The sequence below is a fragment of the Oreochromis aureus genome, linkage group 18 (genome assembly GCF_013358895.1).
Source record: "Oreochromis aureus strain Israel breed Guangdong linkage group 18, ZZ_aureus, whole genome shotgun sequence".
Taxonomy (NCBI): domain Eukaryota; kingdom Metazoa; phylum Chordata; class Actinopteri; order Cichliformes; family Cichlidae; genus Oreochromis; species Oreochromis aureus.
Window position 1 is genome coordinate 26,312,589 of NC_052959.1, and position 69,748 is coordinate 26,382,336.

General features: G+C 40.5%; 6 protein-coding genes across 8 annotated transcripts in view; 4 read left to right on the top strand and 2 right to left on the bottom strand.

Moving 5' to 3' along the window:
* Positions 1 to 759: 759 nt before the first annotated feature.
* Positions 760 to 5,585, bottom strand: si:ch211-155e24.3 (uncharacterized protein LOC100150696 homolog). 2 transcript variants are annotated; one of them, XM_031748194.2, is made up of 5 exons: positions 5,447 to 5,584; positions 5,052 to 5,284; positions 4,846 to 4,967; positions 4,099 to 4,201; positions 760 to 2,519 (listed from the first exon to the last, which is right to left on the bottom strand). In XM_031748194.2, the coding sequence occupies exons 2-5, from the start codon at positions 5,263 to 5,265 to the stop codon at positions 1,549 to 1,551; spliced, it is 1,410 nt and encodes a 469-aa protein (XP_031604054.2). In that variant the 5' UTR covers positions 5,266 to 5,284; positions 5,447 to 5,584; the 3' UTR covers positions 760 to 1,548. The 2 variants fall into 2 exon arrangements, with proteins under 2 accessions (XP_031604054.2, XP_039457922.1); XM_039601988.1 differs by having other exon boundaries at positions 5,052 to 5,585.
* Positions 5,586 to 8,564: 2,979 nt separating this feature from the next.
* si:dkeyp-68b7.12 (rho GTPase-activating protein 30) lies at positions 8,565 to 21,635 on the top strand. 2 transcript variants are annotated; one of them, XM_031748147.2, is made up of 14 exons: positions 8,565 to 8,645; positions 9,205 to 9,584; positions 11,762 to 11,864; positions 11,970 to 12,114; positions 12,206 to 12,288; positions 13,048 to 13,155; positions 13,468 to 13,586; positions 13,676 to 13,847; positions 14,070 to 14,167; positions 14,532 to 14,609; positions 16,634 to 17,341; positions 18,013 to 18,221; positions 18,363 to 18,979; positions 19,999 to 21,635. In XM_031748147.2, the coding sequence occupies exons 2-14, from the start codon at positions 9,497 to 9,499 to the stop codon at positions 21,329 to 21,331; spliced, it is 3,861 nt and encodes a 1,286-aa protein (XP_031604007.2). In that variant the 5' UTR covers positions 8,565 to 8,645; positions 9,205 to 9,496; the 3' UTR covers positions 21,332 to 21,635. The 2 variants fall into 2 exon arrangements, with proteins under 2 accessions (XP_031604007.2, XP_031604024.2); XM_031748164.2 differs by having other exon boundaries at positions 16,634 to 17,293.
* Positions 21,636 to 30,618: 8,983 nt separating this feature from the next.
* On the top strand, positions 30,619 to 36,018 carry LOC116326720 (zinc finger protein 354C-like). The gene is made up of 2 exons (XM_031748122.2): positions 30,619 to 31,041; positions 33,177 to 36,018. Exons 1-2 carry the CDS (start codon positions 30,771 to 30,773, stop codon positions 34,157 to 34,159), a joined length of 1,254 nt encoding a protein of 417 aa, XP_031603982.2. The 5' UTR covers positions 30,619 to 30,770; the 3' UTR covers positions 34,160 to 36,018.
* A 1,165-nt stretch (positions 36,019 to 37,183) lies between these two features.
* LOC116326626 (sal-like protein 3) lies at positions 37,184 to 48,966 on the top strand. Its single transcript, XM_039602294.1, has 4 exons — positions 37,184 to 37,615; positions 40,825 to 41,412; positions 46,131 to 46,886; positions 47,396 to 48,966. The coding sequence occupies exons 1-4, from the start codon at positions 37,378 to 37,380 to the stop codon at positions 48,202 to 48,204; spliced, it is 2,391 nt and encodes a 796-aa protein (XP_039458228.1). The 5' UTR covers positions 37,184 to 37,377; the 3' UTR covers positions 48,205 to 48,966.
* A 4,193-nt stretch (positions 48,967 to 53,159) lies between these two features.
* Positions 53,160 to 57,649, top strand: LOC116326714 (zinc finger protein 615-like). The gene is made up of 4 exons (XM_031748109.2): positions 53,160 to 53,518; positions 53,759 to 53,823; positions 55,758 to 55,851; positions 55,943 to 57,649. The coding sequence occupies exons 1-4, from the start codon at positions 53,311 to 53,313 to the stop codon at positions 57,007 to 57,009; spliced, it is 1,434 nt and encodes a 477-aa protein (XP_031603969.2). The 5' UTR covers positions 53,160 to 53,310; the 3' UTR covers positions 57,010 to 57,649.
* A 4,550-nt stretch (positions 57,650 to 62,199) lies between these two features.
* The window catches only part of LOC116326705 (purine nucleoside phosphorylase-like), a 7,668-nt gene continuing 119 nt past the window's right edge, over positions 62,200 to 69,748 (bottom strand). Inside the window, exons 1-6 of the mRNA XM_031748097.2 lie at positions 69,721 to 69,748; positions 67,189 to 67,358; positions 66,611 to 66,714; positions 65,321 to 65,496; positions 63,999 to 64,189; positions 62,200 to 62,885 (exon numbers count right to left, since the gene is read on the bottom strand). The exon at positions 69,721 to 69,748 is cut by the window's right edge and continues 119 nt beyond it. Of these exons, the coding sequence (XP_031603957.2) occupies positions 62,671 to 62,885; positions 63,999 to 64,189; positions 65,321 to 65,496; positions 66,611 to 66,714; positions 67,189 to 67,358; positions 69,721 to 69,740 (876 nt within the window). The 5' untranslated portion in view covers positions 69,741 to 69,748 and the 3' untranslated portion in view covers positions 62,200 to 62,670. The remainder of the gene's footprint in view (positions 62,886 to 63,998; positions 64,190 to 65,320; positions 65,497 to 66,610; positions 66,715 to 67,188; positions 67,359 to 69,720) is intronic.

The following is a 69,748-nucleotide window of genomic DNA, read 5'->3' on the forward strand; positions in this document are numbered from 1 at the left end:
TCCTAAGCGAGATCTGTTTCTAAAATAAATAAATAAAACTTTGGCTCCACAATTTGATTTCCATGCCCTGAGACTGAAGACAAGCGGTGCCAAAAGATCGTTAGTTTAATTCTCATGAGTCATATATTTAAATAAAGTAGTCTGACACTTTCCAAAACCCTTCAAGTCTAATCTGGTTAAATTTCTTTCAGTTTACTGAAATGTATTTATTGTAATGAGCGGTAACAGCCATCCATCTGCAGGCTATCCGCATCCATCTCCAGTTCAGGGTCATGGGCCGAGAGACTTATCCCAGCTGTCACAGGGTGGGAGGTGGGGTACGGCCTGCAGAGGTCGCCGTTCTGTTTTATGACCAGTAACATTCAATAAAATTCAAATCAAACTTAATCCTCAATTGACTGTTTGTAAAAATGTGACCTAGAGGTTTAAACATACCACAGTTCCTACTTCAGTTTGCAGTTGTAAGAAGTTATTTAAAACATACCTAATTCACAATCAAATGATTTCCAGCTTATAAAAACACTGACATTGTGCTTGAAAATGTAAAAACAACAACATGGGAGGGGAGGGGGTGCAGAGATTACTGCTTTTGTTAGAACCAGACAATCTCTTCTTGACGGCCCATCAGCTTTTTTGTACTTCTTTGATTTACCCCCAGCATAAGTAACTTTGTTATTTACTGGAAACGCCACACACCGATCTAACCTCTGATAGGGCTGAGATGTGTTCAAACACAGAGGACCAAGTTCAAATGCAGAGCAACTTTATTTACTTGTTCAAATGTGCAGTTTGGGCTCCACAGGGACAAACTTATCAGGATTAAATTAACATAAGTTAATATCAAAGACAATGGATATGAAATTGGTAATTTAGGAAAAACAACACGATTGAAGATGAAGAGAGAAGAATGGGAGGTAGAAAGCCTCTTTAGCTTTTCATTAGCCTCTCATTAAGGCTGATGGATTAACACACAAAGCTACGTTTCATGAGTCTTTAAAGTGATTTGAAACCAGTAATTAAAAGGACTGAAGCTAGCATTAGTATTGCAGTCTGATCACAGACTGTATATGAAACATTGACATATCCTTCAGGTCTGAATTTTAAGCCATTGGAGAAGTGCTTTCAACCTGCATTCTTTTAAAAAGCCAGTAGAGGGCGACTCTATGAAAAAAGAACTCAGTTTTACTCCGTTTGTGACCTCAGTAAACATGTCTCACTGAATAAATGTGTTCCTAGTTGGAGTAAAACAGCGTACCCTGTCTATGAGTTCATTTCCACCCTTTACTCACCACAGCTGGCTTAAAAAAAGAAAAATAAACTTAAAAAGATAAAACACTTAATAACAACTTTCCACAATCCATCTTTTGCATGCAGCCTGTGTGGAGCCTGATGGAAACACATTAGCCGGGCCATAAACCTGACTGTAGTTTTATAATTCTGTACCACTCAGTCTAAAATTATGTATATATGTAACATCACAAAAACAAAACCAATTAGGAAAGCCATGAAAATGTTCTCCACACGGGCGGCGGTTGTATAAAATAAACGTTATAAGTGCGCTGTTTTCTGATGAGACTTGAGGCTGGAGCGCTGGGTGAAGCACTTCCCGCACAGTGAGCACTCGTAGGGCTTCTCCCCGCTGTGGACCACCGCATGTCTGATGAGGTTGCACTGTTTGGTGAAGCTCCGGCCGCACTGCATGCAGCTGAACGGCTTTTCGCCCGTGTGACTCCTCAGGTGCTCTTTGAGCTGGCTGAACCTGGTGAAGCTTTTGTCGCAGTACGTGCAGCTGAACCGCTTCTCGCCGAGCCCAGACCTCCAGGGCGTCCTCATCCTCCTCGCCAGGCTCAAGCTGCTGCCAACCCTGTGTGTGGGGAAGGGGCCTGCGGGGTTCGGCCCAGTCCGGTTCTCGTCTGGATTACTCGCGTGAGGAGCAGCGTCTCTGCTCTGATGCTGTAACTGTTGAGGAATCAAGGTGGGATCTGTGGAGTTCATCTGGGATGCAGAGTTTTGTCCTTCCTCTGACTGTGGCATCTTACATCCAAAACTTCTCCCTCGTCTTTTCACTCGTGCAGAACTTAGCACAAGAGAACTGAATTTCCCAACAGAGTGAACTCTGGGTGCCACATCCTCCAAATGCAACTGGGCTGGAGATGCAAATGCAGCAGGAATCTGCTCAAACTGCTGCCCGGTGTACGGGACACCTGGGTCACCCATGTCTCTGCACATGCTGGATGGCCACAGCTGCCCCTCAGCTGTCTCTGTCACAACAGTGTGTGCTGAACCGAGTGGAGCTGCGTCCTCATCGGCCTCTTCCTCTTTCTCGTGTTTCACTACAAGTTCGATCCCATTTTGGCCGCTGTTCAGCTGCTGCTCTGGGAAAGCGCTGTAGCCGTCTACTTGGGAAACCAGATCTTCAGAGAGGGCCGGGTTTTCAGCCGAGCGGTAAAGCTCTGCAAAGCTGTCGGCCTGGGCAGGATTTGTTGTGTCGAAATACGGCTGATGCTTGACTCCAGAGACTAAAGAGAACACACAACCAGAGAGATGCCTTTAATAAAACCTCTAATCATTTAGAGCAAAGGTGTCAAACATGAGGCCAGGTCTCCAGAGTCACCCCACTGGACAGCTTTGGAAAATGTGAGGACGGGTGTAAATTTTTCATATTTTTATTTTCATATATTTCTGTATTTTCATAAATTTGACAGCCTGCCCAACTATTAAAGCTCTTCCCCGTGGCTATTCATATTACACCAATGTAATTAAGGTATAATTAAACAATTAAATTAGAGAAAATCTCCTGGTTTTTTTTCACAATTTGGCCACAGTAAAATACATAAATAAATAAAATGGGACACTTTTGTGAATTAACAAAAACTTTCTGCTTTATAATTACAGGACAGTCTGAACAATGATAATTTTACACATTTATTTCTTACAACTTAATCCCAAAGAGTCAAGCTGACAGATTTATTTTATTAAGCAGAGCAGCATTTCTTTATCGTGATGTGAAAGTAAAAGTAAAATTGTGCTTCTTTTTCCTCATATTGCGATATATCAGGGATTAAATGTGCAGTTAAACCTCTCTGCACCAATAGAAAGGGAGGTTTCACTGGTCTGGCTCACTTGGCCTCTGAGTTTGACATCTCTGATTTATAGTCAGCAAATAACAGTTTGGCTCATTTGAAATTAATTTATAGTTGTAGTTCTTATCAGATCATATCATATCCTGGGCTTTGCATTCAGTGCAATGCTGTTAAACTGCAAACCTAGACAAGGGTCTACAATGAATTGCTATATCTTACTGCCAAAGAACATAGACCGTCACTTTAAAACAAGTTTTTTTTTTACACTTAAAAATAAGTGTTTTGTTATACAGCAGGTATAAATCACTACATATCTGTTTTTGCTTTATGGTCCAAGTCACTCACCGGTTGAACCTCATTGTTAGAGAGTACATGTAACAGTGACAAAAAGAGTTCCTCTACACTGAGTTTAGGAGAAAGCTTGTGTAGTTAGTCTGCCTTCTCTCCCTTTTAAGATCTACAACACATCTAGTGTCTTGTATTCAGGGGGTGATGTATGGAGAGAAAGCGCCCTGTTGTCAGAGTGGCACACAGGGTGTGTGGCTCCTAAATGTCCTCAGGTGTAATCGATTGACTGCCCCACCATTTAAAGGAAACCTTCCCATCTTTTGCGTGATGTTCTCTTCTTTTGAGATGGAAGCTCTCGTGGTCTGTTTTTTTTTTCCACCTTTCATTCACTATTTAGTTTAGGGAAGTAAATACTGAGTTCTATGGCACCTTTTTGTTTCTTTTAGCCAGGCCTCCAGACCGCGTATACTTCTTATGTCTCTGTTTACAGAAAATAATTTGTCTGTAAACTGGGGGTGTAGCATCAGCTCTGGTGCACATTAGCACACGTACATATTAATTTGTACTCAGACTCAGGCTTCTCATCTTATGACCTGTATATAAACAGTGCATTTATTTACCTTTACAGCTTAACTGAGCAAAATTAAGTGTTCCTTGTGCCTGAATGAAACGTTCTTCTTAAACATCACATTGTTTTATTTCTTCACTATAAAAGGTGTGGACTCACTTGATCTGTCCTCTGCATCATTTTTCCACATATCCTCTTCTGCACACTCCTCTTTGATCCGTATGTGATCAGGCCCATTAGCAAGCTCCACGGCCTCAGCACACTGCAACAGCAGGCGTAGCATTAGTGGTTAAATAAGATGACACATGCACTGCGTGGTCAAGCAAATGCATCAGTGCTTATATGCAAGTTGTGCTAGTAGAGCTCGAGCCCATCTACACTGAGGTTAAATAAGGTTAACATCACAAAGTTATAAAGTTTTGTACTTATGAGTCAATATAAAACAATTATTACATATAGTTTAATTTACTTTCCTGTGTTTCCATCTTAAGGATGTAAGTTTTTAAAATAAAAACGTCCTTAAAGCAACTTCTGAAGCTTAATCTTAGAAATAGAGAGCGTGTCTCTGTCTTCCACAGCATGTCTTCTATCCTGTCTTCCTTCTCTCACTCCAACTGGTCGCGGCAGATGGCCCCGCCCCTCCCTGAGCCTGGTTCTGTTTTTCCTTCCCACTGTAGCCAAAGTGCTTGCTCATAGGGGTCATATGATTGTTGGGTTTTTCTCTGTATATATTATCGTAGGTTCTACCTTATAATATAAAGTGCCTTGAGGCGACGGTTGTTGTGATTTGGAGCTGTATATTTCAAGACTGGGCTCTTCTAGCTAAAGGCTCTGTCTCCCGCTCTCACTTTTGGAACTTCTATGAATGGGATAATATGGTGCACTGGTATAATAGCAGTACCCTACCTGCTGGGGTTGATCTGGAGCCTGAGTTTCCACCGGTGTGTCCCAGTGCGAGCGCTGAGTTTCTTTGTTCAGAACTACTTTGACGAGAGGAGAGAATCTCCCCGCTGATGGATTGTTAAACACTAAGAGAGAAGATCACACAAAAACTATCAGTTATAAACAACAAAAACATGACTCCTCAGCATCTCTCAGGCAGGTGTCCCCACCTTTTCTCCTGGCCCTCATCCGGCTCTTCCTCAGCTCTGCCTCCATCACCTCACACTTGCTCTTCAGCAGGTCGATGTCCCGCCGGCTCTGGCTCACCTCCAGCCTGAGCACCGTGCAGCTCTGGTCCACACGCCGGTTTATCTCAGCTACAGCCGCCTTGGCCAGGACTTCCATGACGGACAGCAGCTGACTCTGGAAGTCGCAGCTCTCCATCTCGCACCGGTTTCGGCTCCTTCTTACAGCACAAATAAACGCTTTAAGTTGCACACGTCTACGCGTGCTGTGCGTGAGTCTGTGTGAAAGTATTAGAGCAGTGCATCCATCACCGAAGCACAGTGGCAGATGTAACTGCAGGTTCTTCCGCGTATGCTAGAGGGACGCTTGTTTTTAGTACCTCTGTGATCCAGACAGACGGTCAGGACTGAATCCTTCCAGACAAAATTCATGCAAAAAACAACAACAAGCTGATAAATGCGTCTGTGCGTGTTTAAAAATGCAGTTTCCACCATTACAGGAAGTACTTAAACCACACACCAAACTCACTTGCAGCCACAGGTGACGTTGTGCTATTACCGTAATTATTGCATACAAGCGCACTGCGCGTTTAGCAGGTGTGATTGCGGGTGACCGGTTTTTTGGTTGTTTTTTTAAAATTTATTTAGTTTTTTGTTAACAAGTTAAGCATCTACAAGAAATTTGTGAAAAATGTAAAGGCCTAACCAGATTTAAATATCCACATTTTATATGTAACTCCAATTATAATACGCTGTAACCTATCTACTACCTTTATAAACAGTCAGATATGGACTTAACTGTACGTACAACAACTACTATTTTTCCGAGATACAGATGTCTGACATATTAGATGTGTAATATGACTTTGACATTTTGGGGGGTTATTTTTTTAGGCATGGTTTAGGTTGTCATGTCCATTTAGTGCAAAGATTAAAGTGATGTTGGGCCGCAAAAGCCACAAGGAAAGAAGCTCCTCCTTTGACTGTAGTTACAGTGTGCGTAGCATGGCTGGTGTGGCCAAAGGAGCATTTTTCTGCTGTTTCAGTACTTTTATTCTAAGAAGAGACTTAACCTTCCTGTAGCATTTATAAACACATCTGAAAAGAAAGAAAGAAAGAAAGCCATATGGGACGTAACAGCCAATTTAAGTGGTGAAAAAATTATGATAACAAAAAAAAGAGAAAGAAAAACATCATCAACATAGGTTACAGTTACTAATATAAACCACTCTGTCCAGGTTTTATCCCTTAAGTTTTCGTCCAAACTTTGAGACACTCCATCTTAGATGAAAAAGCTCACTGCAAATCGGCATTAAGTTGTTCTGAGGGATCGGCTTCACCTTGTAATCAACTCTTACAGGATGGGGATGATTATACTGGTCTTTTTATACTATCTTTTGGACAAATGATGATTGTCCAGTAGAGTTCATGAGACTTGTAGAGTCAATCAGTGGGCATGCGGTGGCCCAGCAGCTTACTAACACACGTTTCCTTGTTTTACCTTTAATTTGTCCTGTATGCTGTTTTTTTTGTCTATAGTCTAATCATCACATAAAATTATTCCGAAAAAGGTTATGCAGGTATAAGGTATAAAAAACCAAAACTATCATGGCGTGAATGATGCAGGAACGCACAAAGGCAGGCTAACAGAGACTCCGACAAGGACAAAGGAGGGGTTATGTAAACCCACGAGTAGGTATAGTAGAAACACCAGGGTAAACGAGATGCAACTGAAACTAATTAGGACAAAAACAAAACAAGTTTAACTAATGACTAAGAAAACAAAACAAAACAGAAAGTAACCACATGGGGAATTCCATGACAAAGACAAAATCTTGAGGAGGCAAGAAGGAAAGGAACATAAGAAATCAAATATAGATAATATTAATAAATTATTTTTTAATATAAAACACTACTATATAAAACCCACACGTGGCCATCCATAAAAATGACCAACTTGCAAGAAAGCAAAAAACGAAAAGAAATAACGATCCATCCATTTTCTTCTGGTTATCAAGTTCAGGGTGGCAGTGGGGTTGGAGCCTGTCCCATCTGTCCTCGGGTGAGAAGTGAGGTACACACTAGAAGGTGAGGACACCATTCTGCTGCAGGCCTAAAACAAACAACCATTCATGCTCATGTTCACACCAACAGCCAGGTTAGAAGGTGGTGGATTTGAATCCAGGACCTTCTTGCACTGCACCACTATGTAATTTCTTAGTTAGAGCCTTCATAAATTTTGGGAATGCCTTGCAGAGTAACGGCTCAATAACCTACAGGAAAATTCAAAACCTTAAAATCCACAAGACTAACTAAACGATTTTCCAACAATTACATGTGCAATATTAACCAAGTGCACAACCTGGCAATTTAAGGTTATTGTTAAAACACTGTATAAAGCACTGATATAAACCCATTACTAATGACCTAAGAGTGAATTATAAGTGGTGACTATGCTGTGCCAATTTGTTAGAGATGATACAACAAGAAAATTGCATGATAACAGCTGAAGAAGCAATGGAGCATATTAAAATACAGGAAGTTACGAAACTGTAGCTCAGAGATGCAAATAAGTAAAGGAAGGTAAACCATCCAGAGAAAAACAATCGGAGAACAATCAGGTGTGATAAGTATTCCACACTTACCTGGTTTAACAGGGATTCTTACAATTAAACCTTTTACAGTAGAAACCATCTGTGATGAACTGTAAAAGGGGAAAAGCCCAGCAGGTCCACAGAAACTCATCATAAACATAATGTTTTGAGGGCTTTATTTCAAATAACAGGATACTGCAAGAATAGCATCAACACAGACAGTGTTGTATGTACACACACACACACACACACACACACACACACACACACACACACACACACACACACACACACACACACACACACACACACACACACACACACACACACACACAAACAACTAGACTTTGTGTTTCTCTGCAGTGCTTTGTGACTCTTTCGTTACTTTGTGGTGCATTCGTGTCCTTTGTGGTTTTCTGAACTACTTTTCTTGCTCGTGTGTTTGTCTTCTCCTCCAGTGGCACAGTGTCATACTGCTTCGTGATCTGTGCCCATTTGTATTTGCTAATTAGTAACTAGTTTTGGTTTATCATATGATTTCACTGACACACTGAATCTTTGTATGACAGCTGTGTGGAACTCCAGTGATAATTCTTGAGCCCCTATGTGATACTTTCCTGGTACTTATATTAGTATTTATGTTTATATTTATATTTAGCAATGATGTAAAACTGTTAAAATGGAAGAAAATGCAATCAGATTGGTTTTCCTCATCTTTAAGGTACGTACAGATCTACTTATTTCAGTCAGGGTGATGGAGCTCAGCGCACAGAGAGACAAACACAGCACATATGAGGGAAATAGATGAACTATACAGATACTATGAACTGATTTCCCTACTCAGCAGAGGCGGAGAAACAGAGGGCCAAATACAGAGAGAAAGCACAAGAGAAGGAGAGACACTCAGGAAGTTAAACAGGGGAAGTTTAGTGGTTTGTTGCGTCATCGTTTTATGCTGCTACTTGTGTGCCGATGCAGAGTGAAGGTAGGAACACTTGTGTTCGCTTTTTAATTTGTTTGTTTCCTCACATTTAAAGTCTTTTCAAAAACGTGGACCGATAGGGAGGGGTGGTGGATGATAGGAGAGCAGCGGCAGGTGTCAGGAAGATGGAGAGAGTGGGGAGAGAGTTTGAGCGTCTCTGTGAATCTATATGTTCAGTGCTCGACTTCCGCTGAAATGAGAACAGGGCCGCGATGGCCCTGACATGAGGGCACGGAGGACAGACCGGGCTCCGTAGTGAGCGTAGTCCTCAGGCAGGAGCGGGGATTAGAAGCTTAAGTGGGCCCACCACCTCAAAGAAACCTTATAGCATGATTGGAGCGAAACGTTCAGGGGCTCTTTTCAGTGAATACGAGAAGTACAGACGCAAGGGTGTGGCCTTTCATTCGAAAATAAATTGAGTGCATCAGGGGGAAGTGAAGAGCCACATATGCAAGCCGAGCATTCAGTGCAGTTTGTTTGATTTCAGCTGTGAGATTGTTCATTGTTACAACGTGAAACTGCTATATCCACAAAGAAACCGTTATCATTTCTGCTTTTGCAGGGAGGAAGACACAACAAAGTATGTCCTAACACTCAGTTTTACGTGACAGCCCCAATGCAGCGCAGCTCACAGAGGAAACAACCTGCACCTAACAACATGCACTGAGGCAAAGGAAACATAAGCAACAGCAGCACAGTCAAATCTCTGAAATGTGCAACGTTTTATCAGAGTCATCTTCACTTTAACCATTTTGGTCAACACATCCAGAACAGACAGTCAGTGAGCCTGACCGTCACCAGCAGGGTAGAGGGGACCAGTCTGAATGTGAGGTGAAAAGAGAAGACAGGAAGAGATGAGGAGAGTTCGAAGAAGAGGGGGCAACAAAGAGAAGGTGTTTGGATGTGATCTGTTGGAGCATCTAAATACCTCTGGTCAAGAGGGTAAGTGAGCAACCCTGACTGGAAAACATGTCCCGCTCTTATTGATGTTTTCTGCTCTTGCCATAGTTTTCTTCATTGCATTAAAACCATCCTGCAGAGATAAATCATTTACATATGGGTGTCAAACATCAGCAGAAGTACCGTTCATACCATTTAGATAAAACATGTCATAGAAGTGTTACTAAACTGAACAGTTAAAAGTACAAATTTAATTCTCTGACAGGTTTGCTTTAAGCAACCTGCTATTAAACATGTTTGATGGGATATTTCTCATGTTTCTTAACTGCTTAGCATCTCACTCTGCAATAATACTTCGAGAAGATATAAACCCAATAAAGTGCTTGCCTGTGCTTTTTTAAAAAGCATAGGCAAGTAGTGAAGGCCAACGTTCAGGTTATGACTTTGCTTGTCAAACCACACCAGGCTGACTCAAACATTTGAAAAAGTCTTGATCATTTTATAATGTGACCCCGACTGACTCATTGTGGGCAAAGCGTGGGACATCGCAGGGCAAATTACTTTGGGGGTAAGTAAAAAAAGGCAAAGACTTTTGGGAAAGTATTCTGGCACTGACGAGACAAAGGTTGACTTTTTTGGAAGAACATCAGACCAACAGTCATAAGTGGGCATAGTGTGATGGTCTGGGGCTGCTTTGCTGCTTCAGCATGACTTTCTGTAACTGATGGAACCATCTCTCTACCAGAAATGCTCAAGGAGAACGTCTGGCAAACAGTTCATGCCCTAAACCTCAAACAGAGTTGAGCTGTAAAGAAGGACAGTGATCTGAAACACCAGCAAGTCCACCTCTGATTGGCTTAAAAAACTCCAAAATGATGGTGTTGGAGTGTCATAGTCAAAGATTCGACTGAGATTCTTTAGCATGACCTTAAACTGGTCATCCATGCTTGAAACCCCTCCAGTGTGGCTGAATTTATTCATTCTGCAAACATGAGTGAGCCAAAATTCCTCCAGAGCAAAGTGAAAAACTTCTTGCAGTGATCACAAATGTTTCATTGCAGTATTTGTTGCCATGGGTGGCACAGCCAATTATGAGGTTTAGGGGACAATTGGACAATGAAATCACAATTTTAAAGCTGCATTTTATATTTATTCAGGTTGTCTTTGTCTAATATTACAATTTGTTAGATAATCTGAAACATATAAAATATAACTGTGACAGATATGCAAGAAACTAAGAAATCAGATGGGGGCAAACACTTTTTTGTGGTACTATAACTGGAGAAACAATGATTTTTGCACTTAATCTTCTGTTTTATTTGCTGGTATTTTAAGATTTTAGCAGGGATGCAACACATTTCTTGTCAGTAATATTTTCACTTCATAAAATAAACAAAAAATATTGGACATAATGTCAATAAATGGGATGAAAGGACGAGGCAGGTATCTGCTGTGCGCCTGGCCAACTTAACCGTGACCCTTAGAACAGAAATATTCCTCTCAGGGATCCATGTAGTCTTTGGCACTTCTGTGCTTCAAGCTAAATGCCCACATGTCAACAATGACAAAGCAAATATGATTATTTTAAGCAGACAGAATATTTGCTGTGTTCACAGTCATAGTTTGGTATGCTAATTTTTCTCACTATCAATAAGCAAAGACAAAACAACAACAAAGCTGTGGCTGAAATCCGTTTCATGTTTCTTTGTGTCAAATCTCAGTATTACAGAAATTTACACCACAATACAAGTTTTTTATATATAGTATAAATGGTGTGGTGACTTTGACCCTAAAATAAGTTTTTAAAAAGGTTTTTAACCCTGGAAATTATATTCATTACAACAGTCTTTCATAGGTTTTGATTGAGGAGTCTTTGAGTCATATGTCTGATGCTCTGCAGGAACCTCTAGATGTCAGAGGATCATTATCTATAAGATCCGTGGACCATGAGAAACCGAGCAAATTTTCATGGTCAAAAGTCATCAGTATGCTTTGGTTATAAAATTATAGATTTGATAGACTTATTTTATTAATATTAAAAGGAAGTAATAGATAAATATAAAGTATATAGATGGCATCAGACTTTTTGCAACATACTTAAAAACAGACACAAAATTTGTAATATGAAAAATATTTGTATCTAAAGATGACAGATTGAACATGTTCCATGCTTTTATTAGGTCAATATCCAGGTTATTCATGTGAGTCTCCTTTCACAGTTCCACTGGTGCTGCGATGCTGCAGTGAGTTTGTGGAGCATCATGGGATTGTTGATGGGATCTACAGGTTGTCTGGAGTGTCATCCAATATACAAAAACTCAGGTAAAATGTGTTTTTGTGGTAAAGCTTTACCTGTAAATAAACCTGTAAATATAATCCACATATATTTTAATGGATATTCGGTTATGTTATTATCATTCAAAACAGGGGTGAGTTTGAGAGTGATGGTAATCCTGAACTGAACAAGGATCTGTACCTGCAGGACATCCACTGTGTCAGCTCTTTGTGTAAAGCTTATTTCAGAGAGCTGCCCAACCCTCTGCTCACATATCAGCTGTATGACAAATTTGCTGTGAGTATCTCAGACATGCGAAAAACTAAAATAAAATCCTTGACTGGTCTACTACAGGCATGAAAACAGAAAATAACACATATTCTTACAGGAGGCTGTGGCCATCCAGCTAGAGGAGGAGAGGCTAGTAAAGATCGGTGATGTCCTGAAAGAGCTACCAGCACCTCATTACAGGTACAGGCCTCTGCATCCCAATGACAGTCGCTTTTACTATATAATAACCTGTATTTCTGCACTGAAGCAAAGGGCATCTCCTTCTATTTCTCTCCAGTAATTATCACAACAGATCAGCTCAATTTTATTACTTCACCAGAGATTAGTTTTAGGGCTTTTACAAAGTGCACACTATTTGGTAAAAGAATTTTTTTACAGGCTTTAGTAAATTCTTCTATATGTAGATTTTAGTTCACTGCCACGTGGAAACCAGGTAGGAAAACATTACAAAACTGCACATTTACAGATAATAACACTGGATCCAGTGAAGCTGCTTAAATACACGTAAATGGGCTGAACCGGGAGACCAGAACCTAACTTCACGGTTTTGGTCCGCTATCATCCATCTATCATCATGAAACATAAGCACAGATGCCGACACTCTTCTCTCCCTAACCACCTCCTCCTCCTCCAGGGGCATCCAAGGCATTCCAAAGCCAGCCAAGAGAGCGTGCCCTGGGTCTACCCTGGGCTCTCATTACAGTTCAACATGGCTGAAATACTTCACTTAGTTGGATCACATAGTCCAAAAGTCCAGTACAGCTACCAATTAAAAAGCAAAGAACTGACCAGATACAGTATCACCTTTAGGAAAACCACCATTAATCCCACATTTATGAATCCAAACAGATGATAATATTGCTCAGTACATGGCTGATGTGTAAAATAATACAAGGTTGCAGAATTAAAAGCTGATCATGTATCATGTGTGTCCTTCAGGACTCTGGAGTTTCTCATGCGTCATCTTGTCAGAATGGCCTCGTATTCGTCAGAAACCAACATGCACGCCAGGAACCTGGCCATTGTCTGGGCTCCCAACCTGCTCAGGTGTGTTAATGAAAAATCACTGTGTGTTGGATATGTGCTCTTGTGAACTGAGGGATATACTACCTGCTTTCATTTTGAGGGAAAATATATATATAAACTGTAGAAAGTTACAGTAATTTCAATTTATATTGTATGTGATTCAGTACCTTGTATCGTGTACCGCTCCCTTTGCTTAACTGTTCCTTGTTCCTTTTCTGCTTCACTGTGTTCTTCTGCTGTTTTCATCCATTCCTTCCTCTCCTTTAGCTCATAGTCATGTCTTGTAGTTCTGATAATCAATCAGTAAACCAATCTATCAATCTGTATGAAAAGGTCTAAAGACATTGAAGCGACAGGATTCAATGGCACTGCGGCCTTCATGGAGGTCAGGGTCCAGTCCATCGTGGTGGAGTTCATTCTCACACACGTCCCTCAGCTGTTTCCCGACGCAGGTCAGAACACAGATATGCATCCACAGATACTCACGTGCAGAGATAAACTTATGTACCGCTGCTTAAAATCTTTCCTCTAACCTCTTCAGACATATCAAATGAGAGAAGGAAGTCCCTCCCATCCCCATCAGCATTCCCCAACCCGGAGGAATGTTTATTCCGGCCTGTTCCCACCCCAGCTTGTAGCTATGGGAACATCAGTCCAGGAGATGGTCCACTTCCCATAAGACCTTACCATGCCATCATTGAAGGCACAGACAAGTGAGTAAACCATTCCTTTATCTGGGTCACCATTACTGTCCGTTATACACAAAATGTTTAGTCGCTTACACTTTTTAGAGTATCAGGTGAAGATGAGATGAACTGAAGTCAGCAGCAAGTTAAGCTTATCTCAGGAATAATGCAAGTGATGCTTGTATTTTAGAAAACAGCATTTCTTTTCATATGAACTTCTTGCAAATGTGCGTGTCTTGCTCGCCTCAGGAGGAAAGGATCCCTTAAAGGCAGGAAGTGGATGTCCATCTTTAACATTGGAGGAAGATTCCCGGATCCACGGCGAAGACACAAACCTTCAACCAAAAGTACAAAACCTTCACATAGAAATGAGTCACAACATTTATTCCTACTAAGTTAATTTCTCCTTTTCCATAAACAGGTTTGCGTGTTGTTAACTTTATTCTCTTTGGTTTGTTTTCTAATTTCTTTTCACTTTATGGAATAGTAACATTTAAACTGACATTCAAACTCATATACTTTTAAATATAAATATTTAAAAATGTAAATATAATTTGTTTGTGGTTTGGCACATTTTATTAATGTACTTTTAGAAAACTGTAGAGTTTGTTTCTGGATGTTGCTGCTGGCTGTCTCCCATAGATCAGTGCCAACAGCTTCTCTCTATATATTATCTCACTTATCTTAGAAATATTTTTTATATTTTTTCAGCTCCAGAGAAAGAAAGGCCTGCTCTGAGACCTGCAAGAAGCATGGACTCCCTCAGCTCCCCATCCTATCCAAATGAAGGTATCGTCTTCTGAAACATTAAAAAGATAAATTTGTGACTTAGAATAATAAATAAATGCAGTAAAAATGTTAACAAGTAAGTGAATTTCATATTTATTTAGATGTAAACTCCTCTCTAAAGAATTTTAAATGTTGATTTAATTTGTTTGATTTGATTAAGCTGTAAGACTCTGAGGTTTGTTAAAATGTGAACTCACAGTGCTTACGTATAAGAAAAAAAAGAGCAGATAAAATTTCATTTAAATGCATCTGGTGATAATGAAAAGCTGACTGTGAACTTCTTCCACTATAGAGTTGAATGGAGTTTGTTTTCTGATGTCTTGAAGATAAAATCGCTTTTACATGACATCTCGTAGAGTCCCGCTTTGAAGCAATTAAGCCACCCCCATCTCAGTTTTTGGACCGTGCTGGTATTTATATAGTGCTTTTAATTTTTCTAGTCTTACTGATCTCTCAGAGCACTTTACCAGCAGTGACTACAAGTCATATTTTGAAGTAAGAAGTGACCACACTTACTAGTGGTTTAACTACAACCACTAGCAAGAATGGCTAGCTAGAAACATTTATAGACTGCATCAGTGCAATGCAAAGAGTGACACATGCAAATTAATCTTAAGTAGCACAAAGTAAAATGCTAGAATTTAACCCAGTCTCGTGACAAAATGTGAAATCCATTAGCGTTTATAGACACCAGTTGATTTGTTTTTTCCCATGAGAGCTAGCGTAAATGTGAAGCTAATCAGTGCATCAAAATGAATCATTCAGTTTGAAGAGGCTATGTTTTTTAAAGTAATGGACATAGAAACTCCTAGACCCGAACTCTTCCACGGCATAAATCTTAAAATATTATTAAGGTTTTACATAAAAAACAGCCACAAATGAGGATCATGTTCTACCTACATTTTGCCTACAAAACAGCACTTCGCACATCATGTTCTACCTACATTTTGCCTTCCCACCCATAACCTTCATTTAAGTTTTAATTTATATTCTAATATCTATAGGTATTTAGTATATATTCTTATTTATTGTATTTATATAGAGAAATATATATTATATATACTGTAAATACTACATATTCTGTTTCTGTATCAATGACAGGAAAAATTCCCCGTTTGTGTAAAAGCTTTGCAAAAAACGTGATTCTGATTCTGAAAATGTACAATGTTCAAAAGTGCTCCACATTGAGCAGGCCATATGTCTGGAGTCACTGCAGCCACTGCTGTTGTTAATATTTAACCTACTGTACACCATGTGGAACTAACAAATCTCTAACGAACCCTTAACAGAGCAGTTAAAATAAATGTCCTAAAATACCCATTGGCACCACCATTCCCAAGTCTCCAAATGTGGACCTGTTCTCCACTTAAACAAGAGAAATGATTTTGTGTACCTGGAAAAAAATTACTACATATAAGATGAGATTGTTTGGAGTAAATGAAAATACAACACAAAATACATGAAGTTGGTATCAGACATACACAAACTCATGTTTGAAAAAGAGAAGATAGAAATTTAACACATCAAGACCTCCCCTCTAATATAAATACAAATAGAATGAATAAGTACATGAACATAGAAATGGGATATTTGTGTAACGGAAAGACACGATTATTTACAAACTGCTGTGAGAATATTTTGCCACACTGGTGCAAAGCATACTTTACTAGATTTTCACTTGTCAAACCTGGAGCATAGACCTTTTGTTGGGTTTTTCAATACAAGTAAAGCACAAAGAAAGCCACATCATTAGATAAGCTCAAAATACTCCAAAAAGCACCAAAAGCACAAATACAATCAAGAGGTCATGGTTCAGACCAGCCCAGTGAAATTAGCTGAGATCAAGTCAGCGCCCAAGGTGCACAGTTGGGTGTTTCAACATGGATAATCATGCATAAACTTGATTTTGTCAATCTTGGAGGATTCATTGTTGATTCTAATGATTGTTTGATGGTTATATCAAAATTTAAACTCAACTTCACCTTTAACGTAGGCTAAACTCGTATTTGTCATTATATTTTTAGGTACCAGGCGTTCTGGCCAGCGCCCTCCTTCCACCAACATGTCTCCCCTTGTCACTACCACCCCTCAGGCTGTCTCTGAGCTCCCAGTAACTTCAGGTGGATTAGGTGCCAGTGAATATGCTGTGACCTACCGCAGGGGAACAGGGCTAGTAAGCGGTGGTGCAGGCGTACAGGGTACCTACACAGCTCTTGATCCAGAAGGTTTAGGATTAGCAGGCAATGATACTGTCCAGTCCAGATCTCCAGGAATATCCACTAAAGCTGGTCGGAGAGCAGCCATGCACATCACAGGACCCACCATGGTTACTGTGCCACTACATATCACCTCTAACCTGGCTTTAGGGGTTCTTCAAGGGGGCGGGGCTGACAGGATCATACACCGTAGAGACAAAAACGGGGGAGACAAGGCGGGAGCAGAAAAGGCAGCGAAAAAGGTAAGCAGAGTAATGGAATGGAACGTGGAAGAAACCAAGAAGGAGGAGGAGGAAGTGAAAAGTCAAAAGGAGAAAAGCAGTGAAGAAGACATGGAGACAACAGAGGATTCGGTGGCAGCAGTTGGTGCTGAGGAGAAAACGGAAGAAGGAGCAGAAGAGAAAGGAGATGAACCTAAGAGACAACGAGCCAAAAGCCTCCTGTCCAACTCAGAAGAAGATAACAAAAGTGATGCCAAAAATGCTGAACAAAATGTTGAAGATGATGAATATATGGGTAATTTGAACTTGTTTATTACAATGGCCACTTTTCCTTTCAAGGACTGCAAATAATAACTGTTTTGCATATCATTTATTGATTATGTGGTTCAAACTTAAACGTCTTAGCTGCTACTACAAAGATTGCTTTAAAATAGTTAAGAGCTCCAGTGGACGTATTGAGGAAACACTCCCAGGGAGATTAGTAACTTTTCTCTTTGCTAACTTTTTCTAGTGTAACCCTGAGTTCTAATGTGATTTTATATAAAATTCCACAGTTCTGTTAAGTTTCATAAACGGGTCAAACGTTTGAGCTTTGACTTTTCTGATGGTGCCCTTTAACAGGAATACCAAATGCCTGCCAATCTGACTTCTGTACGTGTTTTGTGCAAATGACCACATTAGGGTAATCTGAAGGATGAAATCCATTCAGCTGCTCTGAGTCCTTTTTCCCCCCAGCCTTTGACTGTAGCCTTTTAAAATACTTTAGCATTTTTGTTTTTATTTATTTCCTCCAAGCACATTTTGAGAATCAGTCAAAAAATAAGCCCAATAATCTTACCCTCATATTTTCCCCAGAAATTTGTTTTTTCTCTTTGTTTTTCTGCAGTTGTCTTAGAATTAAACTATTGCAAGTACAGTGCAACAACAGTGAAACTCATTAACTCATGACCGTTGTTTCATTGACAGAAATGAAAGTTAGTGAGACGTCTAAGCTTCAGCCAGAGGACACTCAGCACGAAGATAATGGAGAGTTCGATGCTTCTGATGTTCTCAACTCAACAGAGGTGGCAGGCGACAACCAGAATATGTTTGGCTACATTCAAGACAACTTTGAATTCCTGGACCAAATGGACTGCAGTGGAATGGAACATATGGACTGCAGTGTCTCTTATCAGGTGTGTTTTTGTATGGTTGCAAATCTTTCTTAGCACAGAAGAAGTTGGAGGTTTGCAGAAGAAAATGGTTATTTGCACAGGAGCAGTATTACGCTGTATTTGTGAAAACTTTTTAATGTGGTTCCTCTTTTTTCCCATTAGGTGCAGGAGTTCTCTGTTGAACCTCCTTGTCACTCAGACGATGAGTATGAAACAATGGCGCAAGCTCAGACTTCTCCTTGTCCTCCAGAGCCACAGTCACGCCTGCATCCAGGCCCTCAAAGTCCCAGCGAGTCAAATCCACACAGACCGCTCAGCCTCGACTTGCACAGTCGACACACAAAATCCCTCAGCCTGCCTTACATGACCTCGCCTGTCCAAGGACCAGATGAGTCTTCATCTGAAGACGAGGCTATGGGGGACGACATTGATGATAACGAATACAGTAGCGAGGAAGACGAGAGCATGTTTGTTAAAAGCCTTCCACCGGATTTCTTTTTGAACACAATCTCTGGGTTGGAACTAGAAACCGATGGACAAGAAAGTTCCCCTCATGATAGCGTTTCTGTGCGTTACATAGAGAGCTCTGAAGAAAGCGACTGCCAGTCACTGAAAACTGAACATTCGGCATGTACAGAAACAACTACGGGAGAGCGGGAGCAGGTAGAAGTGAAAGACAGAGAAGATAAAAATGGACTGGATGAAAAGGAGATGATAGAAAAACAAGAGGAAACTAAAGTTCATCAGGAAGGAGACCAGCTGGAAAACGACATGCAAAGGTGACAACTGATTACAGTCTCAGATTTTAGTATTTATCATTATAGTTACCATGCATGTGCATTTTTGTCTTAATCTTTACTGACTGGCAGACAGAGAAAGCACAATAACAACTACTGTATCTATTATTTTACACTAACAGTGAGCCAGATAACCACAACAGTATGTGTGATTGTAGCTTAAATGTTTGATGTTTAATTATAATGCGACCAGGTTCTGCACTTCCTGTCTGACATATGATGTTTGAGCATCTTTCAGTTCGTTATTTTGGTTTTAAACTCACCTTATTGTTTTCGTCTTCTCGGCAACCGGGTCCAGCAGCAGGAGCAGCTATTTTCAGAAACAAACAACCTAATAATCTGAATATACCCAGACAACAGTCAGCCAGTGAAACCTTTAGACTGTAATGACCCAGATATTTCCCTCAGGAGTTTGAGAAGGCCAAACAAAAATAGAATGGAGAGCGAACAGGCTATTCGACCTTTCTTATGAGAAACGTTATTCCACATGAATGATAAAGATCTAAATAGTGCTAGCATGCATATAAACTTTCAAAGGTTTACATGTCAGTTATGTTTTTGTGGCTGATTCTGGAGAAGAAACCCAACTGCACACTTTTCAAAAGACACTATAATCACTTCACTCTTGTTTTGCTGTGGTGTTTTGTTTTCCAGTATCCAGTAGTTAAGTTGTGTGGTCACAGTGGCCACTACTTGGATGATTTGAAGGCTAATGTCTGAAACTTGTGTGCACCCCCTGGTGGAAAAAAATTAAAAGTACAGTGTGGCAGATAGCACCACATAGCCTTCCCGTCCCTCCATTAGAAAATCACAACGAACTGAGCAGCTTGAGAAATGCTACAAGAATAAACTGCTACAAGTTTAATTAAATCAGGAAGAAATATTAAATAAGAAGCTCAAAATCAGAGCTCCAAAAATCCTATAAACAAATGTTAATATGTCTTAAAGTCTCACTTATATTGTACGCGTCTAAACTGTTTTTGTCTCTTATTTATCTGCAGCAGAGAAACAGAGGAACATCTGGATATTATGAAAGAGGCTGAAAGTGAAATAGCCTCAACAACCTGCTGTACAGAGTTTCCACTGCCAGTCACCGAGGACACTGATGAATCCAGCACTGTGGCTGGCATGAGCGTTGAGGAGGTGAAGGAAGTAGTTGAAATTGCTCACAGCGATTGTCCATCTCAGGAAATGATTAACCAGAAAGAAACTGAATCAACAAATCATACCAGAAGCTGTAATGGAGGGGGTACAACAGAGAGAGACAATAAGGAGGGGGAGAACGGTGTGATATGCAATGAAATGGAGGACATGTGCGAACAGTTTGTACTGAAAATAGAGGAAAGTGACGAGAAAATGAGGGAAGAAACCTCAGAGGGAAAAGCTGACAGAGAACACGACAGTAGCAATGAGCAGGATACCCAAATCTGTGGGACACACAATGACATTTGGGAAGAACTTGAGGACATTGTATCTGAAGTGATAGAGGATGAGGAAAAGGCGCAGTCTGAGAGGGAGGGTGATGTTGGGCAAGAACATTTGGTAAAAGATGAACAGGACGAAGAGCACGGATCGAAGGAAATGGTGGAAGACGACAAAGAGGAGGCGAAGAAGACGGAAGGTAGGATAGAAGTAGACGGTGAACCAATGGAGACGGCTGAAGGAGCGCTAACAAGTTTAGAAATGCAACAAGAGTTTAAGGAAGATGAGACCCAGAGAGAAACTCATGAGAAGATGGCCAGCAAGGAAGACTCTCAGGAACATGTCACAGCAGAAGCGTTTTCAGATCAGCCAGAGAAAGAGAACGATGGTAAACAGACAGCTGATGAGCAACTTGAAACTGCGCCAAGTGAAGATAACCAATTTAAAGAGGTGGGCTCTGATATGAAAGAGGGAAGAGAGAGTGAGAAGAGTGACGGCCACTTAGAGGGTGTCGGAAGCACGCTGGTCTCCTCACAGCAGAAGATCTACCAAGTTAAAGCCGTGCCGGTTGTGCCTCCGAAGCCGCAGCACTGCAGAATCACCGCCCTGACCATCCGACAGCAGCAGCAGCAAAGAGAGAGAAGAGACGCCGACAGAGGGAGAGACAACGCGCTGAGAGTCCCAGGAGAGCAGGACAAGGACGGAGACCAGAGCGACGAGGGCTCTGAGAAAAAAGAGAGTCCAAAACTCAGGGGAGATAGCCGGGAGAGAGAGGGGAGGAGGGACAGGGCCGAAGTCAGAAACAGTCCCCTCAGCATGTGCTTTGATGAGGCTGTGGCCATTGCAACCATGAGGCGAGAGAAAGAGAGGGTGAGAGAAGGAGAGGCGGAGGCAGAGGCGCTGGGGAAGTGACGTAGAGATTTGAATTGTACAAACTAGTTTTCCGCACACAGAGTTAAAGGCTGTATTTTGTTATATAGACAGGTGAATTTATTCCATTATACATTACAGGAACAGCAGCACTGCCTATTTAAGGCAACTGATTTAGCCGTTTCGGTATTTCTTTGTAGCATGCAGAAACTCGACGTGCAGTCATAACCAACAGTTTTCTAATATAAATATTGTTCAAGGGAAGATTTGTTCTCCGTTTGTTTACCAGAACAGAATAGACCGCTGAGATGATTATAAAGGGAATCAGATGGGGTGGGAGGTGGGGGTGGGGGGTGGGGTTTGGATTTACACGGCCAGCATCTTGAATCCTGATATTAAGAGGAATAAACTGAAACAGGTGACAAACACTGAAGTGCTGCTCCAGTGTGACAAACCATCTGGATGAACTGCTAGTTTCAAGAGTCAGGGTTGCTAATCTCAAAGTAAAAATATTCGCATTGAATACACTCCCTGTTACACTCGGTGTTTGCACGAGTAACGAGTTTTCTCTCTCGTTACAGAAAAGTGTACATAAAAATAGAGGTTTGATGCCAAATACAAATGTGTTTAAAAAGATGCATAGACTATATCATTTAGCAGGAATATGATGTCAACAGATTCAAAGTTGTTTTGCATTGTGTGAATAAAACATGTTTTCAATATGCTGTCTTCTTCAGTCCTTCTTTATTTAAACTTTATCAGAACAAACAAAGTGTTGGTGCTGGAGCTATAAATAGCTTTTATTGTTACGTTATAATATTGCTGCTGGTGTGATATTTGCTTACATCTTCAGGATTTTAGCTGACAGATAAGCTGATAAGGTAAATACAACAAATCATTAAAATAATTTCTTGGCTAAATTCGACTACTGTGCGCATCAGCTTTAAAAATCACTCCAAAACGAACTTGACTTCCTTTTCGTTGATAACACCGTCTAATAAACATATATCACACATCACTACCATCTTGTTAACCTTCATTTTACTCTTGCTGCCATCCTTGTGTCGCAAATCACCCCCAACACTCTTCTCCACCCACCCCACCCTACCTGCACTCTTCTTCACCTCTCTTGTGCACTGTTCATTGCTTTTGATGGTTGACCCCTTGCATTTATACTCATCCACCTTCACTACCTTTGCTCCTTATATTCACCTTTTTCTACCTGCCTCCCTCTCATTCACGCACATGTATTCTGTCTTGCTTCTGTAACCTGAAGCTGAAGGTCCTTAAAACAAAAGAACTCATAATGGACTTCAGGAGGCACAGACAGGTCCATTCCCCTCTCATTATAAATGAAGAACGGGTGGATTCTGTCTCCATCTTCAGGTTCCTGGGCACCCACATCTCCATCGATCTTACCTGGACCCACAGCACCATCGCCCTGATAAAGAAGGTCCAGCAGCGGCTGCACTAACTCCAAGAATAACCTGGAACAGAAGCTGCTGCTGGCCTTCTACTGCTCCTCAGTGGAGAGCGTGCTCTTCTACTGCCTGGGTGTTTGGTACGCAGTGGCCACAACTGACAACAGGAAGGCTGTGCAGAGGGTAATTAACACCTCCCAAAAAATCATTGGCTGCCCTCTGCCTCTCCTGGAGGCCATCTCCAGATCCTCCTGTCTCAGGAGAACCAGGGCCATCACAGGTGACCCCTCAATGCCCCACTGCCCTCTGGTCGACACCTCAGGTCAATCCGGTCCTACACCTCCAGACACAAACAGCTTCTTCCATTCGGACTGTAAACAAACACTGTCCTCCCACACCCCACCCCTGCCCACCCACCTCACCAATCTGAGCCATGGTCTGAGTAACCCCCATCACTCAGGCCACTCACACACGGACTCTATTCAGACCAAGTCGTTTCTTTGCAATACTTCCAAACACTTTGCAACTATTTTGTTCTCTAATGTGTCTTTTTTTTCTATATATTTCAACTGTTTGCTTTTTATTTCTGCTGTAAAGTCATAGAAACAAAACAATGGTTTAAACAGAAAGGGACAGAAAAATTACATTAAATTAAACTAGAAAGCGAAAATTTCAGAAGAAATTTTAAGTGTGCCTATGCCGCTGGTAATCAGTGTAGTTTGCCATTCATACAGCTACAGAGAGCAAAACTCAGCAGAGCAGCCATTCTCCACCATGAACTATGGTAAAACAAACACCGCTCGCGCCTCACAGATGACAGCTTACAGTTTTGGGTAAAGATGAAGTGACTTTGTACAGCCCCGATTTGCAGGCGCTGTGCACACAGGTTCATGAGCAGAAGTCCCATTGTACCACGGCAGACCCGACAATGTTTGCATGAACACGCTTTGAAGCATTATGTTATGGACCACTTTTCACACATGGTTGGTGTACCCACACAGCCGGCTGTAGCTTTTCAACTCACAGCCCGACACACACCAAAAAAAACAGCCGAGAGAGCACAGACTACGCCAGAGAGGCGTGATTGCAGATGCCGCTCAGGTGGGTCCACTTCCCCTGCAGCGGCACTGCAGACCACGCCCGCCACACACATCAATCACGTAAAATAAATATTTATGCACTTTTGCATTCACTTTTGTTTTTGTTATTTTTACACAGTGTTCTGAATGATGAACAATGGCCTACAGCCAATCTTGTGTATTATTATACAAACTTTGGTTGTAAGATTCAGATAACTATTTAATAAAAGCTAAATATTTTTATATGAGAGTAAGAAAGAAAAGTATATCTTTGTGTCCACCTTTCTCTGTTAATGCCCTACCTGGCCCCCTGGCAAAAGCTTTGCTAGATCCGCCCCTGCACAGTTACCAGCTGTCAGCTACACAAAAAAGGAGCTTGGTGTTTGTCTCTCAGAAACCGTTCATAACTTCCCTTCAACTCATTCATGTCACCTAAGGGTAAACCTGTTTCTCCATCACCAGTTCAGCTCTGATGATTCAGTAAGGATATCTGGTTTGGAACAGCCGTTTTTACAGCTGTGGCTCCAGCAAACATCAGCTGATACTAGAAATTAAAAGCAAAGCTAGCTAAGCTAGCGGCGCTAGCTAGCTAGCCGGCGATCAGCAACACGTAAGAGAACTGTTGCTAAATAAACTACACCTAAACTCGGTTTATATCTGACCCAAATAGAGTGCAGGTCATAACTTCTTACCTGAAATTCAGTTCACCTCACGCTCCTGCCTTCGCTTTCCCTGATCCACGATTGACCTCCGCGTTAGCAAACACCGGTTGATCGGCGGTAGCCTCACCGCCTTGTATGTCTCGTTCGCGGCATGTCTTTTCTGTCACACACCGGTGGATAGCTGCCCTCTGTTGTAGCTCCACCACCAAACAACTCAGTTATTTTTTTCCACATCGACCAGCATCATCGGCCCATATAAACGAAAAATAAGTCCAGCTAAGACACAGACCCTTGCCGAGCGATCGGGCGATGAAACAAATTTTAGCCACCTCACTATCAGCCAAGCCTGGGTGGTTTTTCACGAAGGGTCGCTAGCGGCGCTAGCTAGCTAAGCTAGCGGCGCTAGCTAGCTAGCCGGCTATCAGCAACACCTAAGAGAATTGTCGCTAATATGGGATGTCTTGATAAAACGAGCAGATATTTGAAGTTTACACACCTACATTCTCGCCTGAAAATATCTTAAAAGTTTATTTTGTGACCTAGAAATACTAATAAAAGACATATAAAACGAAGTGGTCGCCTCTGCAGAGGCGTGCTATAAATTGTGGGATATGGACTTTCCGCCCAAGCATAAACTTTTTTGGCTGTACTACTCCGGGTATACCACTAGAGAGAGCCAACACACCACAAATGAAGTCTGTTTCTATGGGGCCAAAAGTAGAATCTTTCTCAGGAGTTGTATGGTGGTGAAAAAAGTTGTATGGTGGTGAAAAAAAAAAAAAAAAACATGTCACCCCGAGCAGGATTCGAACCTGGCCCTCCTGGTCTCAAGGCAGCTACTCATCTCACTGAGCTAAACTCATTCTCTCAAGAAGAGGAGGAGAGACCGACAATTCTGCTAAAATGAGCAGAAGCTGCTGAGAATTGTGCTGAGAAGAGGTGAAAAGGCTGAAAATTTTGCAGAAAAGAGGTAAATCAGCAGAATTTCTGCAGAAAAGAGGCAAAGGAGCAGAAACTTGTGCTGAAAAGAGATGAGTCAGCAGAGTTTCTGCTGAAAAGAGTTTTTTTTCTGAAAACAGCCCCAAAAATGGAATTTGTGCTGAAAAGGGGTGAAAAAAATGAAAATTTTGCTGAAAAGGGTGAAGAAGCTAAAGTATACCAAATCAAAGTATTTGTGCCAAAACATAGTGTTTCTGCCATATTGTGGTATTTGTGCCACAAAAGTTACTACATTACAACATGAATACGGATTAAAGATGAAAGAAACTGGCAACAAATTCCTCCACTACAAACCAGTCTGATACCACTTCTTTGCAGTGTTCACGTTTACTAAGGCACTACCCAAAAGGCGCCACAAGAGGGCACTCCAACACAAGAGATGAGGTGAATGAGCAGAATTTCTGCTGAAAAGAGGCAGAAGGTTCTGTATGTAGAAAAAGAAACACTGTTGAACCATGTGTGAAATAAATAAAGAAATGAAATGAAAGAACAACCTGGTTCTGCTCAAATTAACCAACAGGCACGTGCAGAGGGGGCGGAAGGGGCTTGAGCACCCGCCCCTTTCCTGACGGGTGCCCAAAGTGCCCTTTGTTGAGTCAATTTTAAAAAAAATTTAATTGTTTTTTTTTAAATGTGTGTGCGCGTGCGGAGTCCTGTCTGTGCCCCTCAACAATAATATTTAACTATTAATCACAATTTGTTAAATAAAAGGATCTGGCTTGTGTTACGAAATCAGTTTCGCCCCGGTTCTTTGATTCGTCGAGGGATCCAGAAACGGCACCGGAACTTCAGGAGTTATTTTACAAAATCTTTATTCATCTTTATTCATCTTCATTTAAGCATGCACTTCTAGAAGGGAAGACGAGGCCGGTGTCCTCTGAAACAATCTTCACCCTTTGTTAGTTCCAGCCAGCTTTATAGAGGCAACCCCATCATAAATCCCCCATGGTGTGCTGGAAACTCCGTATGTCTGTGTGTGTATGCACGAGCACGTGAGTGCCTGTGTGTGCGCGTACCCGCGTGTCTATGTGAGTGCTCGTGAGTGACTGTGTGTGCATACCTGGTATGTGCGTGAGTGTGCATGTGGATGTGTGAGTGTAACAGTTAAAACACTGGGTGTGTGTCTCTTCTCCCTTCCAGACCACAGTTATCAAGTTACATGTTGAGACCCCCACCCAGGTATCCTCTGGGGAATTTTCACTCAGCATTAACTCCTCTTTGTCTTACTTTCACAGTTCAACTGGGGAGGGTCTCCTAAGATCTACTCCTAAGTTCATGACACAGTCAGGCCTTTATTTACACCCAGGGCAGTGTCAGTGTCTCTACCATAATTCTACATTCTATCTTAACACATTTCTAAACTCTAAAACAAACTAAACATTCCTACATGTCTAAACTCTAAAATAAGCCAAACATTCCTACACTTGCATCAGTCACATGATCACCATTAACCAATGATCGCCCTTGACGGCAGAACGCGCTGGTTACGAGCCGGTAACGAGCTCACAAGAGCACGCGCATTTTTTTGCGGTCCGGAGCTGTAGGAATCTGAAGGCTAGACCGTCCCATTTCACAGCCTCACACTTCCGGCCTTCTCGGACTTGAAGGACCCGGCCCATGTAGACCATGAAGGCCGGGTCCTTCGATGGATGCAGCCGACGTTTTGGGACACAGCTACAACTTACCTCAGACACACAGACTGATGCGACAAAACCAGTAAGTAGCTGTACAGCGCACACTGTAGTCTACAGCACATAGGAGTATTAGCTTATTACGCACACGTTGGTAAGCTGTCTTGTGACAACTGACGAACTGAAACAAACGAGCATGCTGTGTGTGCAACAGCGCGACAAACTTTACCTGTCCTTTTATTAACTGCACAAGTAGTGCTGGTCATAGCTGCTGGCTCACTGGGTAAGGCTGTCATGGGTCTGTAGCTCTGTCACCGTTTTAGGGAACATATTTAGTTTTAAAGTAAGTTACAGGTCTTTTCCTGCCTTTCTGGAGGGCTTATATTTCACTTAAAACGATCTAATATGCATGTCCACATAATGATAGATTATTATAATGATAATATTTAAAAAAAACACATGCTGTATTTTAAAGAACATACATTAAGAAACAGATTATATTAGATTTATATTTTAAATAAGACAAAATGCTGATTTTACAGCAGCAAAATTATTGTATCTCTACAGTTTAAAAATGTAATAAGCTTTCTGCCTGCACAGAGTGGATAGTGTAACAAATGGAATCATCATAAATACATTATTTCATATTTATTACTTTTTATCCCTCATTGCTTTATTATTGTAGCTCTAGTAATAAATAATAAGGGAAGGATTCTGGATCAACACCATGATGGAAACTTGTGCCCACAGTATATACAGTATTCTGAAGAAGGTCTAAAATGTCACTGTGTGTGCATGTGTGTGTTTTATGTATTTGGATTTTTAAATTATTACTCATAATATAACATTGTCCAGACATGGCTGGTAAGGACATGAGGGGGAAACAGTAGGAGCTGTGTGAGGCTACTAAAGGCAGTGGATCCCTCAGCAGCTGGATTACAAAGAGCACAGGTAACATTAACACATGTACCAGTTGTTGGAGAGGTATTCCAGTATAAAAATAATAATAAGCACAACTGAAATGTTTTGCTTCTATAACATTTTCTGTCATCATTTTATTATAGATTAAGTGTAAGAGTTGTTAAGTGTGGATAATTAAATAATAGTTTATTGCAATAGCAAGTTGTGCCTTGTTCTCAGATGGACAGCAAGTGGAGAGTGATAGATGAGATGAGGGGATGGAAGGAGGAAGAGAGGCAAAGAGTGATTCACAGGCAGAGCCTTGTTTGTTTCTCAGTTTTTTGTTGCCTTATGGTTCCAAGCGCTGTCACCAATCTTTGCATTTTGTTATTATCTCATAACACTTGTTTAATCAGCTGCCATCTCTCCTATGGACTTTTTAATGTCTACAGTCTCAGATCAACACAGCCCTGCCCTCCAGTACTATCAGCAGCAGGAGCAGCAGCAATACAGGCTACGTTTGCTTTGCCTCACAACAGTGATATAGTATGATGCGATCCCATATTAGATTCTTGATGAATGTGTGTTGTTGTTGTTATTCAGCCTGGTTCAATGTGCCCCTTTTTAGCTTTGAGCACTTGCCCCTTTAAACGTCTCTGCACGGCCCTGTTAACCAATCAGAGGTACTGCCTCTGTCTGCTTCATCAGGCTGTGTACTTGTTTCTGCCATGGAGCGTTAACAAGAATCTGAGGTCCATATTAGAAAAGCTGCTAAAATCATAAAACTTTGCAGAATTGTAATAAATTAGCAATATAAATTACAGGTCTGTGATAGTGTATAAATTTGTAGTGAAAAAAAAAAAAAAACATGGACCAAGGTGGGATTGAACCCACGACCTTTGAGCTGCAGAGCCGTGTCATTACTGATTGCGCCACCTGGAAAGGGGGCGGCGGTCTGAAAGCCAGATACTTGGGCAGTCAGAAAATAGATCGCGGTGAGAGGCGAAAAACGCCGTTTTGGAGTTACAAAACGTCGTGTAACTCAAAAACTAGGAGGGCTAGCAGCATAATTCTTGTACTGGGTGAATCAGCGGACTTTGGTGTATTTTGACTGCGATTTTCATAGCTCGTTCTACCTCCGTCACGGAGATATGACGAGAAGAAAGCGGCTTCATTTCCAGAGTTTGAAGACTGAGAGAAGGACAGATTTCCACCCTCAAACAAACGTAATTCATTGCTCAACGGTAAGATAATTGTAAAAACTGCTTCCACTGTGAGTGTCAGCAGTGTCTGAAGATATATTGGCACAAGCCTCATGTCCTAACTTTGCTTTGTTAAAGAGATATGGCAATTTGAAAATGCCTCCGTTACAGAATTTCAGCTCTGAATTTCAAAACCTCCCATAGACTTTGAATGGGGACTTGTCAGACCTTGTGTCACTCCGAGGCAAATTTGAAAAAACGGTAAACCTCACAATAAAGATAGTGACATTTTCTGAAAGCCAGCAAAAATACCTACGTTTTGATGTATAATTTGTGGGGGTTGAGTGGAAATTGTGTGAGTAGCAAGAAGTTGTTCAGACATGAAGAGAAAATTCAGAACGGACCAGCACTCACTCTGACTTAATTGCATAGCAACCATAGCAACGCATGTATTTTCTGAAAAATCACAATTTTGCAACTGAAAACTTAAAAGAGATAAGATTAAAACGGTAGAAGATCTGAAAAAGCTGAATCAGACAGGAATAGCCCAATAATCTGAGAACATTTTAAAGTTTGAATGGAGTTTCTAGGTGAAAGCATGAGGACGTAGTTAAGTTTCAAAGACAAGCAAGTTTTAGCAGAATTGTGGAAGTTTCCCATTCATTTCAATGGGACAAATTAAAGGAAAAAAGTGTAATATTTTAAAAAGTATAACAGTAATAAACACCAAAAGATATAGCCGGAATTAGCAGAAATAGCAGAACATTTTAGAGTTTGAACGGAGAAAATCGGCTGAAAACTGAGGGAGTAGTTCAGTGCCGAAAAACGGGGCAGCAACTTGAAGAATAAAGTTTAAAACAGGAAAACAATAGTGTGGAAGCCCTTTAGGGCATCCACACAATAAAGAGAAACAGGAACTCAATAGTGTGGAAGCCCTTGAGGGCATCCACACAATAAAGAGAAACAGGAACTCAATAGTGTGGAAGCCCAGGGCATCCACACAATAATAATAAATCCGATGTGTGCCTCTTGGCATAGGCACACATAATAAGAATAATAAATCCGAGGAATAGTAATATGTGTGCCTCTTGGCATAGGCACACATAATAAGAATAATAAATCCGAGGAATAGTAATATGTGTGCCTCTTGGCATAGGCACACATAATAATAAGAATAATAAATCCGACGAATAGTAATATGTGTGCCTCTTGGCATAGGCACACATAATAATAATAAGAATAATAAATCCGATGAATAGTAATATCTGTGCCTCTTGGCATAGGCACACATAATAATAATAAATCCGACGAATAGTAATATGTGTGAGCAGTGCCTACAATCTCCTCCTCACAAAAGACTATCAAGACTTTTGTGAGGAGGAGATTGTAGGCACTGCTCCGTTTATTATGAGAGATTTATAATCATTATTATGTTTATTAGATGTTTTACAGCAGTCGCTTTTACATCATATCCGCCTTTTAATTTTCCCGGAAGGGAACCAAAATAACAGCAGGGGAGTTGGATCTTACCACTGGTAGTGCAGCTTATATCTGAAGCCTGCTGAGTTTTAATCTTCGGGTCGGAGGATGTCTTTTCCCTCATCGTTTCCTGCGCAAGTCGCAGCCATCATGGACGTCCTGGCGAAGGCGGCGGTGGCAGAAATCACGAAGCTGGTGGAGGACGGGAGTCTGGTCCTGCGCCTGGAGCTGAGTCGGAGGGAAGACGAGAATCAGGAGCTCCGAGCAAGTTTGAAGCTGATCGAGGCTGAGCTCAAGAAAGCCCAAGAAGCTGCCGCAAGCACAGCTACAGAGGCCAAACACACGCAGACGATAGCCGAGGACCTGGTGCTCCGAACGGGTAAGAAACTGCAACATCTGGAACTGACCCAACGAACCCCATTCAAAAAATCTCAAATTTTAACTTCCTTTGCTTATAAAAAATGTTTCCTGTACATTAGAACATAAATGATCATCCCTATCATGTTGTGATGGTTCAAGGTTAAGTTCGGCTTCAGTATGAATCTTTAGTAAGTGAAATGTATTTATAAAGCACACTCAAACACTGCTTTCACTTATGGAGGACCACAAGAGCCACACGCATCAAAATAAAGAATTCTGTGCTTAAATAATGAATTGTAGAATAAATTCTGCATTTGTAAATTCATTTTTGAAATTATTTAATTTCTTCAAACATTATTAAATATTACGTTACTTTAGTAATTTATTTTAAATAAAAACACTATTTTAAAATCTATTTTTCAAAATTAATTATTAATCCATCAATAAATACTTCAAACCAAAAATGAATTTCACAAAAAAAGAATTAAACTCTCAATAAAAACCTCATTTCAAAAACTATTTTCGAATTCCAAATTAAAAAACTGATTTTCAAAATCTTTTTTTAAAACACAATTTGAAAAAAGAGAAATAAGTAAATGGTTTCAAAAATCAACGATTTACTTCAGACATTTAAGATTCCACTCCTCATTTGAAAATCCATTTCAAATGGAAAAGGGAAGTTAAAGTCCAGACTTAAAAGTACAGATGGAAGGTGCTCTGCTTATGTCAAGCAGTAACAGTCTAAGGAGAAAGCTACTGGACTTCTTTATGTTTTGTTTAGACCTTTCACCTCTCATCCAAGAGGCTTCTTCAGTTCTAAAACCAGTGGCTTATGTGTTTATGTTCCTCATCACATGAGCCAAGGTCATTACCACCAGATGTTTCAGGTGAAACCACTGTGAGACCTTGCCTCACCATATCGTGTGACCCACTGAGGTCATCTGATGTGAGGTTAAGGAATCTCAAGAGTGCATTATACGTGACTGAATCCTTTACCAACATTTTATTTTAGTCTTTGTAGTTTATTTATAAAGATAGTTAAATATAAATTTCTGTATAGTGTCTTTCTAACTGCTGGGATATTTTTTTATTATGTCTTGGTCAAATTTGATGGATCAAAGTAATTCATTTATTACATTCATTTTCAGATTCAACAGACTGTCTTTTTAGCAATATATCAATCAGATAAAACTCTCAAGAACCTATGAAGATAAAATGGTTTATTGCAGTATATCAAGACTTATATGTATCAACATTTTAAAACAAGAGTTTATCAGGAAGCGGTCCTTTGTGACTGACTTGTGTAACCTTTTCCAGTAAACAAGTAAGGAAAGCACTAAAACACTTCTACTGGTGAAACCGGTTAAATGCTGGGGCTGTGCGATATGACGAAATATATCAGATGACAAAATGAAAACGTCTATCATTTCAAATTATATGCTATTGTTTCTTTAGTGGTGTCGCAAAATACACAGTTTACGGCAATGTTTTTTCATCAGGGCAGAGAAAATACCAGTATAGCCAGTGAAGATGAGGTTCTGCCTCATCTTCACTGGCTACCAGGTAGCTCCAAACAGAAGGACCAGTCAAAACAAATCGAGGAGCTTATTCCTAAACGAGGGGCTACCTCTCTCGCATGGACATGGTTTGATTATGAAAAGTCTGACATAGACCAGAAAACTGTACTATGCAAATTATGCCGCAAACTAGTCACGTGAAAGAGTATGGAGAGAGTTTACGGATGAGAAGCAAAAAAGAGCCATCAGGTGCTCAAAATATACCTGAGACTCAAATGTTAGAACGGGCTTTTCCCCGCAGCACACCATGAAATAAATGCTCACAAAGAAAATGGCAGCCGTTACAACTCGTATCTAAAAATATATAGTTTCACGCATCGGTCAAAACACTCGACTCCAGGTACACGACGCCCAGCTGAAAACACTTCACACATGTTGAGTTGCCTGAGATTCACAGAATTGACAGAAAAAGCGCTATTTTGGGATATATTTCGTTATCAGGATGAGAAGCTTCTTGTATTGGGATATGAGGATTTTGGTCATATTGCACAGCTCTATTAAATGCTCGGTTGACTAATATTTGTTGGTTGAAAATCGAAATCGAGTGTTATCATGGGTGTCACTCTTTTGATTGCAGACAAAAACGAAGCTCAGGACATGGTTGCAGTGTCTCTTCAACCAAAAACTGCCCCAAATTGGACAGAGGAGAGCCAAAACATCTGGCCAGTGGTGAAGCATGAGCCAGAGGATGAACCTGCTAACACCGAAACAGAAGACAACACAGCGAGAACAGGCGTTTGCTTCAAGGCAGAGCAGGATGACTTGGTGTGGCCTGCTTGTAGCATGTTTGAGAGTAACCCTGTGGCGTTGCAGCAGCACATGCAGATCCTCCCCTCTCACGCTGAACAGTATTCTCCTCAGAGGAACACAGAAAGTTCCTATAATTCTTTACCGTCTGCTGCAGAGGAAACTGCAAGCGTGCCAGTGAGAGTGGAGATAGAGACGCACCCCGCGTGTATGGGAGGCATCGCTTCAGACTCTGTTCATAATAAAGAGTTCAGACGTATTTCACCCCCTGCAGGCAGTCAGGGTGACTGCTTGCGAGCTGAGCCGTTACTCCCTCTGCCTCACGTGGAAACAGCCGCAGCAATCTCAGCAAGATTAAATCCTGAAGCTCTTAACCAGAGTAGAGATGTCTTTAAAGCCAAAAGGCTGATGAAGGTGTGCAGACCTCATCAGAAAGTCTACATCTGCTCTTTGTGCAACAAGAGTTTCTCGTGCCTTTCTCAATTGGAGAAACACGTAGCCGCCCACCAACCCTCCAAACGATTCAGGTGCCTCGAGTGTGGGAAATCTTTCACCCAGAAGACCCGGCTCAGGACGCACCAAAGCGTGCACACCGGGGAGAGGCCGTTTAGTTGCAAAATCTGCGGTAAGATGTTTTCAAGGCAGGACAACTGCCTCAGACACGAGCGGTTCCATAGCGGGCTGAAGCCGTACAGCTGCAGGCAGTGCGGTAAAAACTTCACGGTGCTTGGTAACCTCAAAATACATCAAGAGATCCACCTGCAAGGAAGACAGCGATCAGATACTGCAGCTCTCAGAGATGGACTGCAGTAGTTTGAACATTTGCATGAACCTTTTATTTTACAAATGTGCTTTGACAGTTTTATTGGAGTGAATGAACGGAAACATAAAAAACCTTCTGATTTGCATTACAGGGGGGCAGATGCATGAGAGTCATTATATTTATCATTTCCTTTCACTTGCTTTTCCATTGGCCGCACACCTCTTTGTGAGATATTACACATAATTAAACAAATATAATTTGACATTGGTCCCATTAATGTGACAAAATTCATCTCCTGGGAAATTAAACATAAAAAACATTGAAACTTTTTTCAAAAATAATAGTTACTATGTCTTTTTTTCCTGATTGCATGATCATAATGAACCTAAAAAAAATCACTGCTCTGTAGATTATTTACTTTTAAGGGAATATTATTGTGTTTTTGAAAAAACATATAGGAGTGGGTAACATGTATTGATGGGTAACAGATAATAGGCATTGATTTGTAAATAACTGTATATGAAGAATTTGAGCTTATTATATAATTTGTCTGACTAGGCAGCTCATTCTCTTTTTCATGACCATATGTGATGCAGATGTGAAATGTAAACGTGAGGTCAGAGGTATAATTAGATAGAGTCCCCGTATAGCAGTAACAATTCCTAAATGTTGCAAATAAACAAATGCAGCAGACTTTTAATCAGTTTTAAAGATTAAACACATTTTATGAAAGTTTGACCTTATTTGACCACAACCAGCACAACCTACACAGACAGAAAACATTAAATAAAACAGAAACTAAAAAGTAACCACTAACTGATAAATAAAGGTTGATGTAAAAGTTATTTGATTTCCATAAATGTCAACTATTGATTGATTCTCAGGCTGGGAGTAGGAACTACTAGAGAGGAGGGGAAGATTTTCTTTTTCTGTGTTCTCATATAAATATTAGATGGCCTTTAAATGCAGTCTGAGTAGCAAAAAACTCTCTCAGGCATTGAAACTGCACGAGCGTGGTGACGTGTGAAGGACTCAGAGGAATATATTCAGTCTTTGTTTTCAGTTTCCCCAAACATGCCACCAGCAGACTGTGTAGTGTAGATGTTCCTGTCGTGTCAGGGGCTTCCTGGAGGGTGCCTGCACTCATTTCTCTGAGAATGGCTTCTGTGGTTAACTCCAACAACTTATATGAACCGGCATTCTTCAGATGTTTTTGCTGCTGGGCACATTGAACTGAAAAGATTTTCCATTAAATTATGTTAAGCTTTTCTTGAACCTGCTGGCTGGGAAAAGGATCTCTTAAATAAAACCAGCAGGAAATGGAAGAGACCAACTGTGAGATGCCCTCCCTCTGCCATTGTGACTCTTTTATGTTAGCTTGCATGCATACAAACGTCCTCTGTGACACATTAGTAAGAAATGGTCTGTTTATTGATGTTAACCGTGATGCTGATTATGCTCCCATGTGGATGCGCACATGGACAGCTGTGTCCATGGTGTGTCGTTGTTTTATACTACTTTTAAGTCCACATGCAGGGAGCACATTGCACTGTAGTTGGAGGGCACATGGATGTCTGATGATACCCTGCAGGTCCCTTTCAGATTCACAGATGTGGAAACATATTTTTTTTTCCATAAGCCATTTGTGTGTTACTGTGTTTGGGTCATTCTTATGCAGTTTTAGATTCTTGTTCAAGAAAATGTTTCATTTGGAAGTTTTAGCTACCTTATTTTTTCTTAATTTTTAATTCTTCAATGACTGTAAAAATACTCAAAGAAAACTGTGATTAGTGTGTTTGTAACTTTGTCATAGTTCTGTATTCAGAAGTATTACAGTGCCTTGAAAATATACTGGTATCTGTTGTTGAAACATGTCTGAAGCAATTAAATGGTTGGTCCTTTTCTAATATTTGCTCTTGTGATGTAGTTATTAACAGGACAAACTGTGTATGTGACTGAAGATTACTTGTCAGTCAAAAGTAAAAACTTTTAAGTGTGCCAGGGATAATGATTGTGTGTGTATATTCATTGTCTTTTGTGGGGGGGGGGGGTTCTAACAGTTTAACAAAGTGCAGACAACACAACAATGAGTTAATTGCCTTTTTTTGAATCGAAAGTGCTTTTTTCATTTAAAGCTTCAACTCTGGGATTCAAATGGTTAGATAAACCTGTATAGCTGCTCAGATATCTAATCAGATGACAGTAGCTCAATCCATTTAGGCCTTTAGACATGGTCAGCAGGATCAGTTCAAATCAAGCATCAGAATGGGGAAGAAATGTGATTTAAGTGATTTTGAACACAACATGGTTGTTGATGTTAGATGGGATAATCTGAGTAGTTCAGAAAGTGCTCATCTACTGATATTTTTGTGGGTCTCACGGCCCAAGTCAGTGGTGCTTGTTTCAGTCATTATGCAAATATACTGTTTATAAGGTTGAGGAAACCTGCGGTCAGCAGAGAATGAAGACGTCACTTTGCCTTTCTAACTTTGTCTCCAAAGCACTCAACCTGAGCTGTCCCTCTGATATAGTCATTTCTAATCGTCTCCATTCTGGTTACTCCAAATAAAAATGAGAAAATCTTCAACTGAATATGTACACGTACATATATGGTACATATTAATTTTACTCTCAAGCATTCCTAAAACTTAGCAGCTCTCCATTGTGTTGGTGCATAGAACTGAAGGGAATTTGAAATAATCCCCAACTCTGGTTACAACACTTTTAGATGAACATAATCCAGATTCAAATGTTATAAAAGTGTATGATTTCTTTTGTCGTGTTGCACTTTGTATACGGTCCCTGCAAACTCCTCTCACAGCTGCTGTGTGTGTGTTGTATTGAAGCTGGTGAGGCTGTTTTAATGATGTGATTGGAAACATTGTAAACTTCTTATGAGTAAATGCTTGAAGAGTAAATATGGTTCCTTTAAATCTTTTGAAGACTTTTTGTTTTTGGTTGAAAAGAAAAAAAAGGGTCCAGCAGCCCCAGACGTGCGGTGACAATATGCGTTGCGCTCTTCTCCGCGTTTTTACGGTATGTGTGTCATCACTTCCGTAAAACGAGAAAGTGTTTATCTCTTTGTACTCATTAAAAACCAACATCAGGCTAACCAAATGCCTGCAGGCTGGGAAGAGCCAGCGGCTCCCGCATCGGCCTGCTTCGCTTAAACCCAGCCGTTAACTCACCTCCCTGACGCGGGACCGACCGAGCCGCTTCTCTGGCTTTAAAGTTCAGCCCTCCTTCACTCCTTGGTCGGTTCACGATAATGTTGAGCAGCGTTGCTCTGCGCTCCCAGATCGCCTCCGTGATTGATGCCTTGTCCAAAGCAGCCGTGGCAGAAATCGCCAAAGTTGTGGAGGATGGCATGGTGGTGCTGCGGCTGGAAATGTGCCAGCGTGAAAACGAGATCAAGAAGCTGAAGAGCAACATCGAGCTCCTGCACGGCGAGCTGAGAGCAGCCCAGCAGGCGGTGACCCTGAGACCCGACCACCACGGGAGAGATGGTGAGCTGGACCCGAGCTAAACCACACCTCAACACCCTGTAGCTGCCGTGCTAACCTGGCACCTCTTTGCTGAGAGGTGCCAACTTACTGGTACACTGATGCAAGGTTTGTCAGGGACGAAAATGCACAAATCTTAGTTTTAAAACTTTTATAAACGGGTGACGTAAAGGTAGAGAAATACTTTATTAAATTCTAGAGTAAAAAATTATTTAAAAACAAATGTTTGTGTTGCCACGTTGTGAAAAATTCCCCAGCACAAGGCTTTGGCTTTTACTTGCTCTGCAATATTATGGGAAATCGTTCCAGTGGTCATTTTGGATCATTTATCTTTTGGCTGCAGGACATGAGGACCAAAATAGGTCTTTTTAATGAGCTGGCATGTTTGCAGTTATATAGTGTAAAGAAAAGAATGTAAGTATTACAAAATTGTTTCTCTTCTTTGCGATAAGATATTAGCAGAACTTACTTAGAAATAGATTTTTGTCCAGATGCCATGTGGACCTTTTCTGGGGACGGATATGAAATACACAAATCTATTTTCTCACTTTGTTGTAGATCTTTGAGTGATTCATTTCATTTTGAAGAACATTTGGTACAAATATTTGGTTTGTTTCACGAGTCAAAGTCTTATCCCGCCTGCTCATAGGTCAGAATAAACAGTATTACTTACACGGGGATGAGTTCAGTGCACCAGTTGTGCTTACCATATTTATTGCTTAATTGCCATTAAAAACAAAAAAGAACATATTTTAGAAATCTGTCAAAAACATGTTTAAAACAAAAACGACTGAATTCATATCTGATTACTCACACTGGAGCTGGCACACTGGAAGTCAGAAATTAATCAAACAGTTATCCAGTAAAATTAATATTTTTTTTGTTTGTGAATGCAAGTAAATAACAGTAATTTGTCATCTTACTTTAAAAAAGTAATAGTTTTGTCTGCTTTTTTGTAAAACCAAATTAAAAGTTATTGGATGTCAACAATAGTTATATTAAAATATTAAAAATATCACTTCAATAAAAGGTGGGTTAACCGTTACAGAAACAAAGATTGATTTTGGTAATTACTGTTAATTTAGGGCAGCTGTGGCATAAGTCTTATATTGGATGGTGGTCTAAAAATGTATTAAGCGCTGTATCTTTCCAAAATGTACAAGAAGTCGAGATAGTGATGCTTTTACATATTACTAATATTCACATATTTAGTGAGCTGTACAGCTCATGGATTTGTGGCATAGGAGATAAAGCAGGTCGTCAGCTAATTGCAGGGTGGGTGGTTGAATCCTTGGCTCCTTCAATGAATCCATCAGAGTGAGAGATGGTTTGAAAGCTCTGAGTCAATGGGCAATATTAAACAAATATGTAGGGCTGCTGTCTTGCATTTACGCAGTATCTCTAAAATTAGAAACATCCAGTCTCAGAGTGATGCTGAAAAACTAGTTCATGCATTTATTACTTCTAGGCTGGGCTATTGTAATTCATTATTATCAGGCTGTCCTAAAAACTCAGTTAATCCAAAAGGCTGCAGCGAGAGTACTGACAGGGACTAGAAAAAGAGAGCATATTTCTCTCACACTGGCTTCTCTTTGTTGGCTTCCTGTTAAATCCAGAATCTAATTTTACAATCCTTCTCCTCGCATACAACATCGGTTCAGTTCAATTTTATTTATATAGTGCAAAACACAACAACAGTGAAAGGTACTTTATATTGTAAGGTAGAGACACTAATCAAACAACCCCACTTTGAGCAAGCACTTGGCGACAATGGAAAGGAAAAACTCCCTTTTAAAGAGGAAAAAACCTCCAGCAGAATGTCCCCAGGGAAGCTCAGCCATCTGCCAGGACCAGCAGGGGTTGTCTGAATAATCAGGCCCCATCTTATCTTAAAGACCCCAATAGAGCACTTAGCTCTCAGATTGCTGCCTTACTTATGATTCCTATGATGTTTAAAGGTAAAATGGGAGGCATCTGTGGAACCAGCTCCCAGTATGGATTTGGGACACCCTCTCTATTTTTAAGATTACACTTCAATTTTTCCTTTATGACGCAGGTGTCAAACTCCAGGCCTCGAGGGCCGGTGTCCTGCAGGTTTTAGATGTGTCCTTGATCCAACAGGGCTGATTTAAATGGCTAAATTACCTCCTCAACATGTCTTGTAATTCTCCAGAGGCTGGCAATGAACTAATCATTTGATTCAGGTGTGTTGACCCAGGGTGATATCTAAAACCTGCAGGACACCGGCCCTCGAGGCCTGGAGTTCGACACCCCTGGTGATAAACCGTATAGTTAGAGCTGGATCAGTTAACCCTGAATCCTCCCTTAGTTATACTACAGTAGGCCTAAGTTGAGTATTTGCTCTTGCTCCTTTCACTCACTATGTTTGGTCATGGGACGTTACCCCTCCCTGTGCCTCTTTCTACCAGAAATTTCCTTCTGTTAAAAAGGGAGTTTTTCCTTCCCACCATCGCCAAAGCGCTTCCTTACAGGGGATCATTTCATTGTTGGGGTTTTCTGTCTATTGCTGTAGGTTTCTTTACCTTACACTATCAAATGCCTTGAGGCAACTGTTGTTGTGATTTGGTGCTACATAAATAGAATTGAATTAAATGAGGCTTGTAGTAAAAGGCATGTTGAATGCTCGTTTAGAGTAGAAAAGCAGGTTACAGAACACTTTTAGCTTTGCTATTTATGAGGTCCAAAATAAATCTGTGCACTTTGTGAAAAGTTTTAAACTCACGCATAGTGCATAGTGTTTGGAGATATTGCCATGTAACAGTTTTGCAAGTTTTACCATGGACTTGATTTCAAAACTTGAATAATGTGAAACTAAAGTGGTGCGTCCATACCCTGCCAAGACCAATGTCCTGTTTTGCAAACTTTTAGAACATAATAACAGACGAAAGTTTAATAAGTTCTTCCTTTGCCACTGCTTCAGCTCTCCATTAAACTTCATGAAAATCAGATCAAAAGTTGTGTAAACACAAAATCAGATGAACAAATGGCATTCAGCTAATGTCTATCTTGACTCTCATCTTGGGGAAGAATTAAAGGTACAACACTTTAATGTATGTTATTGGTTTGTTTCTGTCGTTTCACATATCTCACCATCATCCTGGGGAAATTATTTCCTCCGGCTTCTAATTGTTTTGGAATTAAGTTAGTGATGGTTTAATTCAGTTATAACATCAATGTTTATCTTTCTGCAGAAAGCCAGGGTGGTGCTGGTGATGCGAAGAACTCTCTTGAAAATGTGCATGCTGATGATGGACCCGGCACCCTGTCTGTTCCTGAAGTGAAGGTCAAATGTGAACCTGTGGAGGAGGAAAATCAAGAGGCCAGCAGACAGTCCGGCAAACCCGGAGAAGAGCTGCCTCTGTATGAAAGTGGACAGTGGAGATCGACGACACAAAATGAGACTGGACACAACAGCTCTGATTATTTAAGTTTAGGACAGAACTCCCTGTCGTGTCTTTCAGAATCGTCTTTGGACAGTGGGCTGGTCGTGTCCTGCAGCAGCTCTGGTGGATTTCAGCAGAACCACTTTGGTCGTGGGTTACTGGGTTATAGTCTGTACCGCAACGCGTACAACACGGTACGGAGGAGGACAGTAAAGCGGTTGCTGTTTAAGAAAGGCTTTATCTGTCCGTACTGCGGCAAATGTTTCGAGCGCGCGGGGCATCTCGAGCGACATAAAAGGATTCACACTGGCGAGAAGCCGTACCGCTGCGAGATATGTGGGAGGCGGTTCAATCAGAAGTGCAGCCTCAAGGAGCACACAAAGATTCACAGAAGATGTAAGTAAAATGCTTCTGACTATGAGGTTTTTGGTTTGTAGCTTTAAGTTGGATTGTAACCAGCTCTCATCAGTGAAACACTTGGTCAGTTAAAGCTTGTGGTTAAGAAACTGTTGTGGAAATGAACATAGTGTTCATCTTCAATGCTTTCAAGCACTGAACAACTGAACAAGCAAACTATTCTGAGGGTGCAGGTATAGACACATATTTCTCATGTACTTGTCTAAAACTTCTCCCACCCTGTTTGCTGACTCCCTGCTTTCTTTTTTTGCTGATATATGCCTGTTAAAGATATTTATCATGCAATATTATTCCTTCTACTAGCACATCCCCATGTATACTATTATTTGACGTTATGTATTTTTGGCTCTGAAATGAAAATTAAATTCAATCTTATTTATATAGAAACAAATCACAACAACAGTCTCATCTAGGTGCTTTATATTGTAAGCTAAAGACCCAACAATAAGAGAGAAATCCCCAACAATCGGACAAGCTCCTATGAGCAAGCTATTGCGGTATAACAAAGGGAGGGTTCAGGAGCCCCAACTATATGCTTCATCAAAAAGGAAAGATTTAAGAAGAGAAGAAGAGGGGCCTGAAAGCTGAAGGCTCTGCCTCCTATTCTACTTTTTAATCCCTAAGAACCAGTAAAGTGCTCTGGTGGGGGGATATTGTATTATAAGGTCTTTAAGATAATATTGGGACTGATTCTTCAAGACTTTGCATGTGAGAAGAATATGTATAATGTTAAATGGTGATTATGAGACGGAGTGTTTCAGCTATTTTACAGAGTAACATGAAGGTATTGTAACAAGTAGTATAACAAATAACTTGTTCCTGAGAGAAATTGAGTAACGTTTTAAGAAATTTTAATTAATTACTATAGTTGAGCATCGAAGTTTTTCAGCATAAATTTGAGACAGGACATGGCTAAATAAGTCTTTGGATCTAAATGAGATGTTATTGTGTACTTAAAATTATACAATACTTTTCATAAGGTGTTATAGGTGCATAGATGATGATAATTGATCATTTATACCTACCTACCTATTGTTTGGTGGTTGCTAGGCAACATGATGGCAGGATATACTTGATAGAGATATGAACTTTGTTCATGCTGAAAGTACTTTGCTTGTTGCACTTTGCTGTGAAGCTGACAGCTGCTCACTTGCTGACATTCCAGGTTCTGGTTGCCTTGGTAACTCTCTAAGATTGTATGCCAGTCAACAGTATCCTGTACTCTCATTGGTCCTGTACTCTCATTGGTCCTGTACTCTCATTGGTCCTGTACTCTCATTGGTCCTGTACTCTCATTGGTCCTGTACTCTCATGTTGGAGTCCTGCCCCACTTCAGCTGCCAGCAGTTATTTCACTCGTAGTCACCTGAAGTCACCAAATGTCATTCATGTTCTTTTCTCCTCACTTTTTTCTTCCATGTTGCTTCCATCTTTAGATGTACCTGTCCTCCAAGTTTGGTTGCTCAACTCACGATTGTTTAAGCGTAGTTGGCAGACAAAGAAACAAACAGAACAATATGTCGACCAATTAGCTTTTCAGAAGCGACCAAAATGGTTAGTGCAGAAAGCTCGTTTAGATGATTTCAGACACAAAGACAAACACAAAAGCTTCTTATTAGAGTTTTTCAGGAGCATCAACCACAGTCACAAACTCTGTCCTAGGCAATGTCTCTGTCAGATTAAGCCATTGTTCTGAAGAACTACAAACTGATTGACAGCTCTCCCTACTGGTGGCAGGTTTGGCAAAACAAAAACTAAATAAATGTGACGCTTACATTTAGTGCCATATTTATCATAAAGGTTTGAGCTATTTTCACACAGGAACTTCATACAACGCTAAAAAGGAACCTGTCACAAAATAGTTTGAAGCTGCCTGTTCTCACTTCTAACGCAACAGGAAATCTGCTTCAGAAGGTTTCTTACTAGCAGAAATACTGTTGATTTTAGGTGATAATGCCATTCAGGTATGGGACCAAAACTAACTCGAGTGTGACTTTACGCTGACAGTTGAAAGACCGTTGTTCTACATCCTCGCATGCAGCTCCTTTTGTACAATGACTAAAAAGGTTCAGGGTGAAAGCAGCCCTGGACCCAGTTAAGCTGCTTTTCTAACAGTCTGAACATGAGCAGAGAAAAAGTTGTGAAAACAACTGTCGTACATACTCAAATATTTCAGTAACTGCACAATCATTGTCGCTCTCAGAAGGGCCAAAAGACTTTGTGTTACCCTTGGCAGTTTTCAAGTCTCCAGTAGTTTGGAGGTACATGAAAATCAGGGTGTTGCTGCATAATGGTCTGTGCACTCAGGCAGTATCCTCCTGATAAACGTCTGGATTTAAGTTGTAGAATGAAGACATTCTTTCCTCCGTTTTCCTACTGAAGGAGGTCAGGACCGGTGGCTGTTTGGTTGGTGGGGAATTACTGCATTGCTCAACGATTCTTCAGCAGGGCTGGATTAGGGAGGTTCACGGATTTGTGGAGGATCAAACTTGGATGCCTGGGGTCATTGGCTCTCTGCCAGAGTACAGTATTTAGATTTTACTTATAAGAATGAATGAAAGATTAAAGACGCATTTAAAATTATATGTAATTTATATGAAACATATAGAAGCAGTAATTTTATCTTTTAATTTGAAGGTTCATGTCACTCACATGACACTTTAGTTGCTAGTTGTACGCCGTGGTGTGTTATTTTTATCTTCTGTCTCTGAGTCTTGGTTCACAGTTTGAAGTCAGTAAGCACAGGAAAAATTATGTGGGTTAGGTGTGACGGCAGTGAGTGAGTGGAGGGGAACGTGACTTAAAGGGTCTCGGTGAACAGCAGAGTCCCCCTTCCTGCCTCGTAGAGCCAACCTTTAGCTTTGTGCTACCCAGGGCAAGACCACCTGCCTCTGTACAAGACCCACTGGATATTAGTTACCGAGGTTGAAACCCAGTTCATGCATGTAACGTGACACTATTGAGATGTTCAGTGCCCTCAAGACCTTCAGGCAATTAACCAATTTTCAGCTTATTTTCTGCTCATTTTAGCAGAGCATAGTGAGCAATACAGAGGACAAAAATGACCCTCTGTGTTTGCAGGCAGATGAAACATAATAAGTCATTTCAGGGGTTCCCTCAAAGTATTTAGCATAGTTGGTAAGCCACCATAACTTTGTGTTCAATGTGTTCATGTGTGGCGTCAAATCCAAACCATTTCCAGATGTCTTCTTAGACGACATCATGATTATTGTCAAGCAGGGGTCGTGAGTTTCCTTCACTGTGGGTGTTTAAAGGAAAGAATTTCTAAAGCTTAAACTGCTGATGGTAAAGAAGCAGGAGCATTATTTTCCATACCAGCTGATCACTTTGGTCTCAAGGAAACCTTTTCAGGTATGACCTGCTCAAAAAAACAAAAAAATGTTTACACCTCATATTTTTATCAATCATTAACAATAAAAAAGGAGTTTGTTACATTTAACTTAAGGGTGAGCAGAATATTCCTTTAAGCCAATAAATAAACATATTCAAAATGATTAAATAATTTTGATTGCTGTTTCAACCCTCAGTTGCTCTGTGGCTGCCAGTGGGGCTACCATTTCTGTAGTGTGAGGTCGAAACCTGCTAACTCCGTGAATATACCAAACATGGCTGCATGTTCTGGCTCGGAAGCCTCTGGAGCTAATTGCACCCACTCAAAATGATGATTACAGTTCCACCAGATGTGCTGCTGTGTGATTCAGAAGCATTGTAGGAGTGACTTGAGGTCTCAGTGCCGCTTAAAATGGAGCCGGATCTATTTTTGATGAAGAGGCCTCAAGTTGCACAGAGCAGATTAGGGAGGCGGAGAATCTGGTCAGTTTTCAATATCAAAGACACCCCCCCCAAGACTAAACGCTTCACTTCTGGTGTGAACTGACACTCTGAAAAGCGCTGAACAAAAAACTGGAGGTCACAAAACACCACAGACATACACCTGATTCAAATTTGACAACATGTACCAGTTTAATCTTTGTTTTTGTTTTTTGCCTAAATAATAACTAAAGTAACTTTTGAATAATGAAAAATGCTTATTTTTGATGAACTTATCCATTAATTAAATAACTGGAACACTATAGTAGATGTCGTAGCAGACCTTAGTCCAGCCACTATTTTCATGCGCACCTCTGAAGTTGCAGTGACAGCGTGTTGAGTGTTTTCAGGCGTCATTTTCCCAGCAATGTTTTCTCCAGTTCCTCCTGGAGGTCCTGAGGTGTCCGCAGGCCGAATTCTGGCCAAAAACATCAGTGTGTCATTTATATTCAGTCTGGACAGGAAACCTATATTTAATATTAATTTTTCCACATTCTTGGAGGGTCTTTCAGCGTGCTTTAAATGAAATCTAGCCTTTAATTCAGATGAGGTTGGCACCATAAAAAAAAATTTGCTACTGGATAAATTTACATTATATTAAATCATATCCATCCATCCATTCGCTTCTGCTTATCCTTTTCAGGGTTGCAGGGGGTTGAAGCCAATCCCAGCTGTCTTAGGGTACACCCTGGACGGGTCGCCAGTTTGTCGCAGGGCTGACTCATAGACAGAGACAACCAGTCGCACTCACATTCACACCTAGTGATTGAATATAAGATGATCCCTTCTGAAACCAGAATAAACTCTAAATCGTCGATGTTTAAAAGGTGAATTGCCTTATTTGTCCTCCTCTCTCTGCTTAAACAGGTAATCAGTCAGGACCAGTCGAGATCCAAGTGGCTGAGCAGAAACTGATTCCTGAGGTGAATCCACCTATTGATGCGCATCGCCCTGAAGAAGCGAGTGTTAAGGATGCTCTACTTAAGAGTGAGGACATTCTGCCAACACCTGTACAGGTTAAATCTGAGCCCGCAGAGAAGAATATCACACCGCCACCGCTCTTTCACGCGGGGAACGAGCAGACAAGAGAAGGAGTTGAAACCCTCGGCGACACCTTCACAGTGTTTGAGAGAGACAGCCAGCAGTGGATGCCCAGACTACAAAACAACCCTGAGATGGGCAGTGGAGAATTCCTTAGCAGCTCGGAGCAAAACATGCCATCATTCCCCGGGATGGCTCAGTTACTCCCACCACCAGCTGAAGCTTCTTGTAGCACCTTCTCTTTCCCAGGAAAACCGTACGGCGAACTCAAAAACAGCATGATCTCCCAAACGCCCTTTGGATCCTCAGACCCTCTTATGATATCCCAAGAAGGAGGCTTACACGGTATGACAGAGACCTTGATGAATCACGTGCATCAGAGGAGAAGCAGATCTTTTCAGGTAATCAAACCAAAGAAGTGCTTCATCTGCTCGTATTGCGGCAAGATCTTCGAGCGAGCCGGACACCTTGAAAGGCATTTGCGAATTCATACCGGTGAGAAGCCGTACGGCTGCCACATCTGTGGGAGGTGCTTCAATCAGAAGAGTAGCCTCAAAGGCCACATGAAGACACACAGAAACGGTAAGAAAGGGGCAAAAGTATCGTTTGAAAGACAGAACTTATCTGTAACATTATAGATGATTGGAAAAAAGCAGGTTCACGTTTTGGTAGCTGGAACAGTGCATCTTTGTTTGGAAAAGCTTAAAAATTGGTACTTTTTTCCTAATGAGACACAGGTTTCACAACATGGTAAGAAATTTATTTCTGAAGAAATTCATTAGGGAAAAAAAGCAAATTAACAGTATAATTGATTTAGTTTTGGTCATGATAAATATTATGAGTTTATCAATTCTGAAACCAGGATTAAACTGTGACACAGCTTCCTGTGGAGCAGTTTGTGGCAGTCTGGTGAAAGCTGTGAATTGTTTTTTTTGTTTGCTGATCATATTGGAGATTTTCTACATCCCCATTAAATGTGTATTTTCCAGTTTATGGGATCCATATGTGAAAACAACCAGCACTACTGTATATAACATTTGTTGGCTAACACTATCTGCTAATTAACGTCTGTTCTTGTTTTTTCTGGAAAGGAGAAAACCCAGATGTGCTGGAGCCACAGCACATGATGTTTACACTTCCTGATAACCAACTGTTGCAGAACTTGGCAGAATCTAAGAATGGACTACCACCTTTTGAGGAACCCTTACCAGGCCCCACATACGGTGAGACGGCCAGGGAGGAAACGGTTATGGTAAAGCTGGAGCCTAATGGAGAGGATTTTCAGGCTGTAGGTCAGGGAGGGACTGATAATGGCACGGCAGCACCAGATCAAAGTCAGCTGTGGACATCTGGGATGGAGAAGAGCAGCGATGCCCCTGAGCAAACTGTCTGTGTACTTCTACAAGATGTCAAGTATCACCTCAGTCCTGCTGCCGGAGGTGCGAGTGAGCAGCAGGGATATACGTCGCCAATCAAGGATCTGCCTTTTCTAGACAACAAAGAAAATGAAGAAATGATGCTCGGCGACCAGTATTCTGTCATAGGCATGCAACCCAGCAGCTCTGATATAACTCTCACACCTGAGCCACACAATCAGCATATCATACACAAGGTGGCTGTGAGTGATTACAACACGGCGAGTGACCGGACTCCTGAAGGGGGTGTTTTTGGATTTAACATGAACTCGTCAACCGACCATGAGGGAAACTGTGGCGAGGACTCTGCCACGCAAAACTGCTTCATATGCTCGAATTGTGGCCAAAGCTTTGATAGCTTCGATATATTTCAGAGACACCAGTGTGAGAAAATCACAGAGCAGCCTTTCAGCTGTGAGATCTGTGGAAAGAGTTTTAACCAGATGAGCATCCTGAAACTGCATCTTAAACTGCATGTGGAGTGAAATATACACAAATATGTAAGCATAGCACACACGTACAGTTATTCCTATTATTTATATAAACACTTGACATGTAGTAAAACTCTCAAAGGCTGAATCTGAAGAACAAAATGTTGAGGTAGGTTTTTGTTTTTTTCCAAGCTCAAAATGACTGATCCGTCTGACTTCTGTGACATTTTTAAGTGCTCACAGAAATGTTTTCCTGCTGCTTCGAACCACTTCATCTGTTTTTGAATTGATTGAGGAGTGTAATTGCTCTGCAACACAACTGCTCTTTACTTGCTCTGTATTGTTCTGTGCTGGGCTCTTGAGTGCCTTTCACAATAGTGTAATTAATATGAGGAGAGAAACAAAGTTGAGAGTATGGAAGCGCGATGCATTCACTTGACATGAACAAAAATACACCTGTTTTTTTTTTTCTGAATTAATATAATTCTCTTGGAAATCCAAAGAAAAGCTTAAGATCTTAAAATCCTAAAAGAGGAGAAAGTCTTTGAGTCATGTAGTTGATAACATTACAAACTGTTTGCTGTATATTTATGTGTTTTTCTGGGATTCCTTAAACATCAACATACAGAAATAGCAGTATCTCCCAATGTTTTAAACGTAAGCAAATGAACATCCATCTTCCACTTATGGGGGGCCAGATTGTGGGGGCAGCAGCCTAAGCAGAGAAGCCCAGACCTCCCTCTCCCCAGCTACCTCCTCCAGCTTGTCTGGGGGAACACCAAGGCGTTCCCAGGCCAGCCGAGAGATATAATCTCTCCAGCACGTCCTGGGTCTACCCCGGGGCCTCCTCCCGGCGGGACATGCCCTGCACACCTCACCCAGGAGGCGCCCAGGAGGCATCCTTGTCAGATGCCCGAACCACCTCCACTGGCTCCTTTCGATGTGGAGGAGCAGCGGCTCTACTCTGAGCCCCTCCCAGATGGCTGAAATTCTCACCCTATCTCTAAGGGAGAGGACAGCCACCCTTCATAGGAATCTCATTTCTAACCGTGTAACACTAAGTGGGGAGTCAGGAATCATCATTACTGTTCAAGAAATCAAGCTTTCGTGTTCTTTTGAGATCTTACGTGAAATATGTTTCTTTGGTTGCCTCAAACGACTCATTTTTAGCATTTATGCACCTGCAACACCTTTATTTTCATAAAGGTGAATTATATAAGCCTAGAAAACCACCTTTTAATGGGCTAGAATGACCCATTTTAGCATCTAAACAATATCTGACACCTGGGTTAACCAGCAGCACAGAGAGAACAAACAGTGCTGCAGCATGTGCGTGTACTGGTCTCATTAATTCTGAAAAACAGGAGCATTTTTGCACAAGTGAATCCATTATGTCTCTATAGGTGAGAAACATTAGAAGCTGTCAGATGTTCTTCTCTGTAAACAGAGCAGTGACTCAGACTTGTCATTAGTTTGTGTTACTAACTTTTTTTTTTTTAAGTAACAGGCCAAAAACAAATGCTTGATATTTGCAAGCTACTAACTAAAAGCTTTTTCTGTTATTTAAATGCAAAACTTCAAAAAATTTTTAATGTAAACTACTCAAAGACATTTATTTCGTGTCAAAAGTACTTTATTTTATCATAGTAGACAGTACAGTCCTGTAATCAACCATTACCTCAACCCATATGACACTGTTCAGCTTTTTGATGGAATTTTAAAGGGCCTTGCTTCTTAAAATGTTTCCTTTACATTTGAATTACATTTTTAAAAGATAGAATAGTTACAAACATAGATTTCATTTCTCATTATCACATAGTCAATTTGAAAATATTTAATTGTTTTTATTGGTACAAGTGCGTACATTATTTTAACATATTACATTGAAATTTAGCGCTTTCTGCTCTTTTATTTGCTATTCCATACTATAGCATATATAACGAAGCAAGTATACTGGACCAGTTTTTCTGAGCTTTGGTTGAGACATCATGCCATTGCTGTTAAAGTAAAATAATTTAATTTTGCATCAGTAAAATAGATTTTGAGATATGGGCTGATATTTAGTTCTCCCACAAGGAGTTTAACTGTTGTAGAAGTTACTGTAAGGTAAGTTTTAAACTTAGTTAAAGACATTCAAATAGTTTCATTTTATTTCTGTCTTCTTGTGGGCTGCACACTCAACCTCAAATCACAGTATCTTCTAAAGTTGCATGAAATGTGTGCTTGCACTGTAGTGCCACATTCTGCGAGTTTGGTCTTAAACAAGACAAATTACAAGCGGATAGTCTTTAACTTTCCAGTCGAGCCAAGATTTCAATTATGTGACATTTTCCACTAACCAAAAAAAAACAATTTCTATGAAGAAATGAAAGGATGAGAGTTAATGATGAAGAATCAAAGAGATGGTTGTGCATTAAATACCTCATTTACATCTATGGTGACTATCAAGAATTTCAAATAGTCAAAGACTTTGAAGTTTCTCTTTGTTTATTTGACTACCTATACCTACCTACGCTGATATTTATTGTGTCAAATGTATTTTTATTTATGACCTGGGTCAAAGACATAATCCAGAAACTAGTTACTAAAGCAGTGTTGAGTATTTTATATAGACAACGTTGTCCTGAATTGTTAGAAGGACAAATGGACTTAAAGAGGCCATTAAAATAGCACCGACCAAGCCTACAGAGAGACTGAGGCAGGCATTGTGTCACAAAACCATTTATTGTATCATACGAGTGCTTCTGTTTTGTTTGTTTTTTCCATGGGAATGAAATTCCTAACCTGCCACTGCAGTGTTGATGCCTCTCAAAAGTGCATCACAAAGTTAACCTCTTATCATTTTTCTCCTTCCTTATATGAAGTGTTTTCTGTTTACTTTAGTACAGTGGCTTATTACACAAGGCTGCTGATCAACAATTGCTGAAACCCAAGGCCGTTGTGAAAAGATTTACATTCACTTTGTACATGAAGTTGGATTACATATTAAAGGATGGGTAATATGTGAATAACAAAATGTAATTTTCTTCTTTTGTATTTTCTAATAAATGCAAAATTCTGTGTTTGAGTTGTGGATTATTTTCGTATTGATCAGTCTAAGTAATTACTAAATGTTAAATCTTTCCACTGCTGATTTCTTCCTTATCTCCATTCTGTTATATCTCCTACCTTCCTCCTAGTCTTCCAGTTTTTCCATATTCATGGAAAAAATGTAAAATTGGGACCCTGTAGGGATCCTTGAAGGAGCCTAATTTACACAAAATGTATAAGTTCTCAAATCACAGATGGGACCTTTGACTGTACGTTTTTTTTTTTGTTTGTTTTTTTTCAATTACTAAGATGCTATAATTTTTTAGGATCCCTGGATACGTCTGATACAGTAACTGTGCATATTCTAAAGTGGGCCAGTGTGTGACTTGGGAAGATGAATGGCTGATGAGCAAAGTCTGTGAGTTAGTTGAGGCAGACATCACATCGCACCAAGTCTGTTTAAGTGTAAAGAATCTTTCTCTCTGACATCTCATGCCAGCATCTACCTGTAGTTCTGGAGGGATCTGACTCATCACTGTGCAGTTTCTATGTGCAGCATGTTTGTGGGGAGTAATAAGCTCAGTAATAAGAGAGTCATTAAACTTTAGTTGTGTAGTTGAGATTAAAAGGAGGAGATTTAAAAGATGGGCGATGTTACCGTGACTACCTTGCTCTTGAACCCCAATAACGGCATTTTGGTTGTTGCCATGTTGTGTTTCTTAACATCCTGCCGTGGGCACATTTGGATGAATAGGTGGAGTTTTTAGTTATCACATTAAGGCTTGTTAAATTCTGTTATGAAGGGAGTTATTACTTCTAGAGACAATCAACTGTCTGTGGCACCAAGCCATAAACATTTAAAATTTTGCTTGCCACAAATGCCCTGTGACAATGTGCACGTGTTTCTTTTGGTTCTGTCTGCTTGGTGTCTGCTTCATTCTGAGTCGAGGGCAGTGGTAAAGGCACAATTCCACAATGTCTTTAAACTGACAGTGAAAGATGGACTCAATGAAAGTTTGTATTAATTGTGACCCACCACGAGTGGCTGAATTTAGGTTTCTCAAATCTGTTTTGTGTGTTTCAAACTTTTTTGAAAACAGCACACTGGGTGCTGGCAGCTAAGAACAAGAAACTGAGGCTACAGTTCACACAGGCTCACCAAAACTGTACAATATGAGTGATGAGTCTTGATTTCTGTTGCAAAAATCAGATTTTAGGGTCACAATCTGAGGAAAAATTGGGGTTCGGAGTGCTACTGGTGGTGTAGCAGTGTGGGGGATCTTTCCTTGGCACAGTTCGGTGCACCTTGGTACCAATTGAGCTTTCTTTAAACACCACAGTCTGAGTATTGTTGCTTGCTCATCCCTTTATGACCACAGTGTACCCATCTACTGATGGCTACTTCCAGAAGGATAACACACCCGTCAAAAATATGTTAAGGGTTTAGTCTCGAGGTATGATTGGTCTGGTACTCATTTGTATCAGGAGACCTATTTCACAGGTTTTTCTTACACAAAAAAAGGTCTCCAAACAAATTCATATGAAAGCAAATCAAACAGATTAAGGTATCCATGTAGGTTTTCTTGTATTTTCTAAATATTGTACTGATGTCCTGGAGTCCCAAAGAGAAGGTCTGTTGTTCCATTTGCACACATTTCCTGAACTTTCTTTATTCAAACATTTTTTTCTATCTTTCTTTAGTTTTTACTACTACTGCAATTAGTATTTGTAAGTACAATCTGATTTGTTTTTTGAGACCATGTGGCATATTTCCCAATTAAATACAACAAGAATCAAAACTAATCTTTGGGCTGGTTATTGACCTTTATCTCTATCTTATTTCTTAACCCACAATTTCCTTTCTACGTGCAGTTTTAGCTCGAATTTAACACCCATGGGTGATGACTCAGAAGGATGAAGGCCTCGTACCTGTTATTCCACCGCGCCTCTATTCGTGTATTTATGGTAAAGCCCTCCGCCACACGGAAGAAAGCTTTCAGCTAGCATGATGCTCACAGGGATGTAAAAATTTTCTACTGCGTCGCTTCTTTTCACATTTTTTAAACCACTGCTTGGAAGCACTTACTAATTCTTCATTTACCTGGCATATATTACTTTGAATGAGTCAACATGGCGACGTGCATTCCTTTTCAAACACAGTTATCCTCAATAATGGAGGTTCTGGTGAAGGCAGCAGTGGCAGAGATATCCAAACTAGTCGATGACAAATGTGCGTTTCTGCATCTTGAAATATCCCGAAAGCAGGGCGAGAACGAGATGCTGAAGAGGAAACTGCTGATGATGGAGAGCAAAAATGCGCAGCTGCAGCGAGGATTCGGTAAGATTTTCATCACTGTTTGTTCCAACTGACAACTCAGTGTGTTGTGCATCTAAACGTAGAAGTAGAACAAAACGCAGGAGGAATTTGATTTAAAAAGCCACCGCTGGTGTGTTTTATATTAACCTCTGCTTATTTTTGTAAATGAATTTCGAGATATTTTACTCCCCCTCCAAATAATATCTACTTTTCCTCGGCTCGAGCTTTCAAATTGAGATTTTTCTTTCCTTCTGCAACCAGAAAACTACATGGACAGAGGAACTGATGTAGGGAGCAACTGTCCGCACCCTGCAGGAGACATGAAGGTCTGTGTTTACTACATGCTCTAATAATTGTTGCCTTTTGGACAACATTTGCTCTTTTTTAAAAAAAAAAAAAAAAACTTTTTTGTTTTTAGAGAAGTCCTACATAAAATGAACATGTTGCTGCAAATTTCAATGTTTACACAGTTTAAAAACGTACCAGCTACATGGAAAAAGTAACTACGCTTATTTAGATATTTTAAAAGGGAGACCTGGCATTTAAACAACCATGAAGTGACATGTAAGGGATAATTTTGCAACAGCAAAAATGGTGATTGAAGGATAAAAAAATGTTTTAAAGGAAAGTCAACAAACTGTTAATTTTATTCCTTGTTAAGTTAAAGTTATTTCAATAATTCTTCAAAATAGCACCTGTAGGTGTTTCATGATGGTTACGGTGGGGTAAGATTTGCCTCTAGAGTGATTTTGTTACCCCTCTATGTGTCACACACCTAGTCTTAAAATCAGTTCCAGGTTAGGCGTCAGCGATTTGAGCTTCCTTTAACAGTGACAGCTGAAAGCTGTGAGGTTTGTGCTCTGCTCTTCTCTTTGCTGTTGAAGTTTGTGGTTGTCATCAAGACAATATCTGAAGTGTCTTCATTAAAAAAAACAAACCCAAACAAATCAAAACAAGAAAACCTGTACTGCCTGTGAGCATTCAAAAATATCTCCAAATGATATGAAATAAAATCCCCCACATGTGGAAGGTCAGTTCAACCCAGGGGCAGATTGATTAATGCAACAAGAAGTCTTGCAAAAACTTGAGCATTTATTCATTTATTCTTTAGCTGTTAGTGTCAAAGTGTTAACATCAGAAAAATAAAGAAACAGTAGAGCTGTATGGTGCAGAAAAAAGACAGCTTTTCATGAGAAAAACTGTTCACCATCTGTGAAGTTTAGTGGTGGAAGAGTTGTGGTTTTGCACTGTTTCGTTGCCTCTGCAGTAAGGTCGCTTATACTCATTTATTTACTTGTGAGTTCTACTTTATATTAAAAACTGCTTAGATATAATGTGAGGTCATCTGTTGAGTTTGCATTGAGGGGATTCTCAAAAATCTTTCATGTTAGAGTGATAAGAGATTTTCACACCAAGACTGATGAACACTTGAGAAAAGTTACAGTGTTAGGACGTGGATATACGTTTTGTACACCAGCACAGTGGATTTTAAATTAAACAATCGAGATGTGGCTAAAATTCAGACTTTCAGCCTTTATTTCAAGGGGTTTAACAAAACTGTTGCATTAACCTTTCAGGAATTATGGGCATTTTTAATCACAGTTCCCCATATTCAGAAGGACCTCACTGTATTTCTGCTAGGCCCTCACACACCATTTAAAGTAATTGCTGTTGCTGTTTTTGTACTGTAAATGATTGAAATGGTAACTTTATCTTTATTTTGTTTTTCAAAACAATTAAAAGTTTGTCTGTCTAAACAAAAAAGCAAGAAATTTTAGTGGATATATGTACTTATATGTGTATATGTATGTATATGTGTGTATATATAAATTGTTAAAGAAAAATGGGCAGCTGACACTGGTGACAAACTAGTTCAAAAACTGGATCAAAAACCTGTGTGTTATTCTAATAGTGTCAGTTGTATGATAAATGTCACCTCGCTGCGGAAATGTCACCTCTTAATCTTATAGTTTTGGTTTCATTGCTGAGACTTTGCTAATGTGCCACCACTCCCATAGGTGTTTATTTATGGCAGGTAGCTGTGTTAGAACAGAAAAGCTGAAAAAGGGTTTAAAAACATTAAAAATGGTGGATTAATAATTAGTTAGTTGTTTGTAGAGGGGAAAACAAAGCTAAAAGAAGTGAAATATAAAACTTAATTTGGCAGATTCCGGTGTTGCAATCTCTATATTGTTACCATATATCTTTGAAGTTCTCAAGTAGAAAAACAAGTCAGGTAATCCATCCCCTTTTTGTGTAGTTTCCTGAGATCGAGGATGCCACTGTTTCCTTTACAATTAAAGAAGAAAGTCCAGATGAGGCACTATGGATCAGTGATTCTGCTGGACCAATTGGTGAGTTGAAGGCCTAGGTTTTGTGCAAGAATTAAACCTTAATTGAACTTTACACCCCCATCTGAAGTCTCCTAACACCTGTCACCTGCAGGTTCTGCTGTTCAGTACCCTAACACTGCTAGTGCTCCAGAGAACCAGCAGTTTGAAGAGGGCCACCAGTTAACCCATCCAGAGGTTGCCAGACAGAAGCCATCAGAATTCAGTGACTCATTTAACTCTGCCCAGCATGCAGTAGACATCAGTGGCCTTCAGTTCACAGTGAAGACAGAAAAGGAGGAAGACCGACTGGCATTCAGACAGGATGGGTGCCAGCACAATGTGGGGAAGCAGACTCAACTTGCTGCTGAATTTTCATTGGATGAAAGGGAGAACCAAATTTGGTCATCCATAATTGAAGGTAATGACATTGACACTGGTTTCCCAGACTTCTCTAGCGTTGTAGAGGAGTATTCCAACACGTACCCGGACCATTCAGATCCAAATGTAGCTTCTAACCCGAGCAAGTCGACTAACGTCCAGCAGTTGCCTTCTCAGAGGATTTGCAATGGGATTTACAGCAACGAGTATCAGAAGGACGGTCCACAGTCGTCAGATTTCCAGCCCAGGTCGCAGGCTCAGTTGTTGCAGCAAGACAAGCAGAAGGAACAAATATACTCGCAGAGAAATGCGTCACACTCCACTCATCTGAGCCAGCTAGAGGAAGACCCTGAGAGGGAGACCGCAACTCGAGACGGACCAGTTGTAACTCAGTCGCACAACACGTTCACACCGAGCAGCTTTAACCCTCACAGCCTACACAAACCCCTCTCCGGGACCGCCCGATGCTACGGGTGCTCGCAGTGCGGAAAGTCGTTCAGCCGCCTGCACCAGTTCAAGCTGCACCAGCAGAGCCACAAGAGAAAGCGAGCGTTTTGGTGCACGGTGTGCGGGAAGAGCTTCCAGTGCTCGTCGCACCTCAGCATACACCACCGGACTCACACGGGAGAGAAGCCGTACGGTTGCGGACAGTGCGGGAAGAGGTTCACGCAGCAGAGCAGCCTGAGGGTGCACCAGCGGACGCACAGCGGGGAACGACCATACAGCTGCTCACAGTGCGGGAAAACCTTCATCCTCATGCATCATTTAAAGCGGCACAGAATCATTCACACCTACAGCTGAGGTGGTGCGAGAGGTTCAGGTGAAAGACGACGGTCTGAGAATCAAATATTCAGTGAACGGCAGCTTTTATTTCCAGTGGGATTTTTTTTTCACCATATGGCATTACCGAACAACTTTGTATATTAATGCATATTTTACTATGCAAAATCCATCTGCGTGGATATCGACATGTTTGCTTCTTTTTAAGTACTTAAAATGATCAAAATGTGAAACTGAACTGCACCCTCATTCACACATTTGTGAAACCCTTCCAAAGCTAGAAATCCAAAAAAAGAAGAAAAAAAAAGGAAAACAAACCAAGCTCTTAAATTGCTGAGTCATCATCTAAAACCACGCGGCTTTGCTCTTACTGTTACCTGCATAAGTGCAGATCTGCTCTGACTTCCTGTTTGTTTTTGCTTCTCATGTCGAACTGGGGTTCGTGTCATCTCAGTACTGAAACCTTACAAGCACAAGATGCTGATTACCCCCATTCACTCTGACAAAGGTTTTTCATTCAAACTTTTCTCAGGTTTGTGCTTTAATGTCAGACGTTCTAAGCCTGCCTGACTCGTCCTCTCTGTTAGATTTTCCATGAAACTCTTCCCATAAACCCTTTGCTATTTGTTATGCTTTATATTAAAACTGTTATCAAAACCAATAGATGCTTTTTTTTTTTTTTTTTTACTGTTATACTCACATGAAAGACTCTTAAATTCAGACCTTTAGATGTCCGTATTTCTGGTTTTGGACGTCACACTTTTTCATCAACAAACTTCGAGCTCTTGGGTGCAGCTACTCGGGTAGTAAAAATGAATGTCACGTTGTGGTTTGTACTCACAGTTATGTGACTATAACTCACAGGTACACACTTCTGTTTGCTCCACTTCACGTGCCCGGCCGTGGAGCCCTGGCTGCTCTGAAAACTTTCACTGTGAGGTTAATTAGCTATGCGAGACAGGTGTGCCTCTGCTCAGCTGGCAGTGCTCCCACCACACCACTCCAGCTCTCCTTCTTACAGCTGAACCAGGAAACCACTCCCTGCTGACACGGAGTTCCTCAAACTTCTTGCCTGAGTTCACTATCATTCAAAATTAGCCCTGCAAATATTATTTTAGTCCATTAACTGTCAAAAAAGATATATGACTGATTCAAGTGATTTAACTCTTCCTCAGACCTTTCCAACACTCTTGTCACGTTGACCATTAAGTAATTCACTATTTTGTGAGTCGTTAACAATAGAAATGGATCCGAGCTGAATTTTAGCATTAGTAAAACCTTTGGGGTTTTTTTCCCTTAAAACAAAAAGTTTGAAAACCACAGCTTTAACTTTTTGTGTCTTGAATAACCTTTGCGGCACAATTTGGTCCAAAGACATCCAAATATGCAACAGGCAGACACACAGACATATAAACACTGTTGCTAGGGGACCACCTTTGTAGCAGTTCTTGTTGGTTTCTATAGGATTAAATTTTGCCCTGATGACACACCGACAGGTTCACAAAGAAAAACAACTGTCCAAAAACCAATTATATGAAAGACAAGAAAAAAAACAAGCATTTGATTTTAAGATTTGATTTTGTAACACATACAAGATACTGAACTGGAACATTTGCTATTTAATTTACTCCGTCAGCAATCAGTCAACGTTGCTCAGATTATAGCATCCTACTTTAATCCACCAAATTTCTGTTTGCTTCTCTGCAAACTACAAGACTTCAGCAATAGTCATGGCAACTAATCTTAATCTTCTGGATGTCCTTATCTAGATTAAATTTTATTTTACCTAACAAACACCCACCAACATGTGAAAATGACCCTTTTTTAGCATTTATACATTTATCATTTTATTTAAGGATTGTAGCATTTTAATTGCACAACAATTAAACGTCTCTATTGTTGTGGGCTCTTTAACTTAAGCATAAAGCGCCTTGAGGCGACTGTTGGGATCTGGCGTTATAGAAATCAAATCAAATTGAAGTGACAATAACGTGATTTATATCTGCAAAACTTGCCTGCCGACCACCGAACAACAGACTGAAATCGCAGACAGACATTACTGCAGCATGCCATGTACTCATCAGATTTGCAGTCAGTCCATTAGATGAGATACCAGCAGAGGGCGTTGTAACTCATCCAGGGTGACTGTGCAAAAAGGGAACTATGCTGCTGCCTGAACAGGAACAGGGAGTTCACACTTTGATGTTTATTACAGGAACTAACAGCAACCACCTGCCTGTGAACTTCATGTATTTTACAGCCTCTTACATAAACTGCTCTCAGGACTGTCCTGCCACAGGCACATCAGCCTCTGTCTCTTTGCGTTATCCCACCTCTTCATGCTCTGTGTTCTTCACTCACTGTTTTCTCTTGGACTGTCAGGCTCTCAAAGAGGAGAAACCCTGTAACACTGAGACAGTAGATTGAGTCGTACACAGGCTGGAACAGGCCTGAGATCATTTGGATAAAACTGATTCCTGTAGTTTATAAGATAAGCCTTTTGGATTGTGGGATTGCTCCGGTGACAGTAATGCCAGCTCACTTGGTTTATACTGAAATCTCTAAACAGCAGTGGAGACCAACTTCTATGGTCTCCAGATAACAGATCCATGAAATAACACATTCATTCTGAGAAAAATAATGCTGGCATACCTGAAATAATTTTATTTTTAAATTTTGCCTTCATCAAGTAAATATCCCAATTTTACTACCAAATATGGCCTTACTCTAGGTTTGTTCTGTTAATAAATGTTGGAAATATACAATTATAAAGTATGATTATTATGCTATAATGTTAAATATTAACCTTGGTTAACATGAACATTTCAATATCATCCTCCAATATCAGTCTTCTGTGTAAGGTGACCTTGAGTGTTTTGAAAGTCGTCTAAAATAAAATGTATTATTATTACTATTGTTATTACCTCACTGTCCCCTTTGCGAGGCTTCAGACTCTTGGCCTTGTTCAAAACCTGTCAGAATTTTTAGTAAGAGCACGTGCACAGAACTAATATGGAAAGTCTTGTTGGTTAAATTTAAAGTTTATCTTTGTGGGTAGGATTAAATACACAGTATTAATGTGGCTGGTGCAGTGTGCCCCGGTAGACAGCGTGTGAAAAACACTTCCTTTTTCTTCTACATTATCTTTCGAGAACAGCTGTCATATTTGTGAGACTTACTGCATAATAGTTTGTTTGTTTTTCGCGTGCATGCACACTAAGAGGTTAGTGGAGGAAGTTTTCAAAGCTAAAATGGGGCTTATTTGTCCAAAAATTGGCCATTTTAATGCAACCCCTCAGTTTATCCTCTGTGTAAAACATCCTGTTTTAGTTCACTTCACCTACCATTGAGCCAACTTTCTGTCAGCTGGATGCCACAAGGGTTAAACAGTAGGTGGGCGGGGCTTCTGTGTTCTTAGTTTTATAGCTGTGATGACAGTAATCGTGTCCCCTCTAAATAATATCACTCAGAGCTGAAGCGGAAATGTCTAAACCGTTGTCTCTTAACTAATAACTTGCACACATGCGGACACGTTATTTGTGTGTGCGTTTTCAACTATTGTTCAGCTGTTTGTCTTGTGTAAATATCTGATCATGACTGCAACTCAATGCATTTCAACATCTAAGTTAAACTGGTGACACAGTTTACAGAAAATCATCCGAAAAAGAGAACAAATCCAGTGAACTTCACTTTTCTAGGTTAAAATGCTTTGTTGATGCCAGAGGTCAGAGGAGAATGGCCAGACTGCTTCGAGTACATTCAGAGATGCAGAGGTGCAATCTATTTCTATGGCCTTATTAGTAATCCTGTATATATTTCCACTCACATTTCAGCAGAACCTGTCTTTTGTCGTCTTTTACCTCAGCTGGAAGCTGTAGAACGTGTTATCTGTGGAGATTCAAAGCTTATATGTAAGGTGTGTTCAAGTCAAATAGTGTGGATCAGTACCTTGACTTTCTTGTTTGAAGGAGGAACCAGAAGTGAAAATATGTCAACCGCCTTGCGTTTAACATATTTTTATGAATAGCAAATTACTTGCAGTACATTGCGGACTCACAGAGGTTTATGTGCGTACTTTTCCATAAATCTAACCTTCACACCCACAGGATGCCTCTTTGTTTCTGTGTATTTATTCAGCACATTTTGTGCAGACACCTGATCGCCCTCTTTTGGATGCTGGATTACAGACAGCTTGTAAAATTCTCACGACCTTGTTTGGCTATAAACAGCAGTGCCTGAGCGTCATGGAATTTTTTTCTTTTCATGGGTGGAGGAAGGGAACAAATGGCAGTGATATTTGGGTAAGAAAGTGACCAGAGGTGGCATGCAGACTAGAAAATGCATGGGAAAGTTAAGGGAGGCTGTCAGTGATAAGAAAGGGCGATAAGGATTGCAGAGAAAATGAGAAACAAACTGAGTACTCAGGGACGCTTACACTGAGCTAGCAGGTTGTGCTTTAATTGAAGGTTTTCTTCTAACAGGCTCCTTTATGTGTGGACACTGTTTGGATTTCTGCACCTTTTTGGTCCAACAGTTTTTCTTTGTCCTTTAGGTGAAGCTGAATATTAAAAATAACATTAAAAATTTAGGAGTTGCTTAAATTAAGCTGATTGGATTGTCTTTACTTTAGTGGCACATTTACAAGGTAATAAATAAACCAAAGGGGTACAAAAATACTACTTGAATGAAAGACACTAACTTCACAAATAAAAGGTAAGAACAGTCAGGAAATGTTTGCACACGAATAACAAAAAAACATGACTTTAATGAGTCTCTTAATGCTTTAGCACAAAACCGAAGATTGATTTAAATCATTTCAAGATGACTGGAGAGCGACATCCTGTGATTGATCACAGAACCATTCAGCCCTACAGTTTCAAACGCAGCACACAAAAACCACTTTAGTTTTCCAGCAGAGTAATTTATTGTAAAAGCTGAGCCATAGTTGTTACAGATCTTAGTAAAGTATCACTAAAAGCACAGACTGACGCACAGCCGGCTCGTTAGTTTACACAGTGACAGGAAATGGCAAGACATTTTTTATCTAATCTACTTTCTTTCATAACTGTGCCATGTCTCTTTCTTCAATGTAGTCTATACATTTAAAAAAAAACAAATATAAAAAACCTACTTAAATACATTTTCTATAAATAGTTTATATTTTACATTTTCTCTACAAAAAAGGAACATTATTACCACTTTTGTCAAAAAAGGAACATTATTACCACTTTTGTCAATTTGACAGGAACGTATGCTGAATGAGTTGGTCCTCTTAAATAAAAAAAATGTGAACATCATTTGTTTTTCATATTAGCGAATAGTTGACGTGAGGGAATGTAAGAGAATGAGAGAATAAATAGATTAATAATTTAGGTTTCATAACACGATACTGTTTCACTGAATCCCTTTGCAGAGTACAGTATAGAGTACAGTATACTACAACAGGAAATAGTTGAGAACTTTTGTCCTAAAACAGTATCTGTACAGTGTAAATGTAAACAAAGCTCATGTGTGGACCAGTTTCCAAGCTCATAAGACTAAAATGTTTTTGCTAAGAAAGCAGTTCATCATACTACAAGCATTGTGCTTTAAAAATTGCTTTTTTCTTTAAGCGTTTTGATAGAAATCCTCTAGCTGTGATGCAGAGATCAAGTGCAGTGATGGTGGCCACCAGGTCATCTATCAGTTATTGATGTTGTGCTCCAGCTGAGCCACAATGGTGGACACCAGCTTCTCCATCTGCTCGGCCCTCAGCCTGCCCGTCTCCAGGACCTCTTCGTGGTTTGCCTTCTCGTGGCTGTCGTAGTCCATCACTGCGCGGTTGCTGATCAGAGACAAGGCGAAGCAGCGCATCCCGGTGTGGCGGGCGACGATCACCTCGTGTACTGTGCTCATCCCTGCATTAAAAATTGAAAAGGTAAGTTATAACACTGACGTTCTCAATATGCTTCCTTAATTAAATGGCATAAAGCTTATCCTTAAACGAGAAGACCAAATATGAAATTGTTTAATTGTCAGATTTTATTTAGTATTGTACATCTGGAGGTAGTTTTGGGGGCAATCTTTTTCTATAGAGGGATAAGACGTTTCGTCTGCGAGAAGTATGCTGATATGTTGATTATTATTTTATCCATTAAATGCCTTTTTTGTGTTTTACGGTCCCTAACAAGAATTTTCCTTTGCCTTACTTCTGAAAATGGCCTTTTCTGCGTATCATATTATAAAAGAGACTGCTTAATCGATTAAAGCTTAGTGAGAAAAATGTTAAAGCAGCTCCTTTAACAAGTAGATTAATCTGATAAGACTTTCAACAGGCCTCCTAAAAGCTCAAGCACCAATCCTGAGCTCCCCATGAGTAACACAGCTCTTCACCTTATCTCTCAGGGTAAACATGGATCTGTGATTTTATTCTTTCAGCCACGACACACAGTTTGCAGACACAGATGAGAGTAGGAACCTAGATCAACCAGTAAACTGACTGCTTTACTTTTGAACTCTGCTTCACCCCCCATCCTGAACAAGACTATTATCTGAACTCTTCTCCTTAAATAAGCAACTAATATCCATCCTAGAGCAAGAAATCCATCCTTTCTGACTGAGAACCATGTCTTCTGACCATTCCCTTGATTCCTTACTAGCTTATATGAGTTTGCTGTGACACTAGAGCCTTTGTTTCTCCTTGCTTAGCTAGTTTTTTTTGACAGTCCCTTTTGGAACTAGTTCTACCTGACTGGTACAAGATTACCTGCCTGTGTATCGTACTATGATGTGTATCAGTGTCTACACTGTAATAGGGCTGACTCCCAAAATAATCCTTTTGCTTTTGGTAATCCTTTATGCCTTTGTGAAAACTTAATGTATATATTAAAATTGGGGAGATTTTCCACTCATTCAAAAAGATTTCTGCTTGTAGTTCTGATGATTTGGGACAAGGACAACATGAGGCGTGTAGAAATATTAAAACAGAAGTCGATGTGTTTTTGTGTGAGAGAGCAACATTTAAAACTCACCGACAGCATCAGCGCCTAGCATGTGCAGCATGCGGCACTCGGCGATGGTTTCGAAGGAGGGGCCTCCGAGGACGCAGTACACACCTTCGCGCACAAATTCACTAAAGCCCAGCTCTGCCGCCACGTCGTGCGCCAGCTGCCGGAGTTTGCGGTCGTAGGCATCAGACATGCAGGGGAAACGCAAGCCAAACCTGAAGGGAGAACGGGAGTGTTGAAAAGAATCTACACAACAAAAGACAGGAATCTACACAGCTATGACTCAATACTGAAGTTACCCAACAAATAGATACTCAGAGTTTTTTAATGCGCTCATGAGAAGATAAAAAGCTCACAAAGGATATTTTTCATCAGTCAAATTGTCTTATCTTTCAGCATCTCTTGTGCTATGTTCATTATAATAGACCAACATAAGCTGATCATAGTTTTAAGTTGTTAATGTCTCACCCTGGCTCTGTGGCCAGCATTAATAAAGTGTCATGCAAAGCCTCCAGTGTGAAGCCATCCTAAACAACAGGCATGCTTGCTGACCCTAAAAATCAAATGCCTATTGTTGTTAAAGGTCTGAAGAGTCACAGTTTTGTGTAGGAGGGCTCAACAATGCACATTTGTCATGGTGGAGGAGGGAGCTTAGAACAGCTCAGCTGTTTGCACAGTGACAGTGTAGCGCTCACTTGAAATATTTAACCAAATGATTGGGGGAACAAGAGTTGCTTACAAACATAAAATTTGCGATCTTTAGGAGGACAATAGTCAGTTATGATAAAATAAGTAACAGAATGAGCAAATTCTGTTACTGCAGCGCATCTTTTCTAACATTCATGTAAATGTGTTTGTACCAAGGTTAAACCTGAACAAACTAAAGTCCAAAAGGTGACTCTCTTGTGGCCCCAGGGCTACTTTTACTGTGACTAAATTTCAACCATGTGTACATTGAGAGTGTAGCACCGTGTAGCACCAGGGTGAGGCATTTTCCGAGGTCTTGTTAATGATTTTAGCGGTCGGTCTGTCTGTCTAAATGTTTATACTGAGCTAAAGAACAGCTCATTAATAACAGTTTGTTTTTAATTCAGAAGAAATCTTCTCCACCGCTTCTTGTTACACAGGTTCACATTCAGCCTGCTTTATTTATAACAACAGAAGTGCACAGCCCTTAGACTGATAGTGGACTGGTTGACTTTCCTAGCTACAAGGAAATGTTAACAATGACTGGAACAGCAAAATTTAATGCTTAATGTACTGAGAAAAAAATTAGCTAGAAAAGCTTCAAACCAAAAAATGCTGCCTTAAATATCTGCTTCTACCCCTCCCTCACCTCCACCTACCTGTCATCATTGGGTCCACACAGTGGGTTGACCCCAGCAAACCCTGGCATGTTGATGTGGTCCTTGATGACCATGATGTCCCCCACTTTGTAGTCCTGGTTGAGGCCTCCGGCTGCGTTGGTCATTATCATCGTCTCTACGCCCATCAGCTTGAAGACGCGCATGGGCAATGTGATCTAGTAGGAATAAGTGAATATAAAACACACAAAAAAACGTGTGTTAACATTATAAGACAAACAAGCAAACCTCATGCAAAGCGAACATTGGATAACACAAGAGAAATGAAATGTGTGGAAGGAAACTGCTCTCAGTTATCGATTTGCCACATTCACCTTCATTTTTTAACACACTGATGTAACAATAGACACAAAGAAATTTCCTACACTGATAACCTGAAGACAGTTGTCTTCTCCCGAGAGCAGTGGACATAACAAGCTTAGATCAATATTATATTTAAGGAGCCATCCAAGTCAGAGAGAGCACTAATTTTCTCATTGTTTAGTCTCCATGTGCTCCACAGCAACAGTCTGGGACTGAGTAATCTTCCAGAAGCCTTAAAAACCTGAGATTTAGATTTGAGATGCTCAGCAGCTGTGTGTGTCTGCAAAGCTCCGAGCTGGCACTTTTTGTGGGAATAACTTTCTACTAGATAAACTGTTCCACTGTAAACACTGGACAGAAAAGCCTGTGGATAACCCTGTATAATCCTGACCAGTGTCTGAGGGGAAAAAGTTCCTGCTGAGTTTTTAAAATGTTTTTATTCAAATCTTTCTGGAGTACAGACAAAATTTTATTTGTATCATCCACATTTTGTATCTTTATGATTGGAGGTATATTATGAGCAAATCTCTCTAAAACCTTGTAAAACAAATCTAAGTCATCTCTATTGTGCGATTAGGTAAAACGTACATTAGAATAAATATCTGCTGTGTTGTGTGAGGGACACAAACCTTTAATTTAGCATTTTATGATACGGACTACAGGGGTTTAAAGTACTGGGACTTAAGTGCTGCTAACACTCACAAACCACAAAGCTAACATCGGGTGTGGAGTATCGATACAGAACATTTACAATGTTCAGCCATCCAGAAATGACTGTGACTGCGTGCTTCCTCTCCCCATCCCTGCCTCAGGTTTCCTTTTGTCCTCTGACTGAATACAACCTATTGACCCTGTCAGACTGATATGGAAGGTCCTCTAAATGGAAGAACCTGCTCTAGACCAGAAGACTCTGATAACAAAAAAACGACAAGCTTTTAGTGCCCTTGTTAGCTTTTTGTCTCTACTCACCTTCTGGATGGGGTAGCCCTCGTACAGGTGGAACCTGCCCTGCATGCATACACATGGCTTCCCTTTTAGTGTTCCAAACACGAGCCGGCCAGCATGACCATGCACTGCAACACACACACACACACACACTGTTAGACACCCAGTGCAATTCACAACAGCCCAATCTTATGGCAAAGTGTGAAGTAGTCATGAGTCAGCACAGTTGGAAAGCTGGATTTGACAACCAAAAAGATGAAGCTCTAAAAGTAGGAAAAGTGGCAACTATTATATTTTAACCCAAAACATGATCTTTTTCTACACCTAATCCAGTATTTGTATTTCCTAATTCTAACTAAACAGTTTATATGGATTAACTCACCCTTTTCTAAGAGCAGTGTAATGAAAATTCATGTCCAAGAATAAAAAAAATCAGCAGATTATATCTTATGACTGTTTCATAAAGTGCCATGGGACTGTGTTGAATAAAGGTCACAAACATGTACACACACACACACACACACACACACACACACACACACACACACACACACACACACACCAACAGTTGTGTTCCCCATACAGCTGGAGGCTGTGGATACCTGTACTCCGGGGGAAGTTGGGAATATCGCTGTATTTGAAGATCTGCGGGTCCTTGATCATTTCAGCCAGACCTCCCAGGCCTGAACCGCACACGATTCCCACAATCGGCCGCACCTGTGTGTTTGACAGCAGCCAATCAGCTGTGGTCTTGCATTCGTCATAGCTGACGCTAGAAAGCAAGAGAAAAAAAAACACATCAGCCAAGTGTGTGTGGTCACATATGAAAACATGAAGTTATGCAGTGCTACAAAACAGAACGTGACCTAACATGTGCGGACACCCAAACAAAGTCAGTTTTTATTTATAGTATTTATCTCAGAGGTCTGAGACAGAGCCTTTAGTCTTCTTACACACAAATGCATACTGCATACAGCATTCCTTTACCAGGAAATAACAGTGATTTGCCTTTTTAGCCGATGGAATTTGTAAGGAGGAGCATCCTGTACAGTTCCTGAGCTGAAATGAATGTCTTGAAAAGACATGTACAAACACACTTAATTTCCTGTTATTGTGCAAACATACAGTGTGTCACGGTCAGGTGGTTGAGTGAAATGCCTGTGTGATGTAAACAGTATGAAATGTTTCTCAACCAAACATCGATGCACTTTTTATTGTTCAGTTTTGTTTGTCTGTACATTTAAGGAGTCAATTCTCACATCAACACTGACGGTTTTCTGCCTTCTTTGCCCTGATCTCACCCACCAGCACAACCCTTTAACTTTACTTATAACCCTGTTAATTTCCTGAGGGATATCACTGTTTTTTAACTATATAAATAATAAAGTGTTGTAAAGCCACTTGATTACAGCCACTAGGTTGTTCCACATGAAATAGAACCAATGAAATAACATAAAACCTTAAAAAAAAAACCCAAAAGTAAATAGTTTAATCAAAAACTAACCAAACATTGTTTAACCTGTCTGTGCTCTTTTCTACAAACACTTTATCTTTAACCGGATCAAAGTAAGCTGTTAACAAGCTCATCCGATATAAGACATTAACAAAGACTGGGGAAGTGTCTCATTAAAACACATCCAAACTGAATATTAGCATAAAAAGGGGCAACAAGATAGCATCAGAGAACTTGTTTATTCTGCCTATTACACACCAATTATTGCCAAATTAGCTTCACTGCATGCTTGCCCTCTGGCCACCCCCCTCATCCTATGCAGTAGATGCAGACACATGTGGTTAGGCACTGATTTGTAGAGTGGATGCATATCCCCAATGGAAATATCACATGTAGTTTTAAATATCTTTCATTTCATTAGTGGTACAAAACATCCCAACCCTTCCCCCACTCACCCACCCAAGTGGAGCTTTTGTAATTAAAATCACCACAGTGTAATTACCACAAGAATAACTGAAGACTCTGGAGGAGTTTGGGAGTTAATCCCGCCCTTTGAATCCCCAAAGCCCTTTAAAGACCTTCTTTTTCGTTCAGAAAGAAGCTTCACAGTAGTTGGAAAAAATCCTTTTCCTTTTGATTTTGTATTTGTTGGACCAGCTGTGGCCCAGGTGGTAGAGTGGGTCTATTAATGATGCTACTTCGATCCGGTGTTTTAACCAGGTCAAGATTCAAGATCCTTTATCTGTAACATGCATAGTTATAAGAGTACAACACGCAGTGAAATCTGTCGTAATGTTCACTATAATAATGGCAGTATATCCTTATTTTATATAAGGATAACAAAACGATAATAATATAGAAATCGTGGGAAAGTGAAGAGATGTTCTTTTTTTACGCACTCAACATAAAAAACAGAATAAAACAAACAGAAATTATATTCTAATCTTTCTGTTCAATCGTTTCCAATGTTTTCATTCTTTTCCTCTTCCAACGTGGTACGTGCGCTCCGTCACTAACCCAGCCCACACATTTATGTGATGGTGGTGGAGCCTGTAGCCGACTCACGGACACCTCATTGGTCCCATATGTGGTCAAATGAAACAAACTGCGACATGAAGGAAGCATTACGGCAACGAGGAGATTACAGTGTGAGTTCACTGTGAATAAACCACCTTCCTGTGCCAGTAATGGGACAGCGGGTTGCAGTGACGTCACGGAGGATCTCGTGTGGGGTTTTTCCGCCCCATCCATCAGTGCCGGTGGGCACGTTGTAGCTCTTCCGCGCGTAATTGCGCTTTCAAAGACTGCGGAAGAACTCAGGAAAATTGCCAGCGGAGCGGAGAGATGTTAAAGCCTCAGGCAGTTTTTCTTTTTCTTTTTTTCTTTTTTTTTTTTTTTACATTAGGACCACCGTAATTAAGCAGTTCGAGGATATTAGTTTCCTTATTGATGTTCGACAGAAGCAGCTATACACATTCAACAGAATAGAAACCCGGTGATGGACTACACAAAGTTAATCCAGCCTCCACACAGAAAACGTGTGCCAGAGGTGCGAGTGTTTGGTATTTGAGGGATTAATACATCACAAATACAGTCTGCCCACACGAGTAGTTCTAATCACACACTGATGTCTTTAGTCTTTAATACGAATAAAAAAGGAAAGTACGAATAGTTCACTCACCCAGAGATAAAGTCGGACATGATGGAAT

What these genes read in the sequence shown, in the direction of transcription:
- LOC116326714 (XM_031748109.2), top strand. Translation starts at nt 53,311, where the DNA reads ATGGCGACGTGCATTCCTTTTCAAACACAGTTATCCTCAATAATGGAG. An exon ending in GCAGCTGCAGCGAGGATTCG is followed by an intron (nt 53,519 to 53,758) that starts GTAAGATTTTCA and finishes TTCTGCAACCAG; the next exon opens with AAAACTACATGGACAGAGGA. An exon ending in TGATTCTGCTGGACCAATTG is followed by an intron (nt 55,852 to 55,942) that starts GTGAGTTGAAGG and finishes TGTCACCTGCAG; the next exon opens with GTTCTGCTGTTCAGTACCCT.
- LOC116326720 (XM_031748122.2), top strand. Translation starts at nt 30,771, where the DNA reads ATGTCTTTTCCCTCATCGTTTCCTGCGCAAGTCGCAGCCATCATGGAC. An exon ending in GGACCTGGTGCTCCGAACGG is followed by an intron (nt 31,042 to 33,176) that starts GTAAGAAACTGC and finishes TTTTGATTGCAG; the next exon opens with ACAAAAACGAAGCTCAGGAC.
- LOC116326626 (XM_039602294.1), top strand. Translation starts at nt 37,378, where the DNA reads ATGTTGAGCAGCGTTGCTCTGCGCTCCCAGATCGCCTCCGTGATTGAT. An exon ending in CACAAAGATTCACAGAAGAT is followed by an intron (nt 41,413 to 46,130) that starts GTAAGTAAAATG and finishes CTGCTTAAACAG; the next exon opens with GTAATCAGTCAGGACCAGTC. An exon ending in CATGAAGACACACAGAAACG is followed by an intron (nt 46,887 to 47,395) that starts GTAAGAAAGGGG and finishes TTTTCTGGAAAG; the next exon opens with GAGAAAACCCAGATGTGCTG.
- si:dkeyp-68b7.12 (XM_031748147.2), top strand. Translation starts at nt 9,497, where the DNA reads ATGAGGAGAGTTCGAAGAAGAGGGGGCAACAAAGAGAAGGTGTTTGGA. An exon ending in CTACCAGCACCTCATTACAG is followed by an intron (nt 12,289 to 13,047) that starts GTACAGGCCTCT and finishes TGTGTCCTTCAG; the next exon opens with GACTCTGGAGTTTCTCATGC. An exon ending in TCAGCTGTTTCCCGACGCAG is followed by an intron (nt 13,587 to 13,675) that starts GTCAGAACACAG and finishes TAACCTCTTCAG; the next exon opens with ACATATCAAATGAGAGAAGG.
- si:ch211-155e24.3 (XM_039601988.1), bottom strand. Translation starts at nt 5,265, where the DNA reads ATGGAGAGCTGCGACTTCCAGAGTCAGCTGCTGTCCGTCATGGAAGTC. An exon ending in CTCCAGATCAACCCCAGCAG is followed by an intron (nt 4,202 to 4,845) that starts GTAGGGTACTGC and finishes CTGCTGTTGCAG; the next exon opens with TGTGCTGAGGCCGTGGAGCT. An exon ending in TGATGCAGAGGACAGATCAA is followed by an intron (nt 2,520 to 4,098) that starts GTGAGTCCACAC and finishes TGTTCTCTTTAG; the next exon opens with TCTCTGGAGTCAAGCATCAG.